This window comes from Sinohyriopsis cumingii, chromosome 18, assembly GCF_028554795.1.
Source record: "Sinohyriopsis cumingii isolate HCF-2022 chromosome 18, ASM2855479v2, whole genome shotgun sequence".
In the NCBI taxonomy this organism is placed as follows: domain Eukaryota; kingdom Metazoa; phylum Mollusca; class Bivalvia; order Unionida; family Unionidae; genus Sinohyriopsis; species Sinohyriopsis cumingii.
Genome location: NC_142978.1, coordinates 88,077,911 through 88,141,767, shown reverse-complemented (window position 1 = coordinate 88,141,767; position 63,857 = coordinate 88,077,911). Strand labels below are relative to the sequence as shown.

Sequence of the window (63,857 nt, the reverse complement as noted above, 5' to 3'; positions counted from 1 at the left end):
AATGATGTTGATTGGGAAATTATTCCTTTAGCTGACACATTCATTGGTTAGTCTTTTGATGGGGACAGTTTTGCTCTTATTATTGAGCAATCAATACATATTGATCACAGTGATTCTATTTTCACCACTCATTGCCTCTCCTAATCAGGGAGACAAAAGACAATCACTCGTAGTCGAACAGAAACAAGACCCTGAGTGAAATCTTCTGTTTGATTCATAGGGATTTTAGTTATGAGAAAAACGAGACCACCTGAGGTATTCGTTGATCATAAGTGGTCAGTGAGCTATGATGTTATTGTTCCGAAGTCATACAGACAGGAAATTCTTAATCTAGCCCATGAAACTTCATTGGCTGGTCATTTAGGAGTCAGTAAGACTTATCACAAGATTTTGAATCATTTTTATTGGCCGAAAATTCAAGGGGTGCTTTAAGGTAATGTAAATTTTTGTCACACCTGTCAAATTGTTGGAAAACCCAGTCAGAGGACACCTAAGGCTGATCTTCAACCTACTCCTGCATTTGATGAACCATTTGGCAGGATAATAGAAGACAATGTCGATGGCTTACCTAAGGCTAATTCAGACAACTAATACTTGTTGACCATAACGTGTGCGTCCAAAAGAGTTCTAGAGGAAATTCCATTGTTGAAACCATTGCAAAAGCTTTGAAAATGTTCAAATGGTAAGACATTGATCAGCTTCCCACGATTCAAACGAATTTCACTACTACTACTTCAACCTACAAGGCTGCAATACTATAAAGAAATTTTCTTCCAGAGGATAAAGACTTACATGATGACGGGACTCGTGTGTAGTGTCACCTCAAGACGAGACTTCTTCAAGGTGTGAAGGTTTGTGATCAGGATACAATTTATGTTTCTTCTCTGTATCAGTAGATCCAATGTGTAGGAAGAATGACACGAAAACGAAAGACAATCTTGTTAATGACTTGTTTAGAAGAGTACATTTAGAATCTACCATTGGAGCTACGGGAATGCATTAACAGAGAGTCTGAAAAAAATAAAAGTGTAATGCAAACTTTGAATCATTTCTCCACTTTTAAAGTATTACTCTTACATTATAAGAAGACTGTATCTTATATTTAAAAAATCTACCACAGCGAAAAGAAGTGCATATAAAGCTTACTATGCCACGACTTTTGTCCTTAGTCTTGCAACAAATTAGGTGGTAAGAAGTCAGTGACAGAGTTGGGGACTTTTTGGAATACCAGACCCTTTTGAAAAACTGTTTCCATTACATTTTGGAATAGCTTTGGCATGTTGGTGCTTAAATTCTGGATTTCGTTTCCAGCAAATTCGTTAGGAAAATTTAAGAACAGTACATCCACCAGCGTCATGACCACCTAAACTGTGCACAAATGACAAATTGTGTTAAAAGTGTTGAGAATTGTCATAAAAACAAGTTGCGTACCTCCGTGCGAAGACGACATTAGTCGTACTTTATCTACTCTTTATTTTCACTAATCTGCATGTTTAGCTAGTTGGCTGCACCAACAAATTTACGACTGGAAAGATATACACGACTGGAAAAGTCTTGGTTTTGATGCTTGTAAACAAGAAAGGGTTGACTAAGCCAAAGGCATCGTGTGTTACTAAGCCAAGCAAAGAAATCAACTTCGATCCAGCGCAATAAGTCAACATGAACTTAAAGTAGACAATTTTCAAAACAGTGAAAGAACATGAAACAGAGGAAGAAATATTAGAAGTGCACTAGGGTACCATTGCACACCAGAGCATGTACACAGGGATCGAGAATAGTGTGCTCTTTATTTGATAGGCTTCCACAACGTATCGTATGTAGTACAGTGAGTTGTAATCGGCTTGCACATTACTTCAAGAAATTCAGAAAGAATTCATTTCGTTTGAAGAAAGCAGTCCTTGACAAGATGGCGGCATTGTGTCCGACTTTTATCCAACACATCTTCCACTACATGTTAGTAGAAGGTGAAGAAGAAATTTAACTTTGCTTTACACGAAAAGGATATCATCGTAATGCCAGTATCGTTTACATTACTCAAAGTTTCTTCAAACAAAGTAAAGCACATTGCAGCATCAATCTGAATGCTCATCATGTGTTATTATTTAAAAAATGATAACCAAGCATTTAGGAACCCCTTGACTGAATTATGCGTATGAAGATGCCACTCAAATATCGCACGTGTCTGTACTCATTGATTTAAAACCAACCACTTCAGATTATATAAATTTACTTACCAACGTGCTTCACTACTGGTGCTAAGAAGGAGTTCCTGTCATTTACATGTCCCCTTTGGTGTCTATCTGAAAGGAAGAAAACAAACTATAAAACTATTATTCACTTCTTTTCATTTAAACAGTATTCAACATAACTTTCTTTCAATCTCCTTTTCTTGCCAAATTGATTCGAGCACTCTATGGAATCCGTCTCGATAAGGATGCGTAAAAGCACGTACACATTTGTAGAGCCGAACTCTAAGAAGTACTACTCTGGTTTACTTTGACAACATGTCAATTAATTCAAGGACTCATTCACAGACTACATCAAACAAAACGCTTTTATATGGAAAAAGTAGCGTTGTCACAACTGACAGATCCAATTATCGATACGTAAACCATTTTACAGCCTTGCGGATGTGACATTTTAGGAGGTGTGATTATTTGTTCTATTTCAAACTGTGTTCCTAATGTCAAAGCTAAAGCCAAATCATCCAACACATGGCAGCAGACGCAAACGAAGTGTAATGGTGTCGAAAGTTCACAAGAACAGAAAACCCCAAAAGAAGAAAAGTCCCAAAACAATCTCCTGCCAGAAAAGAGATGTACGGGTGTCATCACGTTTACGTACTCTAGAAAATCACCCCGATCGGCGATGGTTTCTCCTCCTGCCAAATCTATGTCTTCGCTGCTAACAATGATGACTGCTAGTGTTAAACCATATTTAACAACAGTGTATCCGAAGTTGATAATAAATGGGAATCCGATTCTAAAGACAATTTCCTTCTGCGACAGTGACTACTTCTACTGCTTTAGCAACTCCTGCCGCAGTTAAAATGTTGCCTCGCCGAAAACAAAAGCACAAGGCATAACAGGGGTGTTTATCCAAACAAGAAATGTCACAGTTTAATCCCTCATTTAACACATCATGGTCGAGTGCTGTCCATGGTGAGGTGGATACGATGAGCAATCAGTGCAAATGAATTCAAGTATAAGAAAGAAGTATGTAATAACATTCACTTCCGTTTTTCTGTTCCTAAAACAAACGATGTCGCCATGAAATGCACATCATAACCCTCCTCGTCGTATGAAGACACAACCGTCCTTCAAGAAAAGGAAATGCAAGGAGCTCCTTCTTCGTTTTGGTAAACATTGAGATGTTTTGTTGATGCTGAGAGAGAAAACAATGCATTCAAACAGCACCCAAATAGTTCATATATACCGTGTGTGAATGTCGTTTAAATGTTTTGGAATGAACGATTGCTTGTGCAAGATAAAGAAACGACGATTAGGAAAAAAATCGGAACGTTCTTCACCAAATAGTAAAAATGAAAATACCCATCAGTCAAAACAGAAACATTTTGGTTCAGGTCAGATGATTTCGTCCCATGACGAATGGACCGTTAAAAATAGCTGTTCGTTTTGCTAAGATCGATTGCTGCACCACGAGGAGGCATGAGGTAATGGGAGAAAAAGAGGATTAAAAGGACGCCATTTTCAGGAAAGATATTATACTCGAAACAACAGAAAAAACATTGGTCAGTTCCCAACTCCTGCCTTTAGCTATGGATAAAGTTCAGTCATACAATACAAATTAAACATGTATAAAACAATTAAAACATACCACCGTCCAAAACAATACCGAACGCATCTAAGAGCATTATTGAACGGTGGATCTCTTAGTGAGGTGCAATAACAAGCACAGTTAATTCCATAATGGAAGTACCTTTCTACCATTTACTACAATCCTGCACATTCTGCTAGAGACGGAGGAATTCAAAAATTGTGCCGTGCTGTTATAACCAAGCTAAAATTGTAATTTAGCCTGATATGAGACAAAATTTACAAGAACAATCGACGCACGCATAGCACAAACGTATTCGACGAAACTTTCTGAAAGTCAAACCAATGTCGCTGCCATCAATCATCAATTGTAATCAGATCTGGCAACGTAAAATCCTCTTTACAAATATTTGTTTTATGTCATCGACATGCTTCTATAATCACCAAGTTAAAAGTTAGTAAGGGCTTTCAAATTGATTTTGAAGCAAAGTGCTCAACATTCACTGTGATGGCAAATAAAAGCACCGAGTTTCAGTCCAGTCCTACTTTGAAACCTATTACGGACAGTAAGAACAACAGTAGCCTTGCAACTATCGCCAATCACGAACACGATACTTATTTCGGTCACGACAGTAGCAGCAACCTTTTGAATCATTTGGTAAATCGTTCCCCTTTGATCATTAGTAAATCTCCGGAACCCCGAACCATGGAACTATTAATAATCAATTGTATTGAACCATACCATGTGACAATTCTATGGATCTATTTCTCAACACTGTTTTCGTTTGTTTCACAACCAAATTACCTCAAGTCATACAACTGGATCACGAAGCTGATTGGGATGTCGCTTTGACAAACATCATTCTTCCTACGCAAGCCCTTCATATCAACGAAGGCCAAAACTCTTTCATCGCCGATATAATGATCTAACAAGTTCAAGAGTAGTTGAACAAAAATAACCCTCTCATCAATGAATCCAAAACACCATCACTGACCAATCCTCATCGGACTACTTATACTATGACAATTTCTATTTGACATTATTTTAATGCTCAAAATCTGATAAAAACTATTTCAGTTATTTTTGATTTTCAGAACCTTGTAGAAGGCTCGCAGGTGTACTGATCTAGTACCACAAAATTGCTCATCGACTTAAAATGAATATTTCTGACGAAGAATAATTATCATTAACCTCTGACCCTGTTTGTTTTCCGTTCTAGTTACATACGCTGATTTTGCTTCTATGAAAGAACAACGATCGATTCTACAAGTATTTTGTGCTACATTGCTGAATTAAGCGAAGGACTACATTTACTGCTTTCGTGCACTGATATGGTCGATTGGGAACTAACCAAAGCGGCTCCATTACTCAGTCATTCCTTTCAAAGTGGACTCTCATATATCACGGCTTACGAAGAGAGAGGAAACAACATATTGCTTTCACCAACGATTCGTATACCCTCAGTATCTACCTGTCGACCAATTGCAGTTTGACAGTGTCAACATTAGGGTAAAAGGACAAAATATATATTCTAGTAAGGAAGTCACAATGAAACTACATTTTGGAAAACGATTGTGAAAAATATTATTCTGTGTGCCAAGGAACAACTCGATAAACGAGGACATGATTTAGGAGATATGTTAAAATGAACATTTTGTACGATACAAAACATATTAAACCGATGGTGAGTCGATGACTGCATGCTTTAAATGATGCCGCTTTGACGCAACGAAAATAATTTATTTGACACGATTTCATTGACATACGCCAAAACGAAGCTTTCATGAATGCAACAAAATATATGTTGCTTCCAGCTTGAAAAAGACCTTGTAGGTATGGGTCATCCCTATAAATGCGTTACATATTCTATGCCACAGCAAGGACGAGGCGAAAAGAGATTTCGAAACTACTTCAGGTCTCATAAACAAGTTCCGAGAAAGTACAAGAAAAAAAAAAACAGTAGCTGTCAGAGAATTGAACGTGTTTTATTACTAATTGAAAAGAAGGGGAAAATGACGCACAGAGATGAATCGAAGTCAGAACTCATGTGTTTGCCATGCTGCCCACGACGATGACGATGCAAGAATCCTAGCTCGTAGAACTTCTTTTTGTCACGTCTTTGACTACCTCAGCCCGTATAAATTTCATATCGGAGGACAATCCGAAGATTACATCGATTTGAAAAGCAGTTGCTTGTACCTAAAGCCAAGTCCAAACATCTGGATGCTTTCGTTATATAGAAACCTGACATGTTGGACAAGTTCAACGACACAGAGTTGAGAGAAGATGACGATCCTCTCATTGCTGGATTTATCGACCGCCAAAAGAAAATCAAACAAGGAATCAGGATAGGCCTGATGGATCGCTCGCATCTGTCCATATATTTGCAAGAAAAGTAATTGTTGATTGGAGTGGACGTACGCTTGACATTGAATCGAAGTAGTGCGATGTTTCATTTAATGACCAATGCTAACAAATACAGAACCGTGATCTAAGAAACCAGAATTAACGTGCGACGTTAGGAATTTTTACTTAAGGTGGGAAACGACCTCAGTCAAACTCAGAGCAGAGCGATAGGCTAGCCAGGTATCAGGTACGAAAGGTGGAAGTGAAAACCTTTACCGTTGCCTCTGGACTACGATCCAAGATCTCCTCCGCAGAGAGGCTTTTGAGGGCACCGGCGCAAATACATAGTTCCTAGTTCTGGATCCAGTCTACTTTTTTTTACCATTTGGGGTTGGTCGAGGCTCACGACTGGCACCCGAAGTGACTGGATTAAAGTCATATAAACTGTCAGAAGTTTGGACTGATCCGCTCCCCAATGGGTGCCTTTAAGATTTCTCAAGCGGTTAAGGTCCCTCCCACAGCTTCCATTTTCAAGACCGGTTTATATCATTGCGTTATATCAGCAAAGCACGGACGTGAAGAAAGAAAAAAAAAACAGAGAATAATTCCCATGTTATTATAAGGACAACTTTAACATAGAATTTTCCCTTGTACTTATAACGTATCTGCTCAGAGGAGGAGGAGGATAATAATAATAATAATAATAATAATTATTATTATTATTATTATTATTATTATTATTATTATTATTATTATTGTTGTTGTTGTTGTTGTTGTTGTTATTATTATTATTATTATTATTATTATTATTATTATTATTATAATTGCAGCTTCAAAGATAGACTAATTGATTAAACAGACGATTTAATGACACATTCGATATACATCGAGAAAATAATATCCACTTAACACAAAAAAGCACAACCTTAACTCCTACCCCAATGAAAACATGTTCATGACGTCACGCAACATTGTTAGTGATCTCGCATCTCTAAGGCTGTACTTATGTCATAGAAATTTGATATGTTAAACAATCGTATGGCTTCTATTTCATGTTCATTTCAATGTTAGAATCAGCTGACTACACCTTGATAGAGTACTGAGGATTATATTAAAATGCCCTCTCACTGAGAGATCGACAATTCTTTTTGAGTTGAAATCATTATCGACAATGACATTGCAGGTATAGGTAGAATATATACTTCAGTACTTGAATCAAAGAGATGTATCAGTGGCAAAATAAGGTGTTGTACCGTATCTTCGCATCTAATGGTATTTCCCCAGGAGACTTTTCACAAGGACGTAAATCTTAAGTCACTGTCACCAGGCCTGCTTATCCTACTTTAGGGACCAATATACAAATAGGGGAGAAATATGAGATGCGATATTACAAAACAAAATAACTTCACCATTAAAATATTACGTAAAAAGCATAGAAGTAAAACTGAAAAGATAAACATTAAATTTGAATGTGTAAAAATATGGGGAAAACAGCTACATATTTTTTTACACGAATATATTTATGTCAAAATCTTTCGTAATGAAATTTACTCAAACATAATATTCTTTTGAAAGCTAGTTTTATTCAATGATTATTGAATTTGTAAAATGATGTTTGCTAAATAAAGTATACAATAATAAGAAATCACAACATCTGTAGTCTTTCCACTATGAATATCGATCAATGATGTATATATACACCGAATGGCGTAACAATAGCACAAAGTAGTATTAAACCGAATGGTGTAACAATAGCACAAAGTAGCATTATACCGAAAGGTGTAACAGTAGCACAAAGTAGTATTAAACCGAAAGGTGTGACATTAGCACAAAGTAGTATTAAACCGAAGGGTTAACAATAGCACAAAGTAGTATTAACCCGAAGGGTGTAACAATAGCACAAAGTAGTATTAAACCGAAGGGTGTAACAATAGCACAAAACAATTTTAGTATTAAACCGAATGGTGTAACAATTGTACAAAGTAATTTTGTAATAAACTGAAAGGTGTAAGAATAGCACAAAGTAATTTAAACATAATAGTACAGGGAGCACAGAAGAGAGAGAAATCGCAGACTAAGGATGGTAAATTGGATCGTTATGGATCAGTCCAATGAACCAGCTTACGGACGTGGAAGAAGAACCAGAGCTGAATTAGTGATGAGTAAAGTTATATGATATTCGTTGAAGGGAATTGTATATTTGACAGAGACAAATACAGAGACAGACAACGAGAGAGATCTGTTGTTGAACATATGGAGATGTTACATTAAATCGCATAGATATATACTGAAATGTAAACTTACTGTTTTTGATGAGCGCTTGCAATATCAATCACAAGACTTACTGATATTATTTATTTGCATAACTTATTAATTTCTCTGTTTGTCTTGAGATTCCAGAACCGATGAATTTTGCAAGCTAGTAAAAATTTAGCACTTAAAAACAACACATCTATCTTTCCTATACTTTCTTCCTTTAAAAATACTAGTAAGCAAAATTCCATTTAAAATTAAGAACTACAACACAAAGAAGACAGCAAAAGCCTGTTAATTAAAGCTTACATTCGTTGCCACTATCGTTTGTAGAAAAATGTCTAGGAATAGCCTCTTGGGGGCATGTCGATATTACCAGTTCATTTCATGACGCGTTCTTTCTGAAAAGAGATTTTAAGCTCAGTCTAAAAGACGTGTAAATTCCTCAAGATCTTCAGTTTAAATATCTCCCATGAGGAACGATCTAACACTCTCGGTCTAACACGAGATAAAATAGAGCCTAAAGTTCGCCTCAAATATCACGCGGCAGACGCTCGTTATCACTCACAAACCTTCAGATAAATGCTTGGAAAATATAACAAATATAATAAATGATCTGTTTTACACACACACATGCACACACACACACACGTATATATATATATATATATATATATATATATATATATATATATATATATATATATATATATATATATATATATATATATATAATCTCTTCTCTCTATGATAGCATGAGTTATTTTAAATTTGGAGATAAATGACAAGGAATAATTACGAAATATATCTGCTATAAGATAATTACAGATGATAAAAAAAACATGCAGAATTTAAGAAAATCTAAAGTGAAGATCAAATTATGCATTTTTTTCATAAATATAAGCAATGATTTATTACAATTATGATTGTGTGAAAAATACATTTTTATTTTTTGTATGTTTCGGTTCAGTTTAATATGAGAAAGGTAAGGCACGCATAACTGACTGATATCAAATTCGTGCGAATCCCTACCAGGGCCGGCCTTAGGCTGATTGGACCGATTTGGCCCAATCGGGTCCCGCGCTCACAAGGACCCCGCGCTTTAGTAAATTTTACAAATATATCAATAGAGAGAAAGTAATTTTAAAGCGATCGAAGAACATTTTAAGTGTACTATCATATAAAATTTGTTTAAAATTTTATTTCCAAATGCCGTGCTCACAGGGGACCCGGCGAATAAATCCAGGGCTCCAACTCCTCGTTTTCTAAAGCTGTTACTGAACACTGCTTTTTGAAATATGTAAAGTAAATAGCAACTCTTAATTTCGATTTAGGTCAAGATAAGAAACGTTAAATTATTTTGAAACAAATATTTATTCTATTTTTTAAAGCAAAATAAAACAAGATTTACTTTTTAAAGGCGAGTAAAAGATTGACAAATCGATAAATTATTTTCTTGTTGTTACCTTATAAATTGATAGATGCTTTACACGAAATGTTGTGATATTTTTTCTTTTCATCTGTTAGTTCAGTATTTAAAATTAGTTAGTTATTTTGTCATATAATCAGAACAATTCAAATATTAGTTCGTTTTCAGAACATAATAAAACATACTTACGATCTATGTGGAATATAATTTTTTCATTGCTCACATAATTTCATATTGTTTGAATAACCCAGGGTTTCATATATCTTGGAGAAACTTTTATTTGCATGACTAGAAGAAATACCAAATGTTTATCAGAATCATAATGAATCATATCAGACATCAATCAGACAACGAATGTATCGTAAATCACTGAATGATCTCAATAGGACTCGTGTTATGTTATTTTTTAAATTAAGAGCTTTATATAAATCCATCGCTTTGTTCCTGGTATCAATCCTCGTGTCTCCTCGCTACTTCTATGAGAAGAGGCGAAGACATTTCATACTATTTGATAATATAAACATAGAATTCGTGAACTAGATGTTTCTTTAACCAACTACATTATCAAGCAAATATGTGTTTTAATGTAAGCTTACACATTTTCCAAGGAAATCCTCTTAGGAAAGTTCGAGGGTATTTACATTCCACAGAATTAAATAAAAAAGTATAACTTGAAGTGATTGTGTATTTCCTTTGTCTACACACGACATAATATAAAAAAAAAGTATTTTTTTAAATTTTAATTTATTTAATTGCCTGGTCATTAACATAACAAATATTAATTCTAGATTCCGTTATTCACATTGAATGATATAAATGTTTACAAAAAATGTTCTGTCAATGTACTGTGTTTGTATTGAATAATACTGATTCATCTATCGACTGGTTTATGTATCCATATATGACTGTAACATGTATTATGGTGCATTACCTTTCAATAGTACGGCTGATATTTTGTGTCGCTGTTAGCTGACACTTATATATGATGTGAGGGGGGGGGGGGCGAATCCTCCCAGAAGTTCATGCATTTTAAGCGTTCCCGGGACATAATTTGAAACCAACTAACTGTGAAGAAAACTTACTCCATGCTCATACATATTATTCCCTGGTGATTATGAGCCTATAGTAATTCTTGGAACAATTCTAACTGGTCAACATAAAAGATAGTTAAGAAAAATTTAAATGCAAACTTAGAATGCCTTCTGCTTAACTATCTTCTTTTATTACCGCCTCCGCAGAATAACCCAGAATATTCATAATTACAACCTCCAAACATAAGTGTCTCACCATACCGATTTATTACCGCGTCCATCTTAACGTACAAGAAATTTAAAGGGGTATGTATTTATTTTATGTTGTGTATTATCTCAAATCCATCATTAAAGAAGTCGATTTTCTATTTTAAGGATTGATGATGATGATGATGATGATGATGATGATGATGATGAGTTAAAAATTATCTATCAACATGTATCTTACTGACAGATAAATAAATCTTTTTTTCTGATGCATGACCTCGATAAAAACAAACATTAGGTAAATTTTTGAAATGTTGAAAAATATGATGACAACATACACGAAAGCACAACAGGAGGTAATGATGGCGGGGAGTGATCACACACATTCAGTTATGAAAATGTATCAATCGGTGACATGAACACATTCTTATATTTACATCGTATAAATTATAGAAACAATGATAAATAAATATTATTAACATCCCTGTTGAACCCAATGAAAGGAAAAATACTTGTTAAATTGTGAAATGAGTTACATATTAAATTTTTATAATATTTATTTAACAGTGATAAAATCAATTAATAGTTTAAATATTTTTAAGTAAATCATGAACCTAAAAACGTTTTTTCTGAACGTAATATATGGGTAATTGACATTTTCACATTATTTTACCTTACTACAAGGCATAACACACAAGAAAAGACAAATTGTTTATTGAACTACTGATTTGTTTCTAAAATAAATATGTATATGTGTATTGGAGATGGAGAAAGCATTTTTTTTATTTTGCTTTCTGCAAGAAAGAAGTGTTTGGCATGATTCCATCTGTTCAAAGATTAACATCGCCATGTGCATAATGTCACTGTGGCTTTTCTGCGAAGTGATCAGTGTATCCAATCTCAATAAATGATACTAAGATGTGAGATTTTATACGGATCAGGTAAAGATCTATATTGGTTTTCAATTACAAAAATGAACTTCTATATCAACGACGACGTCAATCAATACAGAAAAGTCATTAGATTTACCACCCACAACGGATCCTGGCATCCAATGAAATAATTTTCTTAAGATTTAAGTTACATCATTAGCAGTATAGTGTCACACCCTAAGTCAAAATTGATTCTCTGGAAACAAAAGAAATTAACCTTACCGTCACCAATTCGAAATAAGGATTTCCATGAGAAAATGTATAGTGGTTAAACCACAATGTGGCGTTCTTGGGTCAAGTTGAATTTAACATTAGTCCAAATGCACCAGATGATACATAATGATTTAACACAATGCCACTATACAAAGGGGAATGGTTTTAAAACTGACAATCTAGAGACTGGGAATGGTAATCTAAAAATAAACAACATCCTCACCTTTAATATTACTGCAACTCTCGGGGGACGATGCGGTTTTCACATTAGTCTTTTTAATGTGACTTGTTCCCATTACCCCTAGAAATACGTTTTGGTCATCTTTACAAGATGGTGGTGGTGGTGGCTTGTAGGCTTAACGCCATTTTTCATCACATGATAGGATATACATAACGGCCAGTATATGTGGTGGAAGAAGAACCCGGGAAAAGTCTGGGAAGAGTCGCATATCCTCGAGAAGCTACTGGCAAGCTTTCTCTCATACCACCATTCGCCGAGCACAAGATTCGAACCAACGCGGACAGATGAGAGAAAGAAGTGATCGGTAAAGTCGAGTGCCTTAGACCACTCGGCCAACCGGTGCGTCCAATTACAAAATGGTACTCTAGGGACAAGGAGAACGATAATGCTTTCAATGTGGATTTCTTTGGAAAATGAGACTTTAACATTCCTCCCTAAAATTGAAATATGTATAAGGACAAAGGGAAATGTGATGTAAACATTTACTGACCAGCACCCATACATATTAACACGCCATTCTAACTTGACTAGCACACATATCCACACTCGCTAACCAACACACCTTTTGACTGACCAACACCCTCGCCTTCTAACCAATAACCAGTTGACAGAGCAACAATCAGTCATCCTCTGGTCAACAACTGCACTTACTAACCAACGAAAATGATAGCCGCAGGGCTAACACGTACACAGACATACTACTGTCCCTAAGACGGGTAGGAGTGCTGACACATATACACAAATATTCTTGAAAATGGTAGGAGTGCTTAAATACATACATGCAAACATACGTATATACTATCACACAGGAAGAAATTACAGTGTGTCTATCACACACAGGATAGAAGAGTGTAGAGTTGGGTTAAGTTCCATTTGAAATCTATAAAGGCAAATAAACAAATAGTGTCAATAGTCTGAGAAGTGTCTATGTTTCTGAGAGAATTGGGTAGCCTAGAAAAGGACCGTTGAAGCTCTTAATTAAAGATAGTTAATAGTAGTTGTAGCGCTAAATTGTTCTGATGCTTAAATGTCTCTTCATCACAGGTACATAGACCAATAATTATTGATGATACCAGTCAAATCTGAAGTAAGACAACCATTTTCTCATCTAACGAAAAGATTTTATCTCATCTCTAAGGGGAATATTGCTTCTTCTCCGTCGTTATCGTCCGTCTCTTTCTTCTGTTGCTGCTCTAGTTACTACTACAACCAAAACGGTGGCATTCTGTTAGTAAAAAGTGCAAGAAAGTCACAATCCTCGACGATAGAAAAGAAACAAGAGCAGTTTTTAACCTCCCTCTGCTTAATGACCGATTCCACATAGTGTGACAGACCTATTGACACCTTTGTCTACTCCGAGTCGAAAAATAATGAAAACTGGATTTTACGGATGACGTCGACAGCCTCTTTAACAGAGTGATAAACAAAAACAAGACAAACAAGAACGGAAGACTTGTGAAAAGGATGTCAAGAAAAAATGTAAAATGAACCGATAACTTCTCTGGGAACTTCCTTTTCTGTTCTTATTAACATCAAGAATCGCCATCTAAAATACTGCACGTACGTAAGAGGAGTATCGAACAATGGGTGACTTCCTGAGCAGAGCAATGTGGATCCACTTTTAGCCAGCATTTGCTGCAATCCTGTCGATGCAGCTGGATACAGAGAAATTCAAACCTTCTGTGGTCTAGCCAAAGAACAATCTTACAATCTTACTTATTCAATATGTACAAAAAACAACTGTAACAAAAACAATAGACGTAAAGGTTTAACAAATTCATTTGACAACATTTTCCAAAATAGCAAACTAAAGTTGCAGGAAACGATCATGAATGGCAAGCCGGTTTAACATATGCATCTAATTTAGCTTCTTATACAAATATGTTTTGATTTATTGACGTGTTTCCAAAACTGGCTTGGGTAGCTCCTTTGAAGTCTTTTAGAGAAGTAAGGTCTTAAAAGTTCGTCGTGAAATAAAGTGATCGACACCCACTGATATGGCAAAGGACAAAGAGACAGCCCTTCGTAACTAAGCTTTTCTACGAGAATACAAGTAGGTCAAATTCATTCCTTTTTCCACTAACAATCATGAAACTAAAATCAATGTCGTGAAACTTCTTCGAGCAACAATGAAGGAATAAATGTGTAAATATTTAACCCATCAACATACTATCCAACACAACGACGAGTTACCACGTCGGGTCAAAGCGTACAATCCAGAACAATCTGATTTGCTTAAGAAAAATTACTCTTTGGAACGATGTGACTGTTTTTGATAGAGTTATTGGAAGATCAGAAACGATGTGACCGTGTTTGATAGATTACCTGAAATGTTGAAGACCAGAAACTATGTGACCGTGTTTGATAGATTACCTTGAATGTTGAAGACCAGAAATGATGTGACTGTGTTTGATAGATTACCTGGAATGTTGAACACCAGAAACGATGTTACCGTGTTTGATAGATTACCTGGAATGTTGAAGACCAGAAACGATGTGACCGTTTAAGATATATTGCTTGGAATGTTGAAGACCATAAACGATGTGATCGTTTTTGATAAAGTCCTTGGAATGTCGACGACTAGAAACAATATGACCGTGTTTGATAGATTACCTGGAGTGTTGAAGACCAGAAACGATGTGACCGTGTTTGATAGATTCATTGGAATGTCGATGACTAAAAACGATGTGACCGTCTTTGATAGAATGTTTGGAATGTCGAAGACAAGACACGTTGTGACCGTGCTTGATAGATGGAATGGAATGACGAAGACCAGAAAATAAGAACAAAGTGTTAAACACGGAAGATGTGGTTCACATTTGGAATAACGAAACGAACTTTTGCCAAAGGCTAGTTACCCGACCGGAAAATGTAATTTCTTCGTGTCATAAGACAATTGATGGAATGTAACCCATCCGTCCATGAATTGAAGATGTGTTCTGAGAAGTGGTAAACAACGTTTTACATGACCACGTTACAGCTAGTAACCAAGAAAGATGATAACGTGCATGATATAGAAAAAGCCGTAAAGTGGGAAAAGATAGTATCCATGTCGTTAAAGTTCCGGTTTCAATTCTTAAATTTCGGCTTCACATATCAAGAATAAATACAACGTAGGAGCCACAATCATTCCGTTCAACACTAGATCCCTCTCCTCGAGTTCATCACTCGAAGAACCACAAAAGCAACAAGCTCAGTGGCTGTGATGAGGACAACGTGTTTCTACAGATCAGATCGTGGTTCTTTGTCAATCTTTGTGGTGTATAGTGTCTTTAGATCAGCGACTGGAACTTTGAATTTACACCAAGGAGAAATACGACTAGGGATTATTTTGTATTAGTTATCTTCTGCCCAGACCTTCTTTCAAATATACCGACAGTAGTTGCAATAACATCAGCCACGCCAACTCCAGTCGCAAATCTTCCGGTTACAGCAATTCTCTGAGGCACTTGGAAAATCATTTTCATTTGATACTGAGTGGATCATCTGAGACACGAACCATGGAATTAGGAATATGCAATTTGTCTTTCACTTTACCTGGTGACACTTTCATTAATGTATTTTCACACATCAAATTATAAAAGGTACAACACTAAAATTGAAGAAGTCAGATTCCATGTACACAGTATGAAGGTCTCACCTAAAATGGAAAACGACATCGATCAAGATTTGAACAGAAAAACAGCTAAGTATCCTCAATGACGAGTGGAAGTCAAAACATTCACCATTGTCTCTGGGCTCCGATCTTGGAAAGGACTTCCAAGGACAAGCACCAAAAGGAGCGCTCCACACATTTTACGGACTTCTTACAGAGTCTCGTATATAAGATAAAGTTGTTTGCATTTGCAAAATGCATACTTGACAGAATGTTGGAAATACCTCCATACTACATTCGTGGACTCTAATTAAACATGTATGTACACGTTGTAGTTGTGGACATCGTGCATGATCTAAGTAGACATCTGATGCAAATGGTTGTCCCATGTGCTCAAAGAGTCATCCCGAACCAGTCAAAAGTGCATTAAATTTAGCAATTATTAAAATAGAGAAAACAATAGGTAGGTTGTACCAGCTTCTTCTAAACTTACAATTAATGAGCTTCCAATTGGTCGTTATTGGTCTGCCTTGTGATATACATACTTTCAATGCATTTTACACTCATCGTATGTAACTTTCAGTATGTATGTGCAGTCCTGGACAATTCTTTATAACTGTATCGTTTCCTTGCATAGTTTTCATGCGGAGAAAACAATAGGTAGGTAGTACCAGCTTCTTCTGAACTTGCAATTAATGAGCTTTTATTTTGGTCGTCATTGGTCTGCATTGTGATATACATGCTTTCAATGCATTTTACACTCATCGTATGTGACTTTCAGTATGTATGTGCAGTCCTGGACAAATCTTTATCACTGTATCGTTTTCATGTGGATAAAACTATGTCCTTGCTTAGTTTTCATGTGGTAAGACTGTCCTTGCATAGTTTTCATGTAGGTAAAACTATGTCCTTACATAGTTTTCATGTAGGTAAAACTATGTCCTTGCATAGTTTTCATGTGGTAAGACTGGCCTTGCATAGTTTTCATGTAGGTAAAACTATGTCCTTACATAGTTTTCATGTAGGTAAAACTATGTCCTTACATAGTTTTCATGTAGGTAAAACTCTGTCCTTGCATAGTTTTCATATGGATAAAAATGTGTCCTTGCATGGTTTTCATGTAGTAAGACTGTGTCCTTGCATTATTTTCTGTGGATAAAATTGTACGTGTACCAACCGTTATCTATGTATGATGTCAAATCTGCATGTAACACTGGACAACAAATTTTTACAAAAGTCATGTTACTGAAATAAAATTAGTCAATTCTTATCAATTTTTATGTGCTGAACACGAATATGACAGTCAAATTGCAAAATTGGCTCTAGTTTTTTTGTAATCTGCAAGAAATTAATGTTTACATAACGAAATGCATTCCAATAGTAAAAGGTCAACTGTAATAGCCTACCTATAAAAAATCAAGTGATTGACTACATCTTAGATTTCTTCGCCTGTCTCTTGTACAGCTGTTCGGGAGCATCACTGAGGAGTGTCCAGCAGTAGTCAGCCAGCATTGTAGTGGACCATTTTCCCTGGTATCTTTGTTCCATTGTTGCGATATCTTGATGAAAACGTTCGCCGTGTTCATCACTAACAATACCACAGTTGCTAGGAAAGAAATCCAAATGGGAATGAAGGAAGTGAATCTTTAGAGACATATTGCAGCCAAGTTTCTTATACTTCATCAACATGTCTTCTACTAGTTCCTTATAGTTTTCTGCCCTAACATTTCCGAGGACGTTTGTAGAAACTAGGCGAAAAGCATTCCATGCTTGTTTCGCGTCACCTTCCAGCAAGTTGTTGAACCGGTCATCTTTGAAAAGCTCTCGAATCTGAGGACCCACAAAAACTCCCTCTTTAATCTTTGCTTCGCTGAGTCGAGGGAATTTTTCATGCAGGTATCGGAATGCTGGCAAAGTCCGGTCAATGGCTTTCACGAAGTTCTTCATCAAACCTAGTTTGATGTGAAGGGGTGGTAGCAAGATTTTCTGAGCCTCAACCAGAGCTGGGTGTTGGATATTCTTCTCTCCAATGGCTACATTCTGCCTGTGAGTCCATTCCTTCCTCATGTAGTGCATTTCCCTTGCTCGGCTATCCCACTCGCATAAGAAACACATGTATTTTGTATATCCTTGCTGCAGTCCCATTAAAAGGGCAACTACCTTCAAATCACCACAGAGGTGCCAGCTGTACTTGTTATACTCAATGGAATTCAGTAGCTGCCTTAAGTTATCGTATGTCTCTTTCATGTGGACAGCATACGCTACTGGAATAGATGGAAGAATGTTTCCATTGTGCAAAAGCACAGCCTTGAGACTCAGTTTCGAAGAGTCCACAAATAGTCTCCATTCTTGTGGGTCATGAGTGATTTTTAAAGCATTCATGAGGCCCTCAATATCGGAACAGAATATCAGATTACTTTCCTTTCTGAAGAAAGGCTCCAATTGCTGGTGGCGCTTTCGATATGCAGTAATTGTGACATCTTCTTCTAGAAGATTCCATTGTTGGAGTCTTGATCCTAGCAATTCTGCCTTGTTCTTTGATAAGTCCAAATCACGAATCAGGTCATTTAGTTCTTCCTGTGTTATTCTGTGTGGGGTTGATGATGCACCACAGTGAAAATCTGGATCACTGCATGCTGATGGACCAGGAGAAGAACAGGTCGACTCACCTTTGTCTTCGTCAGATGAATCAAGAGAATATTCTGCTGGAGATTCTGGAATAGGAAGTCCCTCACCATGTGGAACTGGTCTCAATGCAGACGGAATGTTTGGGTAGACTATTCTCGACTTCTTTCGCTTCGTTATTCCGCCGGAAAGAGGAGGAACCAAGCAGAAGTAACAGTCATTTAGGTGGTTGCTTGGCTCTCTCCACACCATTGGGACTGCAAACGGCATTGATGACCTTTTGCAATTCAACCACTGTGAAAGCTGTGTTGTACATGTAGCACAGCATATATGCGGAGCCCAAGGCTTGTCTTGGTCACCAACCTTGCATCCGAAGTAAAGATGATATGCCTTCTTCACTTGAGAATTGATACTTTTCTTCTGGTTGGCAAATGTCACTTCCCCACAAATATAGCAAAAATTGTCCGCGGTATTAACACACTTTCGAGGCATTACTGTTCTTTATTGTACGTAAATGGATAAAATAATAAGTTTTATGTAACAGTAGCTTGAACTGTCTCGCACAACGTCTAAAATATTTTAAATGCTGAACCTATCTGATTGGGCTTTATATAGTACACTGCTTACGTCAGCTTCAGCAGCCTCCTGGCATTAGTATAATAGGCCTACACATGTATAGTACACTGCTGACGTCAACTTACTTCAGCAGCCGCATGGCATTAGTATTGCATTGCATCAGAAAATGATGCAATCAACTGTGGATGATGTGAGCATGATGGTATTATGCAATGTTACATCATTATTCCGGATGTTGCTGCAGTCCTACTGGAGAAATTTACACAGTGAAACATAGAAAATGAGGTATATGAATATCTTCAAAACGAGAGCCAATACAAATTTTTCACGGTTATATTCGTGTTCGGCACACCAAAATACTACAGATTAGGGCCTTTTCAAGTCAGTAATGATTTCACTGTTGACCAGTGTAATATGAGGTATTAATCATTTGTATAACGTTATTCTCTCTATGAAATTTGTAGTCAAACATTTAACTTTTTGTGTAAAAATGGCTTTTTAACTTAGTAAAAAGGTTTCAAATAACTATAAACATAATCAATTAAACTAGCATTGTTGTATGCATGTGTAAGCTGTGTATGTATGTATGTATATATGTATGTATGTATGTTTGTATGTATATATGTATGTATGTAGGAATGTGTATGTATGTATGTATGTAAACATTTATGTATGCTGAAGTTAATTGTTTTTATTATTTATGTCTTCAGTGAGCTAACGTTTCTTATTAAGTAAATGCAAAGCGAATCCAAATAAAGTGTGTCTAATGTTTGACTATTGCTATCAGGATAAGAAGGAACGTCATTAAGCTAAATCGATCTTTTTTCACCACTTAAACATACCGATAATGGAATGTGCAAAACCATGCATATATATTAAATCTATTTCTGTTCGTATTATGTTTGACTTGTATGTCAAAGTTGGTAACATAACATTTTCTGTGTGTATTCTGTACAGGAGACCCTGGCATTGCTGTATGTCTACTCGCTATGCCTGGGTGTACAATTTCAAAATAAAAACGTCTATTACTTTAGCTGCTACTAATCATGAATTATGAATTGCTTTAGTCTTAAACCTTCAAACAGTTTCAGAAATAGGGAGAAATAGACAATTAATTTTTACACTTATTTTATATTTTGTTTATGGTCCTTCCACAGTAAGTACTATGTTGTCTATTCGAGGGATATTGAAATCAAAGTCCAGACTAAGTGTCGTAGAGTCCATTCGTGAGACATTAAAGTCAAACTATCTACAATAAGTACCATGTTGTCCATTCGAGGGACATTAAAACCAAACTGTCCACAGTCAGTACCATGTTGTCCATTCGAGGGACATTAAAACCAAACTATCCACAATCAGTACCATGTTGTCCATTCGTGAGACATTAAAGTCAAACTATCCACAATCAGTACCATGTTGTCCATTCGTGAGACATTAAAGTCAAACTATCCACAATCAGTACCATGTTGTCCATTCGTGAGACATTAAAGTCAAACTATCCACAATAAGTACCATGTTGCCCATTCGAGAGACATTAAAACCAAACTGTCCACGGTCAGTACTATGTTGTCCATTCGATGGACATTAAAGTCAAACTGTCCACAATAAGTACCATTTTGTCCATTCGAGGGACATTAAAATCAAACTGTCCACAGTCAGTACCATGTAGTCCATTCGTGAGACATTAAAGTCAAACTGTCCACAATAAGTACTATGTTGTCCATTCGATGGACATTAAAGCCAAACTGTCCACAATCAGTACCATGTTATCCATTCGTGAGACATTAAAGTCAAACTGTCCACAATAAGTACCATGTTGTCCATTCGAGGGACATTAAAGCCAAACTATCCACAATCAGTACCATGTTGCCCATTCGTGAGACATTAAAGTCAAACTATCCACAATAAGTACCATGTTGTCCATTCGAGGGACATTAAAGTCAAACTGTCCACAATCAATACCATGTTGTCCATTCGTGAGACATTAAAGTCAAACTATCCACAATAAGTACCATGTTGTCCATTCGTGATACATTAAAGTCAAACTGTCTACAATCAGTACCATGTTGTCCATTCGTGAGACATTAAAGACAAACTATCCACAATAAGTACCATGTTGTCCATTCGATGGACATTAAAGCCAAATTGTCCACAATCAGTACCATGTTATCCATTCGAGGGACATTAAAGTCAAACTGTCCACAATAAGTACCATGTTGTCCATTCAAGGGATATTAAAACCAAACTGTCCACAGTCAGTACCATGTCGTCCATTCGTGAGACATTAAAGTCAAACTGTCCACAATAAGTACCATGTTGTCCATTCGAGGGACATTAAAACCAAACTGTCCATAATAAGTATCATCCTGTACCTTCATGCAACATTACAACCGAAACAGATAGAAAAAGGTATCATGACAAATGAATAAAATGATAGATGACAACATAAGAAAATAAATCAGCAAGGAGGTTTGGCTGACATAAGTTCATAAAGATCTACTAATAACTTAATAACTGTCCAAGTTATCCGGGGTTGAAGCGACCCTTAAAATGATCACGTCTGTGTAAAATGAAAAAATATTAAATTCGAGAAAACTAAAAAAAAAATGTACTGAACTTTTAAAATTACAGATTTATTCACCTTAAAGTTCATGTCAAGCATTTGGAACGGAATATGTAATCTAAGTCAAACTTCCAGTCGGTTTTGAAATTTGTATGTAGTGCACCGGAATAATGCTGCCATATTCGGATACATACGGCTATGGAAGCTCATGATACCATGTAAACAATAAGATTATCGGAGACGCACATCCTAGAAGAAAAGACGTGTTTTGTTGACAATCTAAATGTACATACGGGATTTTTTTTATCAAGAAGACGGAGAAAGAAGAAATAGAAGAAAGGATAAAAGATACAGTGGAGCTAGGTGCTTCCAACCAATATGGAAAATGGTTTTACCTAAGTTGATATGAGAGAACGAGGAGTGTCCCAAAATCATTATAAGGATTGGTGTATAATGTTCTAAAATCTAGATGGTACCATAATTTCTAGTCATCCGTTGCAGCAAATTTAAATAGCAATTATATTTTACATTAATGACGGAGGAATGGATATGCATTACACATGGTGAATAAAGATATGGCTAGTGGAAATCAGTGTGGAGAGTGAACGTGTAAATATATACTTTCATGCTTTTGACCTTTGACTGAGTGCATGACTGTAGTGCCTGTTGTGTACATAACCAAAAACAGTTTTAGGTGGTTAATATTACTTAATTCAAAGAACTTCTGTTATTAAATCACAAGTTACTTTACGTAACATTTCTTTACTGTGAATTGAATGCATTCAGCAGGGTACCTGACGATATGGGTTTGTTTTAGTTTACTTTCCTTATGCATTATCTTTATTTCAGGTATCACGTCAAGGACTTTTCAATCCATTGTTCAACAGAATTATTGAAGCCGGCTTAGCAGAGGCATAGCAATGATTTATCCGATCCTAGACTCCAAAAACCATTTTATCTGTTTAGTCCCATTGTGAACATGGTTTACACTAATAAAAATGTAACTTCTATAGTTGTTGGATTCCATGTATATGTTTAACCTGATCAGGCCGGGACTCTAACTACACTGTTTCCAAAAGAATGGATTTAGTTTCTATTTCGAAAATACATTTAAATTTAGTATTCTCGGAAAAATTTTTAAAAATGTGAATGTTTGTATGAATATTTGAATGCAAAATATTGTTGCTGTCCAGTACTATAATATAAATTCTAATTCGATGTCTTACAATTATCATCTGGTAGGAATAAATCAAATGTTCTTGTTGCCAAAATCTGTATACTTCGAAAACCTAGTAATTCGAGGAACTCTCTAATCACAAATACCACGAAATCACGTTCAGACAATTTCGTACAATAACACACACTTTAAAATACTTCTCTTTTTCCAGTCATAAAATTGGAGGAAATAATAATAATAATAATAATCAGATACAATGTGATAGGTTGCTAAATACCGTATATCTGTTCCAATTCTCTGCTTGTATGTACCTCACAACCATTCCTTTTACAGTCTTGACAATTGAATGAAAAATGTTCCATTTATGAAAATTGGAAGAAATTGTAACATCATATTAATAGGTTAGATGGAAAATAATGTTTTTATTAGGGATTCTGTTGTTTGTGCTTTTTATAAATGTATACTTAGTAATGAAAATTTTAAAAAGGTCATGCTGATGTAATAATGTGTATAGCTTTTATTTATATCGTTATACTGAGATATAAATGTATCAAAATTTGTTTTGTGTTTCTCATTTTATGAAAAATGTTTCATAAAAGGTGTATTTGGTCAACCAAGCAGAGAGTTTTCTCAGAGATTTTGTATTTTTAAATATTGTATAATTATCATTTAAAATCATAATTTTTAAGCTAAAACAAATCACAGTAGCTTTTAACCTCATGCATCCTTTCGCAAGGTGGGGATTATGTCCCCATGTCCATCTGTCCTTCCCTCAATTGTAATGTAATGTACCTCTTACAACATTAAAGACACAGACTTGAAGTTTGAAATATGATTTGGAGTATCCTTTAGATGTACAAGATGGTTTCAAAAGGATGGTTAACATTTCTACAAAAATCTAAATATCTGAAGTCTATTATTTGGGTTGTATCATCTTTGATGACAAAGATATGAAAAATGTATTGGTATTTCAGGTTACGCTCGCTGGTCTTACCCAGGAATGGTCCATGCGTATATGCTTCCCCTGGGTCACCACTTAGAAACAACTGAGTTCCCCAGTCAACAACCATTGATGAGTCTGAAGGACCTCAGACAGAAATAGACACACCGCCATATACAGTACAGACCGACGGTCATAACCCTAAGCCATGGACTTGCCCCCAAATCATAACTGGAAAACAGTTGAGATCCACAACTTCTAACCATATACTTTTTGAAGGACATGAGAAGAAAGTACAGGCCCTGAGGAAGAAGACTCGCTCTTGTGTCATCACTTGGAAACTGTTGAGATGACCATCCTATAAACGATACATAGATTTGAAAGGTAAAAGGAGACAAAATTAGTCAATTTGGATAACTTTCAGTCCATAATACTTTGAGATGCTGTCCATAATCACTTTACGCAAGAACTACTTACTTTATCCACTGCTCTAAAGACTAGAAACCCATACGTATGTCAACGTTTGGTCATCTTTAAATGCAGTTGTAGCCATATTAGATTGAACATGAGCGTAATCTAAAATATTTTCGATATTTTGATTCAAACAGAGAAAATTGATGCAAATCTAATCTTTTGAAAATGTATGCAGTTTAACCTATTTAAAAACGCTTCCAATCCAAACAAGTCTACTCTCTTTAGAAGACAATGCAGTCTTCTCTTTTTTGGAGGTCACTGTGATCAATTGTTTTTGGAGGTCAGTTCAGTCTTTTCGTTTGGAGGTCGATGCAGGAGTTAATCGTGAAGTTAGTCAATCGATGCTTGAAACATCAACAACATCATAAAATGTGTATTGTTATACTAAGTTGTCTTTGATTATATTACACAGTAACACGACTTCACTGTGTATTGTTGTACTAAGTTGTTTATGAACATACAACACAATAACAGTACTTCAATCAGATTGGTATATTAAGTTGTCTATCATCAAATAACACCATAACAGTACTTCAATAAGATTGGTATATTAAGTTGTCTATCATCAAATAACACAATAACAGTACTTCAATCAGATTGGTCTATTACGTTGTCTGTCATCAAATAATAACAGTACTTCAATCAGATTTGTCTATTACGTTGTCTGTCATCAAATAACACAATAACAGTACACAATAACAGTACTTCAATCAGATTGGTCTATTACGTTGTCTGTCATCAAATAACACAATAACAGTACTTCAATCAGATTTGTCTATTACGTTGTCTGTCATCAAATAACACAATAACAGTACTTCAATCAGATTTGTCTATTACGTTGTCTGTCATCAAATAATAACAGTACTTCAATCAGATTTGTCTATTACGTTGTCTGTCATCAAATAACACAATAACAGTACACAATAACAGTACTTCAATCAGATTGGTCTATTACGTTGTCTGTCATCAAATAACACAATAACAGTACTTCAATCAGATTTGTCTATTACGTTGTCTGTCATCAAATAACACAATAACAGTACTTCAATCAGATTTGTCTATTACGTTGTCTGTCATCAAATAACACAATAACAGTACTTCAATCAGATTGGTCTATTACGTTGTCTGTCATCAAATAACACAATAACATACTTCAGTCAGATTGGTATATTAAGTTGTATATCATTATATAACACAATAACATGACTTCAGTCAGATTGGTGGCAGGAGGTAGTAGCCTACTGCCGAGCTCTGTAGCGTCATGGTCATGCATGATACACAAAAGTGGGTGGTGTTATAGAAAGGTAGACAGCTGTAGCTCTACAATGATACCAAATAATCTCGAATTTCTAGTTGGACTACAAGAAACACAGGGAAAAACCTCATTTTTTGGGCCCGATTTTTATCTACCCAAAATTTGCCCGTGGTCGATTTTGTATCCGGATTTTAGACTTTTTTTCCTTAGCTCTAAGGCAAACCGGTATGAACTGCACACACACACACACACACACACACACACACACACACACATATGAACCTTTGCAAAAAGTAGGATAAAATGGACATTTGGAAGAGAGAGTGGTCTTGATACAAAAATAATGGGTCCGTTTAGCAACACAAAAATATATTTTAAAAAATCCAACTTTTACCCTTCTGCTCATGCGCGAGCCAAATAGGCAATGAAAAGCAATGTTTCTAACACAGCTGAGGCAGTATGTTATTGAATAATCACCTGGAACTTGGTGTGTTCGGATATATTCAGAAATAGCTTTCAAAATGTGTTTCCTACTCGAATTTCAGGCGAAAACGACAAAGACCTCCATGGGTTAATGTGTTAAGTTGTCTATTATCATATAACAACAATAACAGTACTTAATCAGATTGGTATATTAAGTTGTCTATCACCATATAACACGATAACAGGACTTCAATCAAATTGGTCTATTAAGTTGTTTATCGTCATATAGCACAATAACAGTACTTCAATCAGATTATTGTATTAAGTTGTCTATCATTATATAACACAATAACAGTACTTCAATAAGATTGGTATATTAAGTTGTTTATCATCATATAACACAATAACATGACTTCAATCAGATTGGTCTATTAAGTTGTCTATCATCATATAACACAATAACATGACTTCAATCAGATTGGTCTATTAAGTTGTCTATCATCATAGAACACAATAATAGGACTTCAATCAGATTGGTCTATTAAGTTGTCTATCATCATATAACATAATGACAGGACATCAATCATACTGTTATTCTAAGTTGTCTTTGATCAGATAGCATAATAACAGGAGTTCAATAACATGATATTTACCTCCACGTGGCCTCTTGGAAAGTAATATAAGACTGCAACTAAAAACATCAAAAGTAACAAGGCTACATGAACAGATGTAAACAGCAAATTCCCCTATTTCTCAAAATGATTTTTTTTGTATTTTACTGTATATCAATACGTGTATGTTATATCGTACTGAGGCAATTGCGACAAAATGTCTTTCCTAAATGCATAGCCACTCCGTCCAAAAACCTTTACTCGATATTTCTGGTAATATGTGTTACTCATGACTGGAGATTCTTAATCGAAATGTAGAAATGTAGTATATTGACTGGTCAGGATATTTGTGAGTAAGACTTGAAGCCATGTAATGATGAGTGTGCATGATTTGGGCATGAATGTGCAAGATGTGGGCATGATTCCAATGTGTGCATTTCTCTAGTCGCATGTTTTGCACATCAAGCAATTAGCCATTACATTTCAGATGAACAGATAATATTGTCGTACAGGTTAAAGAAATTTAAATTCGTACTCTACGGATAGTTAAACCCGGGTCTGCGGGTTACGACACTCCTAAACTTGCCTGCACGAACCGACAACTGTACCCGCTCAACCATGCTCACATCACCAACAAATGTTGCAAAGTCACATCCGCATATTGACCGAGTAATTAATTCAAGTACACAATCACGCAGGGAATGGGGTCTTTCTGGCAAAACACACCATAATGAACGATTCCGGCGACGGAAACTGGGCAAATATATAACTCTGAAATAAATGAGGTAACGATTAATAGATTTTATTTTTGACTGGAACTTGCATTTACAGTTTGATTTTCTCGTTATAAAGCAAAATGACATTGTCAAAAGTGGAAATTTGTTGTTATTATTATTATTATTATTGAAAATTATGCTGTTAAAATTTGACTGTTTTACTCAAATTGCAGATGATTTTATTACTTTGCTGAGTTGAACTATTTTTTTTTTAATCGTGATGTTCATTTATGCTAAATTTTAGAGGAAATCTTTTTTCAGCTGTTTGGTTGAATCGTGTATAATGTAACTTTACAGGTTTCCTTGAGATCGTCCCTTCATTTACATGTTTCCACGAGATCGTACCTTAATTTATTTAGAAACTACGACATAAAAATGTTAAAGACGCAAGACTCATTTCACTGTTTAAAAATGCTTCCCAAACGACTAGACAAGTGATTAAGATAATAACTTCCTCACATAGTATTGACTATAAATGCCACACTATCGATGTAAAAAGTTTTGCCGGCATTGGTCAACAATATTCAGCAGTAAAAGACATTGTCAAAAATAGAATGTAAATCGAATTATAGGCGCGATTAAGAAAATTCGTGACGTTTCTGATTGATATAAAGTTTGGAATCTCCGTAGATTATCAATATAAAAAAATCTCTCGCCCGTATGGAAATATTTTTTCTTCGTATTTAAATATTCTAAATATTCTTCTGTAGGATCCAGGGATAGCATACATACATACATACATACATACATACATGCACGCACGCGCACACACACACACATACACACATACTTACATAAATACATACATACAAGCATTCATGCATCCATACATACATACAGACAGACAGACAGACATACATCAATGATTATATATATATATATATATATATATATATATATATATATATATATATATATATATATATATATATATATATATATATATATATGAGATCATTGGAAAATAATAAAATCATCTGAAAATTAAGAGGTAATAAAAATGGCTGACCCAAATTAATCTAAAAAGGTGACAATTAAGGTGAAGGCGTCACGTGCGAGTTTGGAGAAAATTCATCGAGAATGTCACATATGACAAAGTAGCTGTTAAATAAATTTATGTGGTAATTTATTTTGAATGAGATTAAATGATACCCAGTTCAAATTAGGCAAAGCAATTCATAGATAACATCAATGTCAAGCATATGACTCTGAAAGAGTAGTTTGATGCAAGATCGTTTCAAGCTCGTTTTATTTTTCTTTACCTGCAATGTTATACAAAAGCAGACAGCCCAATTACTCTAAATATGTTTATAGTAGCAAGTAATACGATTTTATCGCAACATCTAACATGAACAAGTTCAAACGATTTGCTAATAATAATAAAATAATAATAATAATAATAATAATAATAATAAAAACAGCAATACTTCTTACTGGCTAATGTACATTTGTTGTGTCCTGACAATTAGTTAGGTGCTTCTGAAACAAAACAAAAGACAAATATAAAAATCATGAGAAAAAATCGTTTTAAAATATTTGACATATTTCTTTTATTGTCTGCATTTTTAAAAACCAGTTTCAATCAAAATGTTATATTCCATTTAATTGATATCCATACTTTATACGTATTACAAATAGGTATCACTTTGAAATTAAAACATTGCGTTCGAGAAATTCACCAACAAGTGTTGTTCCTCTGTTACATGCATTTGTGTACTACTAGATCAACGTCTGAGATAACACCATGGCGTATTGTTATGTATCTCTAATTTGCATTGTTTGTTATGTTTTGTCTTACTTCGTTAGATTCTGAATTTTGTTAAAATTTTATCTTCTTGATGACCTTATCCAATATCAAGTACTTTATCTACCTGACAAGAATCATTGATTTTTATTTATTTTTATTTTTTTTGCAGACACCTCCACTGTTTGAAATTCTTTTTGTAATACTACTAACGTTTATTCAGAACATTATTCATGAGGATTTGTGATTAGTTATTCTATGATTATTTGTGATTTAATTCACAATACCATAACTTCTTTTTACCTTTTTATTCTGTGTTCAAGGAAAATAAATTAGTTGTTGAGTTTTACAAAACTGACTGGTTTTCACTCTTTTCGATTACTTATTTTAAGACCATAGATTAGTAATAAGTAGCTATATATCACTTGATAAGATAATACTTTGGTGTAACTATACATCACTATTTGAGATATGAAAATGTTTTACCAATACATCAATATTTGATATAAGACGTTAGTGTACTAATAAATCAAAATGCGAGATAAAACGATGACGTAGCAATGCATCAATATGTGAAATATGAAGATGGGGTACTAATATATCAATATGTGAGACACGAAGCTGGTGTTCTAATACACCAGTATGTGAGACAAATTGATGGCTTGGCAATACATCAATATGCAGTACCGGATTAAGGCCTTCCAGACCCTAAGCACTGAAAATATCATGGTGCACACACACACACACACACACACACACACACACACAAAATGTGAAACTAAGAAACAAATATTAAAAGCTAAAATATTGGGAAAATACCAGTGCTGCCACCATTCCAAGTCAAAATACTCGCACTTGCAGATCGAAATGGTCATGTATATAACCCATTCAGTTTTATCATCAACAATTAATTTGAATTTTTTCTGGTGCCCTTGTTGGGATGTGCCCTAAGCATGTGCTTAGTGTACTTAATGGCAGTTAATCCGTCACTGTCAATGTGTGAGATAAGAAGATGGTGTGATAATATATCAATATGTGAGATAAGGAGATGGAGTGGCAATACATTAATATGTAAGATAAGAAAATGCGTTGCACTGCATCAACATGTGAGATAAGACGAGGGCGTAGCAATACATGGATATATCACATAAAGGATGGTATAGCACTATTTTATAAGTGATAACAGTTATTATTTATCCCATCCTGATTGGTCGAATGTTAAAATGTTCAATAGTCAATTGTGCAATATGCAGTTGGACATTTTAACGCCATTTTGACGGAATAAGTATTCAAATTACGAAATGGAACAGAGAATTGCATCTTGTTTTTTATTCACAAATATGTCAGGACAAGGATACAGTTTACATTTGAGAATCTGATAACGTTTTAGGCAGTTTTACTACTGCAAATATTATTTGTGTTAGGTCAGCTAATTCAATGCCAACGTCCCAATTCCTCGATTACAAGACTGTCATCTCCTCATATTGTTTAATACCTGAAAACACAAAAACTTTGCCCTTAAATAAAATACCAACGCCCTAGTTCATCAGTTACAAGACTGTCATCTCCTTGCATTGTTTAATACCCGAAAACACAAAAACTACGCCCTGAAATACTTAACACTATCGAAAGCTGATACTGTAATTACCAGCTGACCATGTCAGTGTTCATTACTCTAATTGAATAGTGGTGTGACCGACATATTGAGAAGAGTGGATGTCTCTGCGTGTACTTTACTCTCCGATTGTGGTTTAGATGATAAAAGAAACACAAGAATATTTGAGACATAGCTATCGAGTTCTTGATTTGGGTTTTAAACAAGCGAGCATCACGATATACCATTTTTGAAGACGACTATCACGATATACCATTTTGAAAACGTCGAATTATTCCATTTCCAGAGTATGAAGGTCAGTGCGAATCATTTGTTGCTTTGTTTTTTTTTTTTTTTGGGGGGGGGGGTTTTTCTTTTTTTTTTTCTTTTATAATTAAAACTATTATCATTTATTTATTTATTTTTAGGTTTGTAGACAAGCCTAAGGTTAAGGAACAGTTGTGCTTCCTGTGCAAGAAAGCAATTTGTGCAAAATCGCAAAGATAGTGCTCATCAAATTCTGTACAACAAAACAATTATCAGTTAAAAACTGCGAACAATTTTAAACACAATCAAAAAGCAATATCCAAACAAGACTGAAATAACTGTCTTTTCATCAGTCGAGGTTCAGCGAAGTAAACTGAATGCGAAATTGATAATTTTCACAAATGTTATATTCTTTAATTGGTTTTACTCAGTAATAACTTTGTAGAATAAAAACGTTAGTCATTGCAATAAAATTCAATGATATTTGATACAGTAATACATCTCCGATACAGTTATCTCATTATACACTCATTAATTAAGTACATAATTATCTATCTACCTTCTCTCAACTGATGGCAGACATCTTTTAAGAACAGATATTGAACGTGACCATATGCAACGTTTATAAAAAGTTATTGTTATAAAATTATTTCGATGTCTTACAAAATTAGTCCGAGTTTCCTCTGACCTTTCCCATCTCATATTAAATATTTGGACAGTTGCGATGTTGTGAGAAGTCAGAGTCATTCCTGTCAAAAACATGGAATTCACCGAAACCACATTTCAACAGGGACTGGGGTGAGGGGACTTGTCCCCCCTTTCTCTCTAAACATGTTTTGGCCTACATCCGTAAAAGTGACCACTACATGTCCCCCCAACCCCGATCCGTACTGGCGCCCCTGCTACTTGCCTGAAATCGTAGAATTAAGAAGTAATTATTTTTAAAATTCTGTTTTGTTCTTCCTTGTATTTAAAATGAGCAATAACGTCAGAAATGGTGAGACAACGCACAAGTTTAAAAAAAATCATTTAGATTCCAATTTTAAATAAAATGTTATGTTTTGTGGATTGACTTTGTTGTGTAACTTCTTGTACGAAAACATCCAATCACTCCTTTCTTAAAGCTTGATAATGTACACAAGTGATCTTTTTTCAAGCTATATGAAAGGTTAAATTACATAGTTTTCACAGGCTGCATTGTTAAGGTTCGCTAGATGTATTATCGAGACAAAGTGCGTCTATGAGGTAAAAATGCAAATTGTATATATCAGAATAGTGGTTTTAAATCATTATTTTTCTTCTTTGTTTTGGGTTATATTGATCCAGTAGTTAAAAGAAACATATCAAAGTATAGTTTTTCCCTCCGCATATACTTTGTTTTATAATTTTGATTTTATGCTAAACTGACTGATTTCGACTTTTGGCAATGGACGTAAAATAATACACCTCATTAACTTTGAGGCCTTACTACTCTGAGATATTTGATTTTCACGGATACGTGGCGCTAATTACATGTCTTTTAATTGGTTACACAGTATAAGCTCCGCCCACCTTTTCCCCCATGACAACCATTATGTTTATTTTTAGCCTTATGTTGCCAGTCAAATGTACCACAGTAATGCTACGGCGACAATTACAGGGGAGGGCACTTTGCAATGATAGGGTCTTAAGCTCATCACACGCGTACAAGTGAACATCTCATTTGCATGTTTTAATAATATCTGTTTATAAGTAAAAGATCGGCATGTTAGAGGGTAGAAAGTGTTGTGGAATCCTTAAAGGTGCTGCAAGTTTTTCTTAATTTAGTTTAGATAATGATGGAATCCGTATTGCGACCAGAACGGTTATTTCAACACCAAATGATGTATCCTTATCAAAGGTAAGTGAGAGTTAGTTTTGTTTTTTACAAGTAGCTTTATATATCTGTTTTGGCTAACTTTATATATCTATGTTTTGGCTAACTTTATATATCTATGTTTTTGGCTAACATTATCAAAAAATCAGTAACATCAACTTTTCATTGCAATGTATACTCCTGATTGAAATTTACATTTAAAAGTTTATAAAAGCTTGTATTAAAATTTATCTTTCACTCCAAAAGCAAGAACTTCATTAAATAATAATGATAATAATAATAATAATAATAATAATAATAATAATAATAATAATAATAACAATGATAATAATAATAATTAAAGTAGTAGTAGTTGTAGTAGTACTTGTAGTAGTATCCGGCAGAATATATAACAGCAATTTAAATTAGCATGTAACTGAACTAGAGAGCGTCATCATTTATAAACTAATACATAAATCTTCACGACTCAGAACTGCACGCGCTAAAACCAGCGCCGTTAATAAAATAATGAAATTTTGTGATGTTCAAAAAAAAAAATTCCACGACGAATGTTTTATACAATTTATACTGATGTATTTTGTTTGACTTATCGTGAATTACATCTACTGCCTTTTCTACGACAGCCAACTACGGCGGTAGATGTAACAACTTTATTTAATAGCTTACACCGTGTGTCGTCGTGTTGCCTTTATACCTAGGGAGAAAGACATTGAGCGTGGAAAATGTTCATCTTCATTTAACAGCTTAAACTTGGATAGTATGAACTTCGTTTTGCCGATATACTTGGGGAGTATTAAACATGGTTTTTCCGATATAACTGGATAGAATGAAGTGGAGCGTGGAAAATGTATGTTCACCTCAATTTTAAACCGATATCATCAAAGGTGTTTAATAGGAATCGTAATGATAGGTTTGTCTCAGTCATTAGGCAGTAAACACATAAATTGCACGGTCTGGGACTAACATAAAAGTATAGTGTATACTGCATACTGGGACTAATATACGCATATAGTACATACTCCATGGACTGGGACAATCATAAACACAGTATAAATTGTATGGGTTAGGACCAATTTATATATATATATATATATATATATATATATATTTTGCATGGACTGGCACTAACATAAATACATAAACACATGGTGTATATTATGTGGACTGGGACTAATACAAACATAGTATATGTAGCATATACTTTCTCTAGTTGAAATATATGTTGAAAGTTATTGAAAGTTATCGCGGACTTTATGTTTTGTAGTATTGTTAACAAAAGCGAGATGTAGAAACCAAATCACTGAATTTTTTTTTTTTTTTTTTTTTTGTTTCTTTCTTTAATGATGAAACACAGAAAATTGACAAATAAAAATTTACAATACCTAGAACTAGATATCAAATTATAACAATAATACATATGATAGATACGCTTTTCTGGAATACAAATACATCAACACATCAACAGTATATATGTTCAACAATACAAAACCTTTCATAGAATTAATGCACGCCTTGCTTATAAAGGAGTAGCATACAATTCTCATCTATCATAAAGTTTAAGAGCCAGTCAGTTTTGAAAATAGCGCCGTCTAGCATCTCGTGGATCTTCACAAAGTCTTTCTTAGTAAATGTGCTTTTCAAACTTAGGAGTAAAGGTCGCGAGTCGTTTATTGTGTCAGTTTAACTCCAAAATATAGCGAAGCCAAAACCTGGTAAAGGGTTCTGACTCTAATTAAGTGAAATTAAAAGCATGACACGTAAAACAGAAAGCTAAGAAAACAATATATATAAGGAAACATAAAATATAGAAACAATATTTATATGCATTAGTATCAATAGATAAAAAGAAACAGAATTTGATGAAGAATATTTATATAATTGTAAAACAATTTGAAATACTATTCGATAAATGTACATTTGCTTGGCAAGACATGCGATTATAAATCTAGCTGATTTTAAAGATATAATATATCGATATTATTTTACTATGATCCATTTATTTCTTTATTTTTATTTCTTTTCTCTTTTTGCTTATCTGAGGTGAAACCAATTTGATTTTAAATGAATGAACCAGGAAATAATTAGTAAGGCACTGATAATGGATAATTATTCCAAATCCTTCATGTTATGAAAATGTTAGTAACTTAAGAAAAACTCCGCCACATAAATAATTCTTTTTGAACGATAAAGTTATTTATTTATTTATCTTTTTATTTATTTATTTATTTATTTATTTATTTATTTATTTAATTTCTTCCTTTATTCATGAGTATTTGTTCCAACGATCAATCCATCGTTAAGATGTGGTATATAATTCAATTAAAATTATTTATATCCGTTTGATATCAATGGTATGTTGAAACACTAAATGTAAATCGTTTAGCGACATACTGCACCTGTTCCTGTTGCAGTCACTGGTAGTTTTTGGTTTCCTTACATCACTTTCGTACTGATTATGTAACTCTGTATTATGTCACTCATTACCTTAAGAAACTTTAAGCACCATTAGATGCTAATACAGTCTTATGTAAACAAATGTATATAATTTTCTTGTTCGACTTAATGTTTATTGTTTTGTTACTGTACATGGTTGTATAGTGTGATTGATGATTCGTAACCGACTGGATGATTCGTAACCGACTGGATGATGCGTACCTGATATGATTACGCTTCATCATAAATTTTTAACACTATTAGAATGTTAAACAGACAAATGAGATATATTTATCTGGGTAAACCAGTGTTACCTGACAGAGATTAGTAAGCAAATTAAATGGATTATATCAGCTAATAATATAACCGCAAATTAATTCGTCTTTCACTGGCTCTCTTTCATGTCTACATTAATTGTATCTGCTTTAATTTTATACAGACACCTGTTAAATTTGACTTAATTTTGACATGATAAATTTATTTGATCAGACTAATGATGTCAGACTATGGAAAGTTTAAAAGTATCCGCATTTTGTAAAACCACAAATAAGCAACCTCCATCAGTAAAATAAAGTAAAAACAACAAAATTGTATTCATTATGCATACGCCGATGTGAAATGTTAACCAATCACTGCAGTTCGGTTTGGGCTCCATGGCACAAACTTTCTGACTTCACTGAAAATAATGTATCCATTTAACACATTGACAGCAGAGTTAAGATCTAATTATTTTAAATAAAAGATTTTTATTCTTCCACAAAATTTACCTATATCCGGGTATATGTTAAAAGTTTATACATTAGCATACGATCTTCTTTGTGCGTACTTTTAGTTACTTGATGTATAGACTGGTGTTTTTTCTTGTTGTTTTGGGGTTTAACGCCATTGCTCAATGCAAGATAAGCTATGCATGGCGGCCGGTATAACTGGTAGAAGAAGAAGCCGGGAAAACACTTTAAGAACCATCGAACCATACTGGCAGTTTTCTCACATACGCACATTGTCCGAGCCCGCGAATTGTAACCACATAGAAGTGAGATAACAGTGGTCAGTAAAGCGAGTGCTTTTGACCACTCCGTCACCCAGGGCCACGATTTATAGAATGAATGTATTGCGACAGATAATAAGAATATAAGTCGAGATATAAAATGTTTTCGTCGTGGTCAGTCGCTTGTTAATATCGCATTTTCATATTTTGAGATACGTTAATGCCATATTTTAGGATACATTAATGCCATATTTTAGGATATATTAATGTCTTATTTTATGATAAATTATGACCATATTTAGGATACATTAGTGCCTTGTTTTAGGATACATTAATGCCATATTTTAGGATACATTAATTCCTCATTTTCAGTTGATTCTATGTTGACATTTTACTCTTAGAAAGGTGATTCTATAATTTCTCCTTTTCCTAATTTTTAAATTTATCTGCGTCATAAAAATACAATGTCGTAACAACCTCTTTTGCCAAAATTTATATTTGTAGATCTCATATAAATAAATGTGGCGTTGTCGGAAAGTTTTATTTATATTTATTTATTTATTTATTATATCATATTGATGTGCGTACCACAGATGATTTCTTTCTGCAACATTTACTTTAAATTCTCTTATCATACAATGACTTTAGAGAAAATATCGTTCTTCCCTTCGCCTTCTCCGTCTAACACACCTACCTATATAGGTCAAAATGTTTTTTTTTTCTTCTTCTGGTTTCACAACGTGTCCTAAATTTATCTGAGATCTGCCGAAACATATGAAGCAACATTGTATTTATTTACATTCATGTGTTACATAAAGGAGATACTTACGTTTCCTAATTGACGCGTAATACAATGCTACACCATCAAATGTGAAATACCACCAACACACTGATTTACAGGCTCGCGTCTTTCTAACAAACTTTCTACCATTTCGTCTTTTCTGCATCAATTCCAATTTCATTTACTAATTTGACAGGTTATTACGGCCTCGTAAATTATAGAAAGCTGTCAGGCTTTTATTATTATAAAGCAGAAATGAGAACTTTGATGACAACTGAAATGTTGGACAGATTTACAAACTGATCATACATCAGAGATCTAAGTTAACTTGAATATTAGTTAATGATTTTCATTGATCCATCTATTGATTTCATTCAAGGTTATACAATATTACCCCCTTCGTTATGATTGAAGAATGTTATCAGCCTATCAAATTGACTTAACAGGCAAATAAATTTAAAAGATCAGAAGATGTCAAATGGTGATTAAACTTGAAATTAGCCAATTTTCTCATTTTAAGAGGTTGATAATTTTTGCATAAAAGAAATCAAAGAATGAAAACTATTTTTTGTGAAACGTATGAATTATAGTTTGACTTTCGCACGTGAAGATTTTTGCAGTGGTGGCTTTCTTTTCATGCAAGTTACGTTAAACAAGCCTATAATATTGTTTAGTCGATAATTTGCCTTTCAATAATCAAACTGGCAAGAAATAATTGTACACGAGGAAAAGCGTCAGGCAATACACAGCAGCATTAAATTTCATGCTATTGCATGTAACATCATCGTGAAATGCTGCACTTTTAAAAAAAAAGAGCAATAATGCTAAGGTTGCATTTTCAATTATCAAGATATATTTGAAAAATTAATTTGATATTTTATTAAACCGGTGGACTTTTTGTTCTTGCATATAACGATGCAATTGATGCATACTATGGCCTAATTGGTTTTAATGAAAATAACAATAACAGCAATCCTTACGTGTGGTACATTATTGCAAATCACACAAATAATAATACTAATAATTTGTATGGTGTTTTTCTCTAACATGAAACAGCGAACCACAGACTTCTGAAAAACAGACAGCCATTATTATGTTTTGTCAGAAGCCTTTCTTATAGTGAATCTTAAACTCTAAACATGCACAATGTACCATACTTTCTGTCAATATCTTCCATCTAGTCATGCACAATGTACCATACTTTCTGCCAACAGCTTGTATCAGCTTCTATCTAGTCATGCCCTATGTACCCTATTTTCTGTCAATATCTTCCATCTAGTTATGTACTATGTACCCTATTTTCTGTCAATATCTTCCATCTAGTCATGCCCTATGCACCTTATTTTCAGTCAGTATCTTCCATCTAGTCATGCCCTATGTACCCTATTTTCTGTCAATATCTTCCATCTAGTCATGCCCTATGTATCCATATTTTCTGTTAATATCTTCCATCTAGTCATGCCATATCAACCCTATTTTCTGTCAATATCTTCCATCTAGTCATGCACTATGTACCTCATTTTTTGTCAATATCCTCCATTTAGTCATGCCATATATATCCTATTTTATGCCAATATCTTCCATCTAGTCATGACATATCTACCCTATTTTCTGTCAATATCTTCCATCTAGTCATACACTATGTACCCTATTTTCTGTCAATATCTTCCATCTAGTCATGCCCTATGCACCTTATTTTCAGTCAGTATCTTCCATCTAGTCATACCCTATGTACCCGTTTTTCTGTCAATATCTTCCATCTAGTCATGCCCTATGCACCTTATTTTCAGTCAGTATCTTCCATCTAGTCATACCCTATGTACCCGTTTTTCTGTCAATATCTTCCATCTAGTCATGCCCTATGTACCCTATTTTCTGTCAGTATCTTACATCTATTCAAGCATTATGTACCCTATTTTCTGTCATGTATTATGTACTGTACTTTCTGTCAATACCTTACATATAGTCATGCGATATGTACTATGTACGTTCTGTCTTTATATTCATTATGAGCAGTTAAGTACATTATGTCAAACATGTATTTGATGCTATGGTGATAGTGGGTAAATGATTGAATCTCACTGAATCCAGATCTGTTTCAGTCGTGAAATAAATAGAGAGATACCTTTTATTATTCCTTTCATGCATATGTCAATTGAATTTCTTACATTGTCTCTGTAAAAAGATAATAATCACTTTATTGAGGGGTCTCCCTTTTTATATTACAATGGAATCCGAATGATTCTATTGGAAGAATGCGATAGTAATATATATCTGTACAATCATGATGCACAGGATGCCTCTCATATTTAACAATACAGCAAAACATCGACTATCCGTGAGTCAAGTATCCTCTCATATTAACAATACAGCAAAACATCGACTATCCGTGAGTCAAGTAAACGGATTATTCTTTCGTAAAGACTACTACAGTGGGTCACACAGAGTTTTTATATGTTACAATGAACACATGTCTGTTATTGAAACTAATTCACCAATGACCATGCCAGTATGGTCTATAGTTACAGAAATCAGTTATAAATACGATGGATTGTAAACTCAGAGAAAGGGGAAATATTGTTGTTGTGTTGTTGTGGGGTTTAACGCCATTTTTCAGCACGATAGGCTATACATGGCGGCCAGTATTAATGGTGGGGGAAGAACCCGGAAAACCCCGGAAAGAACCACCGACCCACGAGAAGCTACTGGCAAGCTTTCTCACATGCCCACATTGGCTGAATCTAAGACTCGAACCGCCGCAGACAGAGGTGAGATGGCAGTGATCCGTAACGAAGAGCGCTTTAGACCACTCGGCCACTCGGGGCCCCCGAAAGGGGAAATAAATATTAGGAGATAGGGAGGGTAAGATAGAGGTACAAAGAGATAAGGTTTATTGCTTCAACCAGTTGTCAACCGTCAGAGTCGCTATGACAAGTTTTTGCTTGTCTGTTTATGTACATACATACATACACACATACACATACATACATAGACATACAGCCATACAGACAGATAGAAGAAGTGCATGCATGCATACATGCATGCATACATACATACATACATACATACATACATACATACATATCTTTATCAGTGATCTCATATATATGATCCAGATACTCATATTCACACTCCTACTTTTTAACCAATATTCGATTATCCGGAACACCGAATATCTAGACAATATATGTCCCCGATGAGTTCGGATAGTCTAAGTTTTGCTTTATACACAAACATGTCACATGGTCATTTACCCAGGGTAGGCTTTCTTGCATATCATCCGGGTTTTAATTGTTGTTCATGCAAAACTTTCATTTTAATAAATGTTCGCCCAGTTGCAGATTATTTCATTACTGTTTTATCCTGACTTCACTTTATTTCTTTCATTAATTCTCTCAGTGTGTGCCCTAAAAACAAAATATTCAAATTAGCTAAATGTCTTTATCAATTCCTGAATTTGTGTGGATCATACATTCCCGTAGGAGATAACAAACAGTTCCAAGCAACTACATTCTCATTCCTTTACAATTAGGAACTAAATCTCCGTTGTGGGGTTAGGTCGAGTGGGGTGTTGGTCCAATTTCCATGTTTTGTTTCGAATCGGGCAGTTTAACAGTATTGCGTCAAACCTAATGTGGATATTCGTGGTCCTAGCTCGTCCATCAAATCTAAGTTGGATAAATTTGGTCCTTACACCAACTCTAAGTTGGATATTCTTGGTCCTTACTCTTCCATCAACCATAATATGGATATTTTTGGTCCTTACTTTTCCACCAGCGTTAAACTGGATATTCGTGGTCCTTACTCTTCTATTAACCCTAAGTTTGACATTTATGGTCCTTACTCTTCCATTAACAGTAAATTGGATATTCGTCGTCCTTACTCTTCCATTAACAGTAAATTGGATATTCGTCGTCCTTACTCTTCCATTAACAGTAAATTGGATATTCTTCGTCCTTACTCTTCCATTAACAGTAAATTGGATATTCGTCGTCCTTACTCTTCCATTAACAGTAAATTGGATACTCGTGGTCCTTACTCTTCCATTAACAGTAAATTGGATATTCGTGGTCCTTACTCTTCCATTAACAGTAAATTGGATATTCGTCGTCCTTACTCTTCCATTAACAGTAAATTGGATATTCGTCGTCCTTACTCTTCCATTAACAGTAAATTGGATATTCGTCGTCCTTACTCTTCCATTAACAGTAAATTGGATATTCTTCGTCCTTACTCTTCCATTAACAGTAAATTGGATATTCGTCGTCCTTACTCTTCCATTAACAGTAAATTGGATACTCGTGGTCCTTACTCTTCCATTAACAGTAAATTGGATATTCGTGGTCCTTACTCTTCCATTAACAGTAAATTGGATATTCGTGGTCCTTACTCTTCCATTAACAGTAAATTGGATACTCGTGGTCCTTACTCTTCCATTAACAGTAAATTGGATACTCGTGGTCCTTACTCTTCCATTAACAGTAAATTGGATACTCGTGGTCCTTACTCTTCCATTAACAGTAAATTGGATATTCGTGGTCCTTATTCTCCCATTAATCCTAAAATGGTAATGTGTGGTCCTTATTTTTCCATCAACCATAACGTGAATATTCGCGATCCTTACTCTTCCAGAGGAAAACGTTTAGAATAGTGAATCCTGTCAGTCGTTGACTGCATGCTCTATATATATATATATATATATATATATATATATATATATATATATATATATATATATATATATATATATATATATATATATATATATATACATAGACACGTTGCAGTGGTCGCATATAATAGAGGTTTATGTCTTTACTCAGTACGGTCTATTGAGCCTGAGGAAAACGCCTAAGGTATCAGATCTGTTTGGCGCCTGACCTCAACAAGACACAAGTATGGCATATAATTTAATGATGTATGTTTAGTAATGTGACGATCAATTCCCTCGGAATAAACCCTTCAAAAAGTCGGGCAGCGAAGAGATTTTAGGAAAACTTTTAAAATTCTTGTCTTACAGTATCAATAATATTAACGCCTGCCTAAGACCAATTTTAGTCATGAACCGGGTTCAATTACCTGGCCAAGGGTGATTTTCAGTATAGAAGGATAGCTCAGTAGCTGAGATAGTAACGTGTCGCTCGATCTAGCAACTGTCGTTGTCATAAGAGAGGCCTAAGAAGAAACGATGCGTTTTAACATTAGAATGGGTTGAATTTTTGAGAGCAAGCACAATTATTCTAGAATAAATTGCGATAAACGATCATATTTCCCAAATAATATAGATTTGTTTAACCGAGCACCACAATCTTAACCACGAATGATATCATTTTTTAACGTGTCCGTTGAATACTTTTTGTAATGATAATAAAAAAAAAATATTAGTTTTGTTGACATAGGTTGAAAATCAGAAAAAATGTACGATAATAAAACAGAAATAAAAATGCAGCACTCATTATCTAGTATTTCATGTAGAATAGACAATAGAATATATGTTACGGTAATAATGGGGCATAATACGGTAAATAGTTTTACATCTTTGAAGCAGTGTATGACAATGAATGCAGGAACAATGTTTTCAAATATATACAACCAGAAAAGGTATTTCAAAGATATATAGCAAACATGTATAGATAAATAGCAGTATTTAATTGCAAGTTGAAATTTCCTATCTAATGTTTGTTGATGGAAATGAATTATATACTCGTCATCGCATCGTCTGTTTGCGACAAGCCGATATTTTTTGTCTCACATATTCATCACGATAGCTCTGACTTGTCACCGTTACATCAATAGCATTCTCCAAACGTTTGTAGAGGACTAAACATAAAAAAATCATTCACTGATCAAAGCCACCCTTTTCAATTTTGATTGATATATAATTGTTTCCAAAATGTGTCATAAATCATGCCAGAACACCTAAGTGATATAAAATCCTAGAATCAAAAATGTTATCAGTACTTCATAACATCATCGTGGAGTTAAATAGTAATGTAAAATAAAGGAATGTACAAATGTATGTCGAAGGTATGTAGCTATTTTGCTAATTGCCTTGCTAGCTAGCTATGTAAATATGCATTAGTCCTTAATGTGTGCCATATTTTCAGTCTCTTTCACCAAAAGCCGGCATTATTCCATCAGCCCCTACAGTCAATGTACAGTCTAGCTGCGGCAGCAGCACCACCGGGACAGCCCGACTATTCTATCATGAAGGCCCTGAATGGTTACTCCACCCACTTTTTGGTCAGTCAACCCAACGCCCATCATCATCATCATCATCAACAACAACAGCAACATGATCAGATACAACCGACAAAGGCACTTTACTTTACTCAGGAGAATATCGACTTTGTCCTGTACGGCTATACAACAGGAACCGGAAATCAAAATGGATTCAAGCATGCGTTGAGTGGTCTCAAGATAGGAGAAATTAGTCACGGTAATCGTAATTGAACAACTGAACACACACACACACACACACACACAGATATATATATTAATTCACATCATATTTTTTAATTGTATCAGAACCGACACAGATCTAAGCAGTGATGTAAATTCATTATGGGGTGGGGTTGGCATTATATTTGCTAATTTAATACAAAGTCACTGATTTCAACGGAATTTAAAGAGTCAAAATGTTTGAAAAGGTTTTTATAAGTATGCTTTTTGTAATACTCTTGTATTTTCGTAAGTCAATGATATCTATCTAAATTCTATATATTTAATATTTAAAACCTCCACTAAACATAGTTTACAGTGCAGTAAACTTTATTTTGTGATGCAGGAATTGACCGGATCCTTGCTCAGGGCAGAGATGCTTCTCCAAGCCTCATGATGTCCACATGGAAAATGTCCCGAACAGATCCTCCTCCCCAAAATCTTCCTCCAGGTGATACAAATAAATTTAAAAAGTACATAAATAATCAAATTTAAAAATTCAATAAATAAATTAACTCCTCTCCAGCTCCGTTACGAACACTACATACCTTTAATGTTTGCTTTCTTTAATTGCGCATCTTGAAAGAGTGTTTATGTCACAAGAACACATATCGAGATCCTGTTTTAAAGTCCCCCAATGTTCAATAAAATAAAATAAAACTTTATATCAAACAGAAACGTCACGAATTTTCTTAATCGCGCCTATAATTCGATTTACATTCTATTTTTAACAATGTCTTTTACTGCTGAATATTGTTGACCAATGCCGGCAAAACTTTTTAAATCGATAGTGTGGCATTTATAGTCAATACTATGTGAGGAAGTTATTATCTTAATCACTTGTCTAGTCGTTTGGGAAGCATTTTTAAACAGTGAAATGAGTCTTGCGTCTTTAACATTTTTATGTCGTAGTTTCTAAATAAATTAAGGTACGATCTCGTGGAAACATGTAAATGAAGGGACGATCTCAAGGAAACCTGTAAAGTTACATTATACACGATTCAATCAAACAGCTGAAAAAAGATTTCCTCTAAAATTTAGCATAAATGAACATCACGATTAAAAAAAAATAGTTCAACTCAGCAAAGTAATAAAATCATCTGCAATTTGAGTAAAACAGTCAAATTTTAACAGCATAATTTTCAATAATAATAATAATAATAATAATAAATTTTCACTTTTGACAATGTCATTTTGCTTTATAACGAGAAAATCAAACTGTAAATGCAAGTTCCAGTCAAAAATAAAATCTATTAATCGTTACCTCATTTATTTCAGAGTTATATATTTGCCCAGTTTCCGTCGCCGGAATCGTTCATTATGGTGTGTTTTGCCAGAAAGACCCCATTCCCAAGGGAACCAGATATGGCCCTTTCAAGGGAAAGATTGTCAACACAAGTGAAATAAAATCATTTGACGACAATAGCTTCATGTGGGAGGTGAGACAAGTTCGTCATAAAACTGTATTTTGTCAAAACCCCTTTTTTATTGTCAGTGTGCTCGGGTGTACATTATAGATTTTGTGAGAAAGACTTGCTTCATTTATGTCAATATCTGTCAAAACACTACATGGGGCTACCGTTCTGTGTAGCGGCTCTAATTTATCCAATGACGACATAAAGACCTATTAGAAACCTGTATCAGCTTGCGTTTGCATTTACAAATACCCAGTTTTATGTGTCTGTCTGTATATATATATATATATATATATATATATATATATATATATATATATATATATATATATATATATACATGTGGGTGGGTGTCAGGTGTCAGATTTTTATGTTGTAAGTACAATGTATAGAGAACATTGTAGCATAGTTTGCCTGCTATACCAACTGCTTCTCCAGGAGAAAGAAACGGATAAAAAGTCTGAAAACGTTTGTTTTGGCAACGAAAACAATGGAAACAAATACCTTTTGTCAATATGAAGAAAATGAACCAATTCAGTTTGAAACCTAATTAATTTGTACTACTTGTTCTCAACACAAAATTATATATATATATATATATATATATATATATATATATATATATATATATATATATATATATATATATATATATATATATATATAACTTGTAGAAATTCGAGAAAATTATTACTTTGATATATTGAAATTGTACAGCTTTGTAGTCAAAAAATCTGAGAAAGGAATCATTGTAAAATATGCAAATGTTTACATCGTTTGGACTGGTTTAAACATTATTAGCCAGTTACAATAAATTGCATACAACAGTTTACTGCATCCAGTCGAATTCTAGACCATGATTTTATTCATCTAGTGTACTCGTCTTATCCGATAAATCATTTTAATCGTTTTGCATGTAATATTAAGTACGAATTTGTAAAACGTTTTGTCAGATAAATTACTTTATTATTGATATTTCGGAATCTATATTCACGTAAAATGCATGAATTTCACTGGTAACTTTTGTGACTGCAATGTACTGAAGTTATTATAATAATTCGTATCGGTTAAAAAAGGAACCTAAACCTGTATATAGTTTTCGGTAAACTCGATGCAACTAGAAACTTATCATATACATACACCGTACTTATCAGTGATTAAACAAATGTAAATGTTGCAGATATTTAAAGACGGCAAACTCAGTCATTTTGTGGACGGCAGGGGGACTACTGGAAACTGGATGTCCTACGTCAATAACGCTCGACACATTGCCGAACAGAACTTGACTGTAGTTCAGGAAGAAAACCAGATTTTCTACGAAGTTTGCAGGGACATACAATGTGGTACGGAACTACTTGTATGGTATGGCGACACGTATCTTCAGTTTATGGGAATTCCTATCACCGTTAAGCACAACCAGGAACAGAACGGATTACCAGGAAAGTGTGATGATGGATCAAGTAAGAAGACTCTCTCTCTCTCTCTCTCTCTCTCTCTTGGTTGATATGCTTTAGCAAGCACAGGATGCCTTTTCGTCCTTTTATAATATAGATGAAACCTGCTTGCCGAATATAAATTGAAATGCTTTCAGAATGAGATGTAAAGGAGATAACAATTACGGAAAGTCTTGAGTTTCTGTAAAGAAACTTCTTATAGTTCTTAAAAAACATTACTTTTTGACAAGTCAATCAAGGGAAATCACGCTATCAAGTTCTTTATAGCTGTAAATTTGTTCTAATAAAAGTTTAGGTTCAGAGATGCAAAGCTGAAGATGCCATACCTTCATCAAATTGGTAAGTGGTTCGTTGAGGCTTAGCGAAAACCACATCATCGCTCTACAGTTAAAGAACAATAATGGCTCCACCGTTGAGCTTATTACCGGGTTTATATTCATTCTGTGATATTTAATGACGTCTTAAGTCCAGACTTTATCCTCAACGTCCTATGAATTGCGATCTCAACCGTGTTTTGTCAAGGATTGCTCGTTTATCTAGTGACAGCTGCAGAATGGTCTGTTAAATTGCGTGTCTTGAAATAACAGCACGGTGATAAAAGACAGACATTACTTTGAGAATGAAAAAGAGACAAATTTTTATGTCAACACATTAAGAGAGAAGCCTGTTTGGACTTGCGCTAAAGAAAGCTATATTACAATATTAAAGTCCAACTACGACTTTAGTCAGCGATCGAGAGATAAAACGGGTGATTAGAGACAAACGAATGATGTGACTTGGAAAATACTTTTAAGGTAATAAAGAACAAAATATGTCTACTAATTCCTTGAGTTGATTTTAAAATATATATATTTTCTACAACAAGGTTCAAATAGTATGGATATACTTGTTTTTCTGGATTGTGTCAACTACTAAAAAGCAGCAGTAAAATGCTATCAGCTTGATGGGGCACCGAGTTGACGAGTGGTCTAAAGCATTCTCCGTTACGGATCACTGCTATCTCACCTCTGTCTGCGTGGGTTCGAGTCTTGGATTCGGACAATGTTGGTATGTGAGAAAGCTTCCAGTAGCTTCTCGTTGGTCGGTGGTTCTTTCAGGAGTTTTCTCGGGGTCTTCATCCACCAATAATACTGGCCGCCATGTATAGCCTATCGTGTGCTGAAAAATGGCGTTAAACCCCACAACAACAACAACAACAACAACTATCAGCTTGATGTTAATTTTGATAATTCATTATAATATAATATAGTATCATAAATTATAATATAATATAATATAACATAACATAATATTATATAATCTAATATAATATAATATTATATAATATAATGTGCTCATTTTTTCTCCCTTCACTTTATATTGTCGGAATTGTTTAGTATTTAACGATATTGCACTCGCACTCACTTGATATTGCAATCATAAAGGAACTACTTTATATTGTAAACAAACAATAGACTTAGACGCGAGCACTTTTGATTTGTAAACAAATCATGTACACCACCTAGTAGGCGCTTTAAGTTTTGGTTGATTAAATTAGTTTCTGAATGAACTAAAGCAGTTGTTTCGTAGACTGTCAGATACCAGCTGCTTGCTACATTCCGCGTTAACCTTTTATACAATTGTTCGGATTTAGGCGGGCGATAGACGCCATATTTAATAAAAATGCCGGGTTCCTACAAATATCATTCAAGTGGTAAGGCATAAACTGTATTCTTTAGCTGGTAATAAGAATGACAAAAATATACTATATACTTACAGTTTTACGTCCTGAATTTACTCAAAATGTACTTTCGTGGTTCTGCAAATCCGAATTACATGAGCAATGTCATGGGTTCTCAAGTTTGATTACATATTTCGAAATTGTACAGTAATTTCGACTACATTACGAATGCAATTACATCCTCCTTACTGCATTCAAAATGAAATAAACATTATATTCTATCGCGTCTTTTTGATAATTGAAATTGAAAGACTTCATATTTTTCCCACATTATGATTTCAAACATTCAATGACAGAACAGAAACACACTTACAGATGTGCTTCATGTAGAATAGCACAGATAAATCCAGTCCATAAGCACACAATTTTGTAGAAAGGACAAAATTACCAAAATCTATTCATTCCAGATCAAATGGAAAAGTTGTTGCAATGCGCATTCATTAACAGTATGACTCTAAATTTCAATTTTAAGAAGAGCGAAACGCCATTTTATTTCCAAAGTTATGTCTAGCGCGCGACTAAATTCAAATTTATCTGGGCGGTGTTATGTGCTATTTAATGCCGTTTTTGTTGTTGTGTAATGATGAAGCTTTACTTACGTATTTAGTTTGGAATACAGCATGCATTCAGTTACTTTGTTTCGTGTAGTGTATTTTTGTTTACGTAATTAAGACTTAAGGAAAATAAGAAAATGAGCATATAATAAAAAGGTTACTGCATTTGTATGGGAAAATCTGAACTCGTTTTGTCGGATGGATATACTCCACTCCCAAGATCGTGCAGTATTTCCATCTGAAGAACTCGTTCATATTTTCCCATACAAATGTAGTAACCTGTAAATTTGATAAAATATAATATAATATAATGTAATATAATATAATATAATATAATATAATATAATATAATATAATATAATATCATGTAATGTAATATAATGTAATATAATATAATATAGATGTGTCTATTGATCAATATCAAAGTGTTGGTCACAAATACAAACATGTCAGCAAACATATTCCTATATTTTTAATGACAGATGATAAAATTTAAATAAGAATCTTCTGCTGATGTCAGTAAAAGATATCAATGAATTCCCAAGTCCAACAATAGCAAATATACCCAAGACCAATTATTGCTTCTATACACCCATTCAGTTATGGCCACTATATCCCAGTCCAGCCATGGAAACTATGCCTCAGTAACAATATGGGAAATATATCCCTTTCCAACAATGACAAATATACCCCACTCCAAACATACCAACCATGCCCCAGTCCAAATACGAAAGCTATGTCCCAGTCAAACAATGGAACTATACCGCCTTCCTACAATGACAACTATACATCCATCCAACTATAGCAACCATGCCCCAGTCCATTTATAGCAACTATACCTATGTCCAAAGATGGCAATTTAACCCCAGTCCAACAATGGCAACTATACCTCTGTCCACAAATTGAAATTATGCCTCAGTCTGACCATGGCAGCTATGCCACAGCCCAACTATGACAACTATGCCCAAGTCCAACCATGATAACTATTCCAAAGTCCAAACATGGCAGCTTTTATGCAGTTCAACTATTGCAACTATTCTCCAGTAAAACTATGGCACCTATGCTCAGTTCAGTAATGGGAACTATGCCTCAGTCCAACCATGGAAGTTATGCCTCAGTCCAACTATGGCAACTGTGCCCTATTCCAACTAAAACAACTTTTCCCCAATCCAGCTATGGAAACTATGCCCCAATCCACGTATGGCAGCTAAACCACACTCTAACTATAGCAACTATGCCAAGTCCAATCATGGCAACTATACCTCGGTCCAACTATGTCAACTATACCCCAGTAACATTATGGCAACTATGTCATAGTCCAACATTGGCAACTATGTCCCAGTCTAACAATGGCAAATATGCCGCACTCCAGCCATAGCAGCTATACCATATATAACTATGGCAACTATATCCCATTCCAATCATGGCAAATATACCTCAGTTCAAGTATGGCAACACTGTTCCATCCCAACTACGGCAACTATTCCCCAGTCCAACTATGGAAACTATACCCCAATCAAACTATGGCAACTATACCCTAGTCAAACTATGGCAACTATACCCAAGTACAGAAAGGGCACATCAGTCCAGCTATGACAAATATGCCCCAGTCCAGTTAAGGCTACTATGTCCTAATCCAACTATGGCAGCTATGCCCCAACCAACTATGGCAACTACGCCACAGTCCATCTTGGAAACGATGCCTAAGTCAAGCTATGGCAACTATGGTCTAGATCAACCATGCAACTATAACCCAGAACAACTAAGACAAATATACCCGAGTCCAACCATGGCAACTATCCCCCGTCGAACTATGGCAACTATGCCCCGTCCAACTCTGACAACTATGCCTCAATCCAAATATGGCCACTATAATCCAATCCAACTGTGGTAGCTAAGCCCCAGTCCAACTATGGCAAGAATATATCAGTCCAAATATGGCAACTATGCACAACTATCCAGCTATTACAACTATGCCCCAGTAAAACTATGGCAACTATGCCCAAGTCCAACTATGGCAACTATATCTCGTTTCAACAATGGCAATGATGGATGAGTCCACCTATGACTACCATGCCCCAGTAAAACTATGGCAACTATGTCCCATTCCAACTAAGCGAAGATCAAGACTGAGTTTGTTTAAAATATATCACATTTATTCATTAAAAAAAACATTTGACGACAAAGCTAAATGAATTATCTCGTTAACCGTTATTTCGCATATTATTTTTTTAAAAATGAAGAAAGAAGCCACGCAAACACGACAAGATGTTGGTTAGTACAGAGTAAAGGAATTTATATTTTTGAAGCGAAAGTAAAAGTAATAAGAAAATTACAAGGTGTTAAACACTAAGATAGTAAGAATAAGTGACAGGAGGAAAATAAAACAATAGGAACACATCTTTAGGATGAAAGTAATTGAGATAGTATCCTTAGGAGACTAGGAGGGATGGCATTAGTTGGAGTCTGACTAATTATCTCTAATCAGTCGATTCATGCAATGGCATAATATGTTGATAATAAGGCAGCAGAACTAGTGACTGCTTTACGCATGTTACTTGGTCAAAAATTTCATAACACTTTATAAGCATAAGTCTGTACACCATGCATATTTACAGTTTTGTGCCGTATTTCTTTAAATAAACTTTTATTAAGGAAAAGGCTCTTTAAATTTATTTGCGCACATGAGAACAGAATATTCTGAATCATGCAAAAAGTTCAGTTTTCTTTTTTTTAAAGTCAGTCATATACGAATTACGTTATTAAATCAGCTGTATGATTCTAAACGCAAGACAATTTAGTGTGGACGAATTTCACTCTAAGGGAGATGCAAGGAATATTGTAAACACAACAAAGAGAATGAACTGAGTAGAAATCAGTTTGACGTTCAGGAAGAAACGCTATCTTTAAATGAAAATCGTTTTTGTATGATCCAAGAAATAGTGTTTGTTTTTCTAAAAGTATTTTTATTGGGGTTATTTAATCTCCAGGACTTTGTAGTCGAAAGATAGGTCCAAAACTGGGTTTTTTTTTTTTGTGTGTGTGTGTGTGTGTGTGCATGATTTAGAGAAATTAATGTAACTTAGTTTGATTTTGAATCATATAATTACCTTTTCAATTACAGTCCCTTGAAACTGAATATTATGACGGTAAGTAAATGTCTGTGACATCACGACCGCGTGATACGAAGAATGATCACGGGACATAAAAAATATCATATCGTGAAACATGTAATAATGTAAAATATGGCATTCCTGTAACAATATAAAATACGGCATTCATGTTACATAGTTTGTATTCCATATGAGGACATCACATACAATGCGATCAAATTTAAAACATCAGTTTTATTTTCGAAGCATAACAACCTATAATTTTAAAATCAAACTTGATCCTCTTTCCCCAGATTCGGAGGGTTTCCAGTGTGAGAGATGCGGAAAGGTTTTCGCCTATGAGTACTACCGGGAAAAACATCTGAAGTACACCAAATGTGTGGACCAGGGTGACAGAAAGTTTCCATGTCATCTATGTTCGAGGTCGTTTAATGAGAAAAAATTGTACATCGACTAGATTGAACAATAAATGAACTCAATTATCGAATGTAATAATATAGGAAGAATAATGGACGATTCAGCATATCTGAATATAATTTATTTCGATCTCATTTTATTCGTTGTCATTCACTATCACAACCATAGTCATCGATATCTTCTTCAATTAATACAGTTTTACATGTATCGCTTATATTCAGCTTCTCTGTAAGGAATTCTATAAATGTTTGACTTGCTTGATGGCATTATTCTACTGCACAAAACTACTTCACAGTGAAAATTTCATTTTTCTTCATTCACGTAATCTTAAATATCAGCTAATTTATTAAGAAATATATATTGCCTTGTTCTTTCCTTGGTAAAATTTGAAGCAAAGAAGATAAACGAATACAAGCTAAGCTATGGATGCTGATAATAGTTATCACATGAAAACATTAAGTCGGTAAAATCTACTCTGCGTCAAATTTAACTTTGTTTAGAAATTCTACTATTTCTTAAACTTGTCCCCAGATCCTTTGAAAAACGTGATCGGTTAAGGATTCACATTCTGCACGTTCATGAGAAACACCGGCCTCACAAGTGTACCGTGTGTGGCAAAAGCTTCAGCCAGTCATCAAGTCTAAATAAGCACATACGGGTAAGTTTGAATCCTGTATTAATCTACAGCTAGTCATCATGTTCAAACAGGCACATACGGGTAAGTTTGAATCCTGTATTAATCTACAGCAAGTTGTCCAGTCCAAACAAGCACGAATTGGTAAGCTTGAATCCGGTATTAATCTGCAGTCAGTCATCAAGTCCAAACAAGCACATACGGGTAAGTTTGACTCCTGTATTAATCTACAACAAGTCGTCCAGTCCAAACATGCACGTACGGGTAAGATTGAATCATGTATTAATCTACAGCCAGTCATTAATTCTAGACAATTACATACGGGTAAGTTTGACTCCTGTATGAATCTGCAGCCAGTCATCCTGTATTAATCTGCAGCCAGTCATCCTGTATTAATCTACAGCCAGTCATCCTGTATTAATCTACAGCCAGTCATCAAGTACAAACAAGTACATACGGGTAAGTTTGACTCACACATTAATCTATTGCAACAATAAAGACATTCTATTTACCAAGAATTCAAATGTGAATGATAGTGACAAACGTATAACTATAGGTATTTGTAGTTACTGTTTGATGTTTGCAATAGTTCAGATTTGATGCAATTGTAAAGATAACAATAAAAGCTGACTGACAGGTATAAATGCATTTTACTATGTGAAGTACAAAAATATAATGAAACAGACGATAAAGGTAATGGCTATCCGTGGGATGTATGCTTTATTTACTGGATAGACGTGGTAAATGAAAGAAGGTATAATGTATAATGTACGTCGTATGTGCTACATAAAGACCTAGACTCGGTTAAATTAATATAAAGGGGATTTAAATGGTAACGGGCCATTGACTCAGTTATTAAAATATAGATTTAAATGGTAAAGAAAGGCAAGGCTTACACAGTCATACTAATACAAAGTGGACTTGAATGGTAAGGGATGGCTGACACAGTTATATTAATATAAAGAGATTTAAATGGTAAAAACGGCTTACACAGTTATACAAGTATAAAGGAGATTTAAATGGTACAGGATGGCTGACAAAGTTATACTAATATAAAGAGATTTAAATGGTAAAAACGGCTTACACAGTTATACAAGTATAAAGAAGATTCAAATGGTACAGGATGGCATACACAGTTATGCAAGTATAAAGGAGATTTTAATGGTAACGGATGGCTTACACAGTCGTACTGATATAAAAGACAGGACAAGGGATGTCTTATATTATCTGATTTTCTACATGCAAATTATGACAATTATTTACCTCGTGCATCGAAACTATTTTTCCATAAAATTAACAAATTTGGATTCATGTATGGAAGAGATTTTTATCATAGTATCTTACAAATTACCTTGTAGAAAGTATTCATAATAGAAACTTATATATATATATATATATATATATATATATATATATATATATATATATATATATATATATATATATATATATATATCTTGCAAATTACCTTGTAGAAAGTATTTATAAAAGAAACTTATATTAGTATACCATACGAAGATGTTTAGGTTTACATATATGCTTTCAACCATCGACATAAAAGTAAGAATTTTATTTGAAATTGTAACTCTTGTCTCCTCGGTTTGGAATTCAAAGCCTTTATTTCTTTTTACAACCATAACCTGAATTATTACAGGACTGTAATAAAATATTATGAATTACTAAAAGGATTCCGATGAATTAGACAAAAACTGCATAATTTTGCCAAATGTTTACCTTAAAGTTTTATATGTATCAAAATTATCTTCATCACATTACATCTATCTACTAACTAAAGGTGATTTTTGTGCGCGACATATACAGGTACACAGTGGAGAGAGGCCCTATAAGTGTGTCTATTGCAGCAAGTCCTTTACAGCTTCCAGTATTCTACGCACCCATATAAGGCAGCACTCGGGGGAGAGACCTTTTAAGGTAATACAGTATGTTGAACTAATTTAAGATAAGAGAGGTAATGTTTGAGATCGATACAATTAGTTTTCAAACATATCTTACCCCATTATAAATATCGTTTTGATTTCATTTAATGGTGCAAACCCGTATTGACACATAAATGGAGTCATGTTAGGACTAGTGACATTGAAAACTACTACTGACACACATTAATGGAGTCATGATAGGACTAGTGACATTGAAAACTACTATTGGCATACAGAAATGGAGTCATGATAGAACTAGTGACGTTGAAAACTACTATTGACACACATTAATGGAGTCATAATAGGACTAGTGACATTGAAAACTACTATTGACACACAGTAATGGAGTCATGATAGGACTACTGACATTGAAAACTACTATTGACACGCAGTAATGGAGTCATAATAGAACTAGTGACATTGAAAACTACTATTGACACACATTAATGGAGTCATAATAGGACTAGTGACGTTGAAAACTACTATTGACACACAGTAATGGAGTCATGATAGGACTACTGACATTGGAAACTACTATTGACACGCAGTAATGGAGTCATAATAGAACTAGTGACATTGAAAACTACTAATGACACACAGAAACGTGTGTTATTAATGCTACTAGTTACATATGACTAACACACAGAAATGTTCTTAAATGACATATACTAATTCATAAGTAGACGATACAATCTGCAGGTCAAAGTGGTGCCAAAATGTTACTTTATGACATGGCTCAATTACTGATATGAAAAAGTAATGAAAACATTTCGACTTCTAATAACTTCATTTTATGTATCGAATTAACATGATTTAGCAAATTCTGTTACCTTTTTAAAATACATCACCTTAAATATAATTATTGATATTTTTAGTTTGCAAATATATTCTAATAATGTTTTCAGTGCAAATTCTGTGGCAAGGCCTTTGCATCCCACGCAGCACATGACAGTCATGTGCGGAGGACACACGCACGTGATAAAACAAACGCTTGCAAACTTTGCGGGCAGAAATTCAGCAATATCTTTGATTTAAAATTGCACATGAGGAATCATGCACGTAAGCATTCATCTTTCCCTGTTTATCTAATTTATAGTACATTTACACAATTTTAATCAGTTATGGTACTGCTTGGAATGACGCAAATGACATGAAACAGTTTATCACCAGCCATATTACAGATTTGAGGGACAATTTGAGGAGGTACTCGTAAAATCATCTTGAACAAAAGCTACATGTTGATTATTTCCTGATTTATCATCTCTTTACAAGAATATATTCTTACTGTTGTTATTCATCAAATTAATGCCAATATTGTTTTTGACAATAGTAATATATATATATATATATATATATATATATATATATATATATATATATATATATATATATATATATATATATATATATATATAACAAGGTCTCGCTCACATGAATATTTGAAATATGTTTTCGATAATTTAAATTCAGGTACATTTCCAACAAATCCAAAAAGAGTTGCAAAAACAAAACGGAGTTTCTGTTTACTTTCATTTTCTTACTATAGATTTATTATATTCGTCTGACATACTTACATATATAGCTTTTACTTTTTTCTGCGGCCTTTAGTTAAATAACTGAACTTAGCTTACGAGAAATACCCATTATTTATATCAGTTAAATTACGAAAATATACCCAAGAAATTAAGCAAGGCGTGAATATATTTGCATCCATGCATTATCTTTACTGGAGTTAGCATTTCAATTACTTGAGTTTTTAAAATATTGATCACAGTGGTATATTATACCTGTATACATAAAATTAATGTGTGAAAGCAATTTATTCATGACGTTTTTCTTTCATGACATTAACCAAACATCATTTGCTTACACATGCTCATTCACATGTCTGGTAAGAATATATCTTTGTGCTCAAAGAAATTCACATGTCTCTTACGAACATCATTGTGCTCAGTCACTCACATCCTTCTTAAGAACATTATCTTTGTTCCTAGTCAACCACGTGTCTCTTAAGATTATTATTGTGCTTAGAGTTCCTCACGTGTCTCAAAAGAACATATCGTTGTGCTCAAAGCCACTCACACGTCTCTTAAGAACATCATTGCTCTCAGTCACTCGCATGCCTCTTAGGAACATCATTGTCCTTCGAGTCACTCGCATGCCTCTGAGGAGCATCATTGTACTCAGAGTCACTCACATGTCTCTTGCAGAAGCTTCCAGCATTCTACCAAGCCTTCCTGGTGTTGCATCAATGTCCGATGCAGATGGCGCTGTGCTACATAAATCTACGGCCACTGTACCATATGCTGCAAAGTAGAGCTGACGCCGGCTTTGGATCAAGATTTAGTTCCTTGTTTCCTCGATGATGAAATAGCAAAGATATAATTATGTGATATCACTTTGATGTTATTCATATATATTACGAATAGAATGGAAAATGACCTTGAACGTATTTCAGTAGAAAAGACTATACGATCTTTATTATTTAAATTGAATTGCATCAGTGGGACATGTTTGTTATGTAACTTTGGAAATTTATAGATTTTTTGGATATGTAAATATTAATGAAGAAGTAAAAGGATTATTGCAAGGATATATTTGATGTTGGATTGAGGCATGTTTATGTAACGACCCATATATACTAAGACCGATTTTGTTATATACACGTTTTTATTCCTCTTGTTTAATATATGTAAAATATTTGAAATATATTCGCTTTAGATAACACAAAATCTATTGCAAAATAAATGGTATATAAAGCACTTTAGCGTTCTCTCTCTCTCTCTCTCTCTCTCTCTCTCTCTCTCTCTCCGGAGCAACCAGTAAAAACTACTAATCATACATCCAAATGTCATATATTGAAACGTATAGTATATCTTCATCTCCATTTTGAACGTAATTCGAGAAAACATCATGTGTCACCAAATCCAACATGTTTCCAGAAAGCATTGTTGATCATTAATGCCAACGTCATTCTGTTCAATTTTTCAATTGAATAGAAATCATTATATTTATATATAGTCAATTGTCTAAAAGTTTATAGTAGCAGGTGGATGGGGTCGATTCCCCCTTGGAAGGGGAACGAACATAATTTTTATTTCAACTGACCTCCACATCACAATCACGGGCGGCCAGTACCCTACTCAAATTTATTAGAGCCAACAAATATTGGCTTTTTTTTAATTGCAATGTTTAAAACTAATGTTTTTATTTTTTTAAATAAAATAAAAAAAACAGGAATATGGTTTAAGTATGAAAATATGCCTGTGGGTACCAATACATGTATCTGGGATTTGATGGAAAGCGATGAAAAGTCACAAAAGTTGCATGCACACGTGAACAAATACTGTAAATTTAACGTGCAAAGGATTTGCAGAGGTGGGAAAACGTACGCTTGTGTTGGATAATAAAAGTAAGAGCACCTTATTGCTTCCGTGTGCATTCTGTAGCCAAAATTATGCAATAAATAATCCACAAGGAAAAATTAAATGTCACTGTCAGCGCTAGGCATCAAGCTGCGAAAATCATTTGATTTTACCAAACTTTCATCTCGCTGTTTGCAGTTCAGGAGTACCAATTTTTCACACGTTTCTTTTACTCAACAAAAGGTAGTACGTTCTTAACAAATCTGGTCCAGAACGAAACGCCATCCCTCACGTGCATGTCGAAGTTGATCTCTCTCTCTCTCTCTCTCTCTCTCTCTCTCTCTCTCTCTCTCTCTCTCTGCATCGATTTAGTTGATAACCACGCCAATACTATATTTAGCGTCGCAATGAAAAAGAAGTACTTGTGGCACATCCATTTCCTCGTGCAAGTGCTGGTTATGAAAATTTATGTTGTAGTGACAAATCATCTAGTTGAGTATGTAGCGTTAGAATAGCTGATATGCACCGACTCTTCGTTCAAATGTAGCGTTCAGAAGATTTTGTACAAACCTGCATGGTTCAACACTTCGGTTGTGTTTGAAAACAACAACTTTAAGGTCCAACCAGCCTAAAAGAAAACGATAATCAATATCACCATTCAGGGTTATGTTATATCTACAAGCTTTTCCCATTCTAATCACCATTGACCTGCTCTTGAGCAGCAATCAGAAATCGCTCTAAATACCAAACAAATTCATGGGGGAACAATCAGACACGGACAGGGAACATAATTCGTTATTGACGGCTTCAGAACTTTCGGTTGTAGACGGCAATGAATTATTGACAGGTCTCGAAGTTGATATTGACAAGAAATAAAAACCACTGTTAGAACCTATCTGGACAAACATGTGCCGTTTAACCTTTGGGACTGGACAAGGAGGCAAAACTAATAGAATTTAAGATCTGGAGCCAACTGGTTCAATCTAAAGCCAACCAGTGATCGGTTAGTCAAAGGCAACAAGGCTTTCGCTGTCAGAACAAAATTCCAAAGTACTGCAACCACCGCGTTATAGGCGCGACTGTTACTACAATGTCGACGTGGTATTTACCAAAGCTGACTTCAGCAGTCTTACATAATGACTAGACGAAAGTTCGTTTTCATCATTATCATCATCATCATCATCATCATCTTCATCATCAATCTCGAACCCCAAGAGGTCGTTAGGGCACCACAATTGACACTGCAACCAAGTCTCTCCATCTTTTCTTGTTCTCTATTGCTCTTTGTGAATCTACAAACTCCATTCCTGTCTATTCTTTAATGTTGTCTTCCAACCATTGGTCAAGCGGTCTGCATAGGGTCAGTTGGCTTGTTGGATCCTGTTGTGGACCTCTTTGTTGGTTACATGGTCAATGTATGAGATGTCCAATATTTTGCGGTAGCATCTCATTTCAAAGGTTTGACTCCTTCTTTGTAGATCTGATGTGAGTCTCCATGTTTCACAAGCATACAGAAAAATGAATATGATAATCGAGCGCATCAGCTTTATTTTGGAAGAGCAATGTTGGTGTCTTTCCATATTGGTCCCAGCCTTGTTATTGCTGATGCTGTCTGGACAATCCTGCAAAGTAGTTCTGGTTTGGAGCCATTGGCCGTGATAATTGATTCCAAGTACTTGAAGCTGGAGACTGTTTCAGCTTCTGTTCACCGACCTTTATTTCTGCACTGATGCCATTGGTGTTGTTTGTTTGCTTTTCAGAGCTAATATCCATACCCGTTGTCACTGTCAGTGTGATATTTTGATTTTTAATGTAGCTTTACAAATTTTCAGTCATATCGCTAAGATGTCTGAAGTGTGGACATATATCGTTTATTGTCTAGCAATGGGGCATCATGCCACAGATATGTAGCATCATGTCCCACCCAGTCACATTATCCTGACACCAGGCCGACCAGTCCTAATACTAACCTCTTAAGGCAGCTGCTAGTACCATTTCTATAAGTCTTTGGTATGACCTTAGCAAATCGTTGTTGTTGTAGTAGGGTTTAACGTCGCTTTTCAGCACAAGATAGGTTATACATGGCAGCCAGTATAAATGGTGGAGGAAGAACCCGGGAAAACCCTGGAAAGAACCACCGACTCACGAGAAGTTATTGGCAAGCTTTCTCGCTTACCCACATTGGCCGAGCCCGAGACTCGAACCCACCCAGACAGAGGTGAGACGGCAGTGATCCGTAATGGTGAGCGCTTTAGACCACTCAGCCACTCGGGGCCCATTAGCAAATCGTAAATGATACAGTATTTAACTTATGTACGTATTCTTAATTCCAATTATATTTCGGAAACTATTTAACCCTGACTAAGTTATTCTTTTAGTGGGGCTTATGTTCAACAAAAAACACATAAGCTATACTGTGGGTTATTTTACCATTTTCTAACAAAACCTTTATGAAGATTTTAATTGAATCAATTATATTGTACTTTAATTAAAATGAAATATTAATTGGTGACTTTATTAAGAATTTAACTTGCTAGTGATGAGTGCAAATTAATTAGAATAGGTATTTATGACTTTTGATGACTTTAATCCAGGGTCTATTTTTAAATGCCTTTTTAATGCCTTTTGTCCAAGGTCTATATTGAAATGACCTTTTGATGCCTTTTGCCCAAGGTGTATCTTGAAATGCCTTTTGATGCCTTTTGTCCAAGGTCTATATTGAAATGACCTTTTGATGCCTTTTATCCAAGGTCTATATTGAAATGACCTTTTGATGCCTTTTGTCCAAGGTCTATATTGAAATGATCCTTTGATGCCTTTTATCCAAGGTCTATATTGAAATGACCTTTTGATGCCTTTTATCCAAGGTTTATCATTAAATGCCTTTTCTGAAACCTTTAATCCAGGGTCAGTCTTGAAATGCCTTTGTAATGCATTTTGTCCAAAAAGATCTTTCTTGAAACGCCATATTAAAGCCATAAACATTAGTTGATGCTGTAAGTGAGGTTAGTTAATCCTTTAATAAGTAAGCAATAATAATTATAAGAAAATAAATAAGTGTAATCAAATAAAACCACACGTCGAAGTTATCATCTATTCAAGACGATATTTAACATAAACATAATATGAGGCCAACTTCTCTTCACTTTGCTTTATTTCTGCTTGAGAAATATTTTATTCATTTATAGTTAGGAAGTCCTGATCTCGTATTCTAATGCCCAATTTGTGCTCCAAAACTAGCATGAAACAGAATCATTCGGACCGAAAATAATATACGCAATTACATCGCTAGACCGCACAGGAACTATAATCCGGCTCGAGAACGAAACGAGGTTTTGTAGAAGCAAGTTTAAGTGCTTTCTTGAATCTCGGCATTTAAAGCACTTTTCTCGCGAGACTTTGAAAGAAAGATCATGACACATTTATCACTGACAGGAGGCGTGAAGATATGAGATGACTTTGTCAGACTGAAAACAATAATTTTGAAATTTTGTTATTGGCGGTAAAGATGATGAAGGCTTCTCGAATGTCATATTTCATTGTTTACAGAACGTTTGCTTCTCTGACATCAGTTATTTGCAAGAAGGTGCACAGCGTTCTAACAATAAATATATGACAACCTGTTCAGGGCCGGATCAGGATACGTATTGTGAGGAGAATCCTAAATTTTAAAAGACACCTGCCTTTCCTCGAAAGGCTAGGAAAGCAAATTGTTTATGAGTCTATATACTCAAAATGTGCAAAATACCCAATAAATGTGCGCAAGAATGAAATGGTGACCAAATTTCAAGTGATAAGTGACTAAGTTTGTGTGTGTATTTGTTTTTTTTGGGGGGGGTGTCGGGTAGGCTATGGGTCTGGAAACCTCGGACCTCCCCCCCCCCGCTTCGAATCCGGCCCTTCCGTTTTGATGCTGTTGGCCACTGACAAATTCATGTTTACAGTGTAACTAGCGATAACGTAATCACTAAAGAGTTTAATGTTGGTTTTTCCGAGTTTATCGTGGTATAACCCTTCAGTTGCCGAAACACAGCAAATAACGCCTGAAGGGCGTTATATAAGTTTATTTGGCAACTGAGAGTTTATACCACGATAAACTCAGAAAAACAACAACGTTAAACTCTTATAATTACAATTCGTTATCACTTTATTTTATTTTATTTATTTAGTTATTTTTTTAAAGATACGTCCGATCAGTTTTAGAGCCTTGTATGAATTTCGTTGAGAGCGTTACTACGTAACTATTTATAGAACAGGGGATTCACCATCTGCAACGTAATAGCTACGTCAACATAAAACAAATAATTCTACCGATGGTAGGCGATCTAAGGTTTTGAACATTCCAGAGCATGGTCCTAATCTTTTATCTAAATTTGCATATGTGATTTGAGTAGAAGTTCAATATTCAAAGCAAAGGACGTGTTGTTTTGTTTGACATGCGAACGCCTCTTGGATTTGATGCTATCGTAAATTCACTGTGACTTGGCCGAATTGTTATTGTTCAGACACGCGAGGAACCAGTTTTCGCTTCTTTAAGTTTATTTTCGTGTTCGTTAACAGTTAAGGCTATTTACAAGGGCTACTTACAAATGAAATTGAGACTATCCGTAAATGGTTATAGTGATGGGGGTCCAATAGTCAAACAGTGCAAGACAACGACCATGACAGTTATGATAGGGGAGTAGCTGGATTTTTATTTTAACCCACCCACCCTCAAATCATAACTATCAAGGTCGGCGTCTTACATTGTAGAACTGTGAATCCAACTGTTATAATGTTAGACTTTGAACCCTTTCCTCTCAATCCCTATATCCATGTGCCATAGTTTTAAATTCATGTATAACCAGCCGCATGGAATGTGCTGGACAACATAGCCGCAATACTCTTCTTGGCAGATTTTGAGTTTTGCAGCATTTTTTCAAATCTAATCAAAGGAAGAATTATTTATCTTCAGAAAAATTATAAAGATTTGTTATTTGATTCTGTCAAATCAATTTATTAATTTTGAAGAAAAAAATATCAACCCACCTTTTTAATAAACAATATAGCGAAAATTTCACAAACAACCTTAACTTTCCTAGCTGTACTAAGTGGGAGGAATATATCATCTTCAACGTCTTTAAATATCAGAGATTTAAAAAAAAATAATCGTAAAAAAATTTTTGTTATGATGGTGTGACAAGATAGTATTTCCTATGCTTTTCCATGCAATTAATTTTATTTTGAAATGCACACGTGCAAATACAAAGAATCCGTATTGTAAGATCATTGCTCTAGCATTACCGACAAAATCTCCGTGAAAAAAAGAGTTATTGAATTCATAAGAGTATTTTAGTTTTATTTCAAGGAAGAATTGTTCATTTTTATAAATCCATTTTTATTTTGACAAAATCTATTTTTAGATTGATGGAACATTTCAATCATTTGCTGGATGTTTCTAAGCTTGCGCGCACTGCTCGACGGGTAAGCCAGCTAATGAGTCAAATTTGTGATCCAGCTTGTTATAGTTTCAACCTAATTAAACAGTAGAAAAATCATAGTCATTAAATATTAAGGTCATGTGAAAAAAAAGTCAAAAAGCCAAACACCAAGGCCTCTTCTTTAGAATTAAGTACTAAATAAAAACGCCATAATTATCCGAATTTATTCAGTTGCATACACATTTCTCCAGTTGAAACCATTTTGGAAGCAATCTCAATTG

At 34.6% G+C, this 63,857-nt stretch overlaps 1 protein-coding gene across 1 annotated transcript; it reads left to right on the top strand.

Moving 5' to 3' along the window:
• Nucleotides 1-32,819: 32,819 nt before the first annotated feature.
• Nucleotides 32,820-57,553, top strand: LOC149777245 (PR domain zinc finger protein 14-like). Its single transcript, XM_089942847.1, has 10 exons — nucleotides 32,820-32,928; nucleotides 43,214-43,545; nucleotides 43,894-43,998; nucleotides 44,826-44,986; nucleotides 46,143-46,422; nucleotides 52,097-52,226; nucleotides 52,752-52,878; nucleotides 54,676-54,786; nucleotides 55,697-55,850; nucleotides 57,002-57,553. The coding sequence occupies exons 1-10, from the start codon at nucleotides 32,864-32,866 to the stop codon at nucleotides 57,106-57,108; spliced, it is 1,572 nt and encodes a 523-aa protein (XP_089798973.1). The 5' UTR covers nucleotides 32,820-32,863; the 3' UTR covers nucleotides 57,109-57,553.
• The last annotated feature ends 6,304 nt before the right edge of the window (nucleotides 57,554-63,857 follow it).

Excerpts from the sequence above, each read along its gene's own strand:
- LOC149777245 (XM_089942847.1), top strand. The coding sequence starts at position 32,864 with ATGATGGAATCCGTATTGCGACCAGAACGGTTATTTCAACACCAAATG. Across the intron at positions 46,423-52,096 it reads AAAGTGTGATGATGGATCAA|ATTCGGAGGGTTTCCAGTGT; the intron begins GTAAGAAGACTC and ends CTCTTTCCCCAG. Across the intron at positions 52,879-54,675 it reads GTCTAAATAAGCACATACGG|GTACACAGTGGAGAGAGGCC; the intron begins GTAAGTTTGAAT and ends CGACATATACAG.